A 69,884-nucleotide genomic window follows, 5' to 3' on the forward strand; every position below is an offset into this window, starting at 1 on the left:
GCCCTTAACTGGGTTCCCCAGCCCCTAACTGGTCCCCCAGTCCTCGTTCCCAGCCCCTAACTGGTCCCCCAGTCCTCGTTCCCAGCCCTTAACTGGGACCCCCAGCCCTTAACGGGACCCCCAGTCCTTGTTCCCAGTCCTTAACCAGTTGCCCACTCCTTAACCAGTTGCCCACTCCTTAACCAGTTGCCCAGTCCTTAACCGGTCCCCCAGTCCTTGTTCCTCAGTCCTTAACCGGGTCCCCCAGCCCCTAACTGGTCCCCCAGTCCTTGTTCCCAGCCCTTAACTGGGTCCCCCAGCCCCTAACTGGTCCCCCAGTCCTTGTTCCCACTCCTTATCTGGTCCTTAACCAGTCCCCCCCCAGTCCTTAACTGGTCCCTGCTGGTTTTGGGCTCGGTGGGACGACACCCGCTGCCGAGGGCTCTCCCTGGGTGCGATGAGGGACAGGAGGGCGCGGGGATGAGACGTTCTTTGCTCCTCCCCCGCCCCCAGGAAGCCCGCACCGCCTATCGCCGCATCCTTTCCGAATCGGCGAGGAAGCTCAACGCCCAAGGCTCCCAGTTGGGCAACTGCATCGAGAAAGCTCGACCCTACTACGAAGCCCGACGCCTCGCCAAGGAGGTACCGACAGCACCCAAGGGTGCAGAGAAACGGGTGGGGGGTGCGGGTCTTCTTCTCCCTTCCCCAGCGTCGTAACCCCGTCCCCGCTCGCCGCGCAGGCTCAGCAGGAGACGCAGAAAGCGGCGTTGCGGTACGAGCGAGCCGTCAGCATGCACAACGCCGCTCGCGAGATGGTTTTCGTGGCGGAGCAAGGGGTCATGGCCGACAAGAACCGCTTGGATCCCACCTGGCAGGAGATGCTCAACCACGCTACTTGCAAAGTACGGGGAGGTTCTTCAGCCCCAGGAGGGGTGCGATGGGGCCTGGGAGGAGGCGGCTGGAGGTTGGGGGTGATGGGGACGGGGGGGACCCCGCTTCTGAAGGGGTTTTGGGGTGTCCTCAGGTCAACGAGGCGGAGGAAGAGCGGCTGCGGAGCGAGCGGGAGCACCAGCGCGTGACCCAGTTGTGTCAGCAAGCCGAGGCCAAGGTCCAAGCCCTCCAGAAGTCCCTCAAGCGCGTCATCGTTAAGAGCAAGCCTTATTTCGAGCTTAAAGCCCAGTTCAACCAGATCCTCGAGGTACTGGGTGGGGGGCAGACAGGGCTCCGCCGTGGGCGGTGGGGCCCCTCGGGCTGGTGAGGGGCACGGGGATCCCAGTTTGGGGAGGATCCTGCTGCTTTCTCCCAGCTTTCGGGAGGAGAAAAGGAGGCTGGGGCGGGGGGGGGTCTGCCCCGCGTTTTGGGAAGGGACGTTGGGACACCGAGGTGGCCGCGGTGGCCGACCGCCATCTCCCATCCTCCTGCAGGAGCACAAGGCCAAGGTGACGGCGCTGGAGCGGTTGGTGTCACAAGCCAAAACGCGTTATTCAGTGGCCCTGCGTAACCTGGAGCAGATCAGCGAACAGATCCACGCTCGCCGTCTCCAACGCCTCATTGTCCGTCGAGCTTCGCCGGTGGGAGCCGAAGCCAGTCCCCAACACGCCAGTACCGAGGTGGGGGTGACAGGAGGGACACATTTGGGGGCCGAGTGCCCCCCAGCCGACACGCTTTCGGTGCTCAGCCTTCAAACCATCGCCTCCGACCTGCAGAAGTTCGACTCGGTCGAACATTTATTGGGTTTGTCGGACGCTACCAGCCTCAACAGCGACGAGCTGGAGGAACGGGAGCAACGCCGGGGTGGGCAGGGGCACTTCAAACATCACCGAAGCATCAGCCTTTAGCCCCACCCCGAGCCCCGCCCCCGTAGCATCTCCTCTCCCTGGGGAACCCCGAAAAGACGGAGCGGGGTCGGTGGGTGCTGCCGTTATCTCCCGCCGAGGCTGCGGGGGGGGAGGATGGAGCTGACGGAGCTTGGAAGCCCCTTGTTGACAACGGTGACACCATCGGGGGCCAAAATTCGGGGGGTTGTTGGGGTTCACCCCTCCGAATTGGGTGGATGAAGTGGGGGAGGGCGGTGGGAGCCGTGTCCCGCGGGACCGCGCGCGCCCCGCGTTGGGATACTGAGTTAAGCTGCCCCGTTGGGTGTTGGCGGCGAGCGGCTGGGTGGGCGAAGCTGCTAACAAAGCTGCTCAGTCGCGGCCCCTCCTCGGCGCAGGAGCTCGGGGGCGGGGGGGGGGGCTGTCCCCCTGCCCATCCCCCCTCCTTTCACCCCAGCCCCCCCAAATTTCAGCCATTTTTTGGGGGGTCTTTTCCAGCAAAAGGCGAGGCAGAAGCCCAATTGCACTAATGGGGGGGGGGGGGGACCCCGCAGCTGTTTCGGGGTACGGGGTCGGGGGGGGCCTGCGGCCGTGCCGGGGCTGTGATGAGAACCACGCTGGTTCGAGGCAGCCCCGGAGGCGGTTGCCGTGTATTTTTCCGGTGAGTAAAATTTATTCCCCCCCCCCTCCTTCAACGGTGGTTTTATTTCCTCGGTTGTACCCCCCCCAAAAAAAACCCCCCAAAACACCCCAAAAACCCCACCACGATGCTATTCCGGCATCTGGGGAAACGGCTCGAAGCCTGGAGGTTGCGGTAACGGCTTCGGGAACGGGAGCGTTGCGGCGATTTTCCTTCCCGAGCTTTTAAAAATCCATCCCGGGGACGGGGTGGAATCCCCGGAGCTTGAAAACCCAAGCCAATAGCCCCAAATATTATTAACAGAAATAAATATCACTATTATTAGTAATTATATTAATATTCACGCTCTACATTTTCCTTATTAACGCCTGAAAAAACGACGCCTGGGTTTTAAATATCTCAATTCCCTTTTTTAATTCCCCACAGGTTGATTTTGAGCAGTTTAATTTGCCCATTTACGTGATTTTTTTTTAAAGAATATGGATTTCCTTCGGGCTGGGGTTGGGTTTTGGGGTAACATCAGGCTTTTTTGGGGGTGTAGGGTGCTGCTCCTGCTCTTCCCGGTGGGTTTTACCCGGCGTTTCCCAGCCGGCTCGGAGGGAAAATAGGAAATTTGGGGGGAAAGAGGGGAAAATGAAGGGGTTCAAGGGCTGGGTTTTGCGTGGGGAAGGGGGGGGGGGCTCGGGGGGACTGGGACCCCCCCAGATTTGGGGGTTCCTGGGGTTTGTGGCTGGGGAGGAAGCTGGTGGCACCCCAAGGGGTTTGGGGGTCCCACTGCTGGCACCCCAAGGATTTGGGGGTCCCATCCGTGGCCCCCCCACCCCAAAATAGGGTGGGGTAGGGTGCCCATCACCCCAAGGGGTTTGGGGGTCCCACTGCTGGCACCCCAAGGATTTGGGGGTCCCATCTGTGGCCCCCCCACCCCAAAATAGGGTGGGGTAGGGTGCCCATCACCCCAAGGATTTGGGGGTCCCATCTCTGGCCCCCCCACCCCAAAATAGGGTGGGGTAGGGTGCCCATCACCCCAAGGGGTTTGGGGGTCCCACTGCTGGCACCCCAAGGATTTGGGGGTCCCATCTGTGGCCCCCCACCCCAAAATAGGGTGGGGTAGGGTGCCCATCACCCCAAGGGATTTGGGGGTCCCACTGCTGGTACCCCAAGGATTTGGGGGTCCCATCTCTGTGTCCCCCCCCAAAACAGGGGTGGGGTGGCTGCGGGTGCCTGTTCACAGCACCCCAAGGGATTTGGGGGTCCCGCTGCTGGCCCCGCACCCCAAAACTCATCCTGGGAGAGCATCCAGGCGGACACCACCGAGCCGGCCACGTCCCGAAGTCACAAATATATTTGCTCCCTCCAGCCATGAACATTTTTTGGGGTCACCCCCTCCTTTTTTTGGGGTCACCCCTCCTTTTTTTGGGGTCAGTCGTCCTTTTTTGGGGTCACCCCTCCTTTTTTGACAGTCAATCCTCCTTTTTTGAGGGTCACCCCCTCCTTTTTTTGGGGTCAATCCTCATTTTTTTGAGGTCACCCCTTCCTTTTTTGGGGTCACCCCTCCTTTTTCGGGGTCATTCGTCCTTTTTTGAGGGTCACCCCCTCCTTTTTTGGGGTCAATCCTCCTTTTTCCAGGGTCAATCCTCCTTTTTTGGGGGTCACCCCCTCCTTTTTTGGGGTCAATCCTCCTTTTTTGAGGGTCACCCCTCCTTTTTTGAGGGTCACCCCTCCTTTTTTGGGGGTCAATCCTCCTTTTTTCAGGGTCAATCCTCCTTTTTTGGGGGTCACCCCTCCTTTTTTTGAGGTCACCCCTCCTTTTTTTGAGGTCACCCCTCCTTTTTTTGAGGTCACCCCTCCTTTTTTGGGGTCAATCCTCCTTTTTTAGGGTCAATCCTCCTTTTTTTAAGGGTCACCCCTTCCTTTTTTGGGGTCAATCCTCCTTTTTTAGGGTCAATCCTCCTTTTTTTAAGGGTCACCCCTTCCTTTTTTGGGGTCAATCCTCCTTTTTTGGGGTCAATCCTCCTTTTTTGGGGTCAATCCTCCTTTTTTTGAGGTCACTCCTCCTTTTTTTGAGGTCACCCCTCCTTTTTTGGGGTCAATCCTCCTTTTTTTGAGGTCAATCTTCCTTTTTTTGAGGTCACCCCTCCTTTTTTAGGGTCAATCCTCCTTTTTTTAAGGGTCACCCCTTCCTTTTTTGGGGTCACCCCTCCTTTTTTTGGGGTCACCCCTCCTTTTTTTGAGGTCACCCCTCCTTTTTTTGAGGTCACCCCTCCTTTTTTGGGGTCAATCCTCCTTTTTTTGAGGTCACCCCTCCTTTTTTTGAGGTCAATCCTCCTTTTTTAGGGTCAATCCTCCTTTTTTTAAGGGTCACCCCTTCCTTTTTTGGGGTCAATCCTCCTTTTTTGGGGTCAATCCTCCTTTTTTGGGGTCAATCCTCCTTTTTTGAGGTTCACCCCTTCCTTTTTTGGCATCACCCCTCCTTTTTTGACACTCCCCCCTTCCCTTTCTGACTATCCCCCCTTTTTTTCGGCGGGGGGTCCCCCTTTTCCCCCCCGGCCGCGACCCTCAATCGCCCCTCCGACGCAATTCCTCCTCCCCTTCTTTTTCCCACCTCCATCCCAAATCCCCCCCCTTCCCCTGCCGACTCATGGAGCCGCCGATGCTTCACCAAACCGGACCGGACGCCGAACCTCTTCCCGCAGACGCAACAGGGATACGGCTTCTCTCCCGTATGGATCCGACGATGCCGATGGAGGTTGGAGCTTTGAACGAAGCGTTTCCCGCAAGCCGGACACTCGTAGGGTCGTTCTCCCGTATGGAGCCGTTGATGGATAACGAGGACGGAACGAGCGCGGAATCCTTTCCCGCATTCCCCGCATTTATAAGGTTTTTCTCCCGTATGTAATCCTTGATGTCGTACCAAGCTGGAGCTGACCCGAAAGCGTTTTCCGCACTCGGAACATGTATAGGGAGTTTCGCCGGCGTGGGATCGCCTATGGATAAGGAGATCCGAGCTTTGGATGAAGCTTTTCCCACATTCCGGACACTTGTAGGGTTTTTCCCCCGTATGCCGACCTTGATGGCGGATGAGATGGGATCGTTCGTTAAAGGATTTCCCGCAAAACGAGCAGGAAAAGGGTTTTTCTCCGGTGTGAGTTCGACGATGCTGGATAAGATCCGAGCTTTGCCCGAAACTTTTCCCGCATTCGGGACATTGATAAGGTTTTTCTCCGGTGTGGATCCGTTGATGACGGAAAAGATTAGACCGAGCGCTGAAACATTTCCCACATTCGGAACAAATATAGGGAATATCATCCGGACGGCTCCGGGAATGCAGGATACGCTCAACCTTTAAGCTTTTTCCATAGGGAATTTCCATCCCGTGTAGGCGTTGATGACGGAGGAGGTTGGATCGACGGCTGAAGCATTTCTGGCAATCGGGACAACGATGGGGTTTTTCACCCGTATGGGTTTTTTGATGGGAATTCAGGTGGGAATTCCAGGTAAAAGTTTTCCCGCATTTCGGACAGGGATAAGGACGTTCTCCGGAGTGGATGCGTTGGTGGCGGAGGAGGTAGGCGCTGTGGTTGAAGCTCTTCCCGCATTCGGTGCATAAAAATCTCCTCTTATCCCTCGGGATTGGGTCCTCCGGGATGTCAAATCCCTTTTCAGGGAGAAGGGGATGAGCTGAATCCGTTCCCGAGGGATTTTCCTGATGGTTTGGTGTGGTTGTGCTCATCCCAGCGCTGGCTGGTCCTTCGCCTGCTGGGAAAGGCGGGATGAGGGCAGGGAGGGATGGGGGGATTTGGGATGAGGGCAGGGAGGGATGGGAGGGATTTGGGATGAGGGCAGGGAGGGATGGGAGGGATTTGGGGAGGGATGGGAGGATTTGGGAAGGCAAGGAGGGATGGGAGGGATTTGGGATGAGGGCAGGGAGGGATGGGGGGATTTGGGGAGGGATGGGAGGATTTGGGGAGGCAAGGAGGGATGGGAGGGATTTGGGATGAGGGCAGGGAGGGATGGGAGGGATTTGGGGAGGGATGGGAGGGATTTGGGATGAGGGCAGGGAGGGATGGGAGGGATTTGGGATGAGGGCAGGGAGGGATGGGAGGATTTTGGGAGGAATGGGAGGATTTGGGAAGGCAAGGAGGGATGGGAGGGATTTGGGATGAGGGCAGGGAGGGATGGGAGGGATTTGGGGAGGGATGGGAGGATTTGGGAAGGCAAGGAGGGATGGGAGGGATTTGGGATGAGGGCAGGGAGGGATGGGAGGGATTTGGGGAGGGATGGGAGGATTTGGGAGGAATGGGAGGATTTGGGAAGGTGGGGAGGGATGGGAGGGATTTGGGATGAGGGCAGGGAGGGATGGGAGGGATTTGGGAAGGTGGGGAGGGATGGGAGGGATTTGGGGAGGGATGGGAGGATTTGGGATGAGGGCAGGGAGGGATGGGGGGATTTGGGGAGGAATGGGAGGACTTGGGAAGGCAATGAGGGATGCAGGATTTGGGAAGGTGGGGAGGGATGGGAGGGATTTGGGATGAGGGCAGGGAGGGATGGGAGGATTTGGGGAGGCAAGGAGGGATGGGAGGGATTTGGGATGAGGGCAGGGAGGGATGGGAGGGATTTGGGATGAGGGCAGGGAGGGATGGGAGGATTTTGGGAGGAATGGGAGGATTTGGGAAGGCAAGGAGGGATGGGAGGGATTTGGGATGAGGGCAGGGAGGGATGGGGGGATTTGGGGAGGGATGGGAGGATTTGGGAAGGCAAGGAGGGATGGGAGGGATTTGGGATGAGGGCAGGGAGGGATGGGAGGGATTTGGGGAGGGATGGGAGGATTTGGGAGGAATGGGAGGATTTGGGAAGGTGGGGAGGGATGGGAGGGATTTGGGATGAGGGCAGGGAGGGATGGGAGGGATTTGGGAAGGTGGGGAGGGATGGGAGGGATTTGGGGAGGGATGGGAGGATTTGGGATGAGGGCAGGGAGGGATGGGGGGATTTGGGGAGGAATGGGAGGATTTGGGAAGCAGCAAGGGATGGGGAGGATTTGGGAAGGTGAGGATGAGGGGACTTGGGGAGGGATGGTGGGATTTGGGGAGGCAGGGAGGGATGGAGGGATTTTGGGATGAGGGCAGAGAGGGATGGAGGGGCTTTGGGAAGGTGGAGAGGGATGGGGAAATTTGGGATGGACCTGCTCACCCGGCGAGGCCGATGCCTCGTGGTTCTCCTGCATGGCCGGCGAAACCCCGTCCTCCTCCAGCCCCCAAAGCAGCGAACGCCTCCGTCGGTCCCTGCGATCCCAAAATCCCAGAGGGATCCAGGGATGGGCAGGAGGACGCGAGGTCCCTCGGGGGGTCCCCGTTCAGGCCCTGGAGGGATAAATGCGGTTGTGCGTCAGCCGGGTGTGATGGTTAAAAGGGCGAAGCATCCTCCTGGAAGGGCTCGGGAGCCGTATCCCCGGTTCCTAAAGCGATCCGGGAGAGGAACGGGAGGGAAATGGGATGCTGAAGCCTCCGGGAGGGAAACGCTGAGGCTGGGGGGGCTCTAGATGGGGTCCAGGGCAGCGCTGGGACGGAGCTGAGCATCCCTGGGGCTGAGCAGGGCGTTCCCGGGACCCGGCAAAGTGGCCCAGGACCCAGCAGGGCAGCTCCAGGGCTGGGAAAAGCATCCCTGGGACCGGGAAAAGCATCCCTGGGACCAGGAAAAGCATCCCTGGGACCAAACCGAGCATCCCAGGACTGGGAAAAGCATCCCTGGGACCGAACCAAGCATCCCTGGGACTGGGAAAAGCATCTCTGGGACCGGGAAAAGCATCCCTGGGACCGAATTGAGCATCCCTAGGACCGGGAAAAGCATCCCTGGGACCGAAGTGAGCATCCCAGGACCGGGAAAAGCATCCCTGGGACCGAAGTGAGCATCCCAGGACCGGGAAAAGCATCCCTGGGACCGAATTGAGCATCCCTAGGACCGGGAAAAGCATCCCTGGGACCGAAGTGAGCATCCCAGGACCGGGAAAAGCATCCCTGGGACCGAAGTGAGCATCCCAGGACCGGGAAAAGCATCCCTGGGACCGAAGTGAGCATCCCAGGACCGGGAAAAGCATCCCTGGGACCGAAGTGAGCATCCCAGGACCGGGAAAAGCATCCCTGGGACCGAAGTGAGCATCCCAGGACCGGGAAAAGCATCCCTGGGACCGAAGTGAGCATCCTGGGACCAAACTGAGTATCTCTGGGACCCAGCGGGGCATCCCTGGGACCGGGTGGAGCATCCTGAGGACTGGACAGTGTCCCGGTACACAGCAGGGCATCACCGGGACCGGGAAAAGCATCTCCAGGACCAGGAAAAGCATCCCTGGGAGCGGGTAAGAGCATCCCCGGCCCGAACCCGAGCATCCCCGGTACCCGCCGGAGCATCCCTGGGACTGAGCTGGGCATCCCTGGGACTGAGCTGGGCATCCCCAGGACCAGGCAGGGCATCCCTAGGACCGGGAAAAGCATCTCTGGGAGCGGGTAAGAGCATCCCCGGCCCGAACCCGAGCATCCCTGGTACCCGCCGGAGCATCCCTGGGACTGAGCCGAGCAGCTCTGGTACCGAGCTGGGCATCCCTAGGACCAGGCAGAGCATCTCCGGGACCGGGAAAAGCATCTCCAGGACGGGGAAAAGCATCTCCAGGACGTGGAAAAGCATCCCTAGGACCGGGAAGAGCATCCCTAGGACCGGGAAAAGCATCTCTGGGAGCGGGTAAGAGCATCCCCGGCCCGAACCCGAGCATCCCTGGGACTGAGCTGGGCATCCCTGGGACTGAGCTGGGCATCCCCAGGACCAGGCAGGGCATCCCTAGGACCGGGAAGAGCATCCCTAGGACCGGGAAAAGCATCCCTGGGAGCGGGTAAGAGCATCCCCGGCCCGAACCCGAGCATCCCCGGTACCCGCCGGAGCATCCCTGGGACTGAGCTGGGCATCCCCAGGACCAGGCAGGGCATCCCCAGGACCAGGCAGGGCATCCCTGGGACCGGGAAGAGCATCCCTAGGACCGGGAAAAGCATCTCTGGGAGCGGGTAAGAGCATCCCCGGCCCGAACCCGAGCATCCCCGGTACCCAGCCGGGCATCCCCAGGACCAGGCAGGGCATCCCCAGGACCAGGCAGGGCATCCCTAGGACCGGGAAGAGCATCCCTAGGACCGGGAAGAGCATCCCTAGGACCGGGAAAAGCATCTCTGGGAGCGGGAAAAGCATCTCTAGGAGCGGGTAAGAGCATCCCCGGCCCGAACCCGAGCATCCCTGGTACGCAGCGGGGCATCCCTGGGACTGAGCTGGGCATCCCCAGGACCAGGCAGGGCATCCCTAGGACCGGGAAGAGCATCCCTAGGACCGGGAAGAGCATCCCTGGGACCGGGAAGAGCATCCCTGGGACCGGGAAAAGCATCCCTGGGAGCGGGTAAGAGCATCCCCGGCCCGAACCCGAGCATCCCCGGTACCCAGCCGGGCATCCCTGGGACTGAGCTGGGCATCCCTGGGACTGAGCTGGGCATCCCCAGGACCAGGCAGGGCATCCCTAGGACCGGGAAGAGCATCCCTAGGACCGGGAAAAGCATCTCTGGGAGCGGGTAAGAGCATCCCCGGCCCGAACCCGAGCATCCCTGGTACCCGCCGGAGCATCCCTGGGACTGAGCCGAGCAGCTCTGGTACCGAGCTGGGCATCCCTAGGACCAGGCAGAGCATCTCCGGGACCGGGAAAAGCATCTCCAGGACGGGGAAAAGCATCCCTAGGACGGGGAAAAGCATCCCTGGGACCGGGAAAAGCATCCCTGGGAGCGGGTAAGAGCATCCCCGGCCCGAACCCGAGCATCCCCGGTACCCGCCGGAGCATCCCTGGGACTGAGCTGGGCATCCCCAGGACCAGGCAGGGCATCCCTAGGACCGGGAAGAGCATCCCTAGGACCGGGAAGAGCATCCCTAGGACCGGGAAGAGCATCCCTGGGACCGGGAAAAGCATCTCTGGGAGCGGGAAAAGCATCTCTAGGAGCGGGTAAGAGCATCCCCGGCCCGAACCCGAGCATCCCCGGTACCCGCCGGAGCATCCCCGGGCCCCAGCGGGGCATCCCCGGGCCCGGGCGGAGCCTCCCCGGGGCCGCCCCCGTCCTTCCCCCGGTACCTGCGGGCTCCGACCTCCCCCTCCGCTTCCTCCGGCTTGGGGCAGCCCTTTCCTGTGTCCTTCCACACCGAGCCGGCCTGCAACAGGCTCCGGGAACCGGGAAAATCACCGGGAAAAGGGGGATCCAGGCATCCGGCTGCCTCCCCCCAGCATCCCCGGGGCGCTGGAGCGGGGAGGTGGTGGTGGTGGTGGGGGGTCTCCCTGTTTTTTCCATGGAAATAGCCATTTTCCTGCGGGAATTAGGGCAGGTGATTTGGGGAGATGGTTAAAAAATAAGAGCAAAACATGTGTGTGGGGGGGTGAAGGTGGTCCCCAAAGTCTGGGGGACCCCCCCCACCCCAAGAAGAAACCTCGGAGCTCCACCAAATCCTAGAAAAAAGTGGGAAATGATGAAGCTCCTTTTTATTTTTCCCCTTTTCCCTTTGAAATCCAGACAGAAATCAGAACAAACCCATGAAACTTTGCTTAAACCTTAAAAAATGAGCTTATTTTTTGGGTGCCGTCCTCCTACGAGGACTTGGATGCGATGATCCTTATGGGTCCCTTCCAACTTGAGATATTCCATGATGGAAGAAGGTTGGAAGAGGGCTTCCCGGAGCTGGTCCACCCTTGGAGATACTCAAAGGACATGGAGATGGGTCTAGAAGACCTTGCTTGGAGCTTGATGGTTGGTGTGGTCATCTCCAGGTCTTGGATCCATTGGGAATGCGCCGAGGTTTGGTGGGACGCTTTGGGATCCCGCGTTGGCATGTCCGTCCTTGCAGGTGACGGGACCACGGATGGTGAAGAGGATGGAGGTGGTGAGAGGCCGGAGACGCGTCGAAGAGGTCCCGGGATGGGACAATGTGGGGCTGGGAAATGGGTGGAGAAGGGGAGGAAGGGTGGTGGGATGCGGGACCGCGGGCGGACAGGTCCCACGGCAGGAGATGCCGATGTCTGCGGGGATCAGTTGGACACGGAAGGTCCCAAGTGGGGGGGGAATCTCGTCACAGCTCCTTGTTGGGAGGGTTTGGTGGAGCCAAAACCTTGGTGGAGCCAAAACCTTGGTGGAGCCAAAACCTTGGTGGAGCCAAAACCTTGGTTGTGTTGAAACCTTGGTTGTGTTGAAACCTTGATGGAGCCCCGTCGCCCTTGACGGAGCCCCGTCGCCCTCGGCGGAGCCCCGTCGCCCTCGGCGGAGCCCCGTCGCCCTCGGCGGAGCCCCGTCGCCCTCGGCGGAGCCCCGTCGCCCTTGACGGAGCCCCGTCGCCTTCGACGGAGCCCCATCGCCTTCGACGGAGCCCAACTCTTCTCCGTGATGCTGGATGAGACGGGGAGGGAGGAGATGCTTCAGGAGCAGCGGGGACGTCGCGTTGATACGGATGTTGGCTTGTTTGGAGAGTCTGTAGCTTATATCTGACTTTCTAGAGCTGTAAGGACCAAAGGGACCAGCTCGTTGGGTGGAGAAACCCAAGACAGGAGCAACGTCTGCAGCTGCTCCCGGGCAAGACGTTTTCCCCCTCGGCACGGCTTTTCCTCGCCGGCTATTTTAGGCGTTCGGCGGAGCGGTCGGGTTTGTCCTTCAGGGAGCAAACCACGCGAAACCTTCGGGTGCGGGAGGACGTTGCAGGCAAATCTTTGGCACGCCAGGCATGCCTTCGCGGCTCTCGCTCCCGCGGAGGACGCAGGACACGGCCGCTTTAGCATTTTACCGTTCTCTACGGCCATTTTCTTGCCGGGTTTTTAAGCTTGTCTGCTTGTACCCGTCAGATTTTTTTTGTCTTGGAAAAAAAATAAGGCGTTTTTCCATGTATTGGCTATTCATTCAAAGAAAAATCGCCTCCTTTTGCTCACCGAGGATCTCCTTTCATGCTCCGCTATGGAGGAAGCATCTTGTGGTTTGATCTTGCTCCTCCAGACCCTTTTTCATCCTCTTTTTTTTCCTAGATTAAGCCTTCAGATTTATTCAATTTTGTTCCATTTTTATAATTATCCCGTAGCACGGCCACCACAATTACCTTGTATTTCCAGCGTTAAAAAAAAATTCCTACGTCGTCTTTTTATGCGTGTTTTAAGGCTCATTAAAACCTTTCCCAAATAAAAGTAGGAATATATACATATTCCACGCAGACCCCTTCCCCCCCCAACCCCGGCAGCGATTTAATTAAGACAAGGGAAATTTAATATCGATCTAAAAATAAAGACCCCACCCTGTTCCCCTCCTGGCACCGTTCCCCCCGCAGATGTTTCCTCAGCACCTTCTGCTCCAGCAGAGCCAAGTTCAGGAGGGCTCGAGGTCCCTGGGTTGGACCCCAAAATGGGGTTGTGCCCCAAAATGGGGTTGTGCCCAGGGGTCTCTGCCCCATGGCAGAGCTGTGGGGTGGGGACGGGGCTGGCACCGGCTCCTTGTCCCCAGGGCGGGCATGGGGAGCAGCGTGCCCTGGGGTGGGGGGCTTGCGCTTGATTTGGGGTGCTCAGCCGTCCCCCAAGCCGTGGGGTGGGGTGGGGGGCTGCTCTTCCTCCCCATTAGGTCCTCCAGGGTACCGGCACTGCTTGCGTCTGCCCAGGGAGCTGCCTGGGAAGCGGTCAAGACCCTTGGAGATGTGCTGAACCCCTTTGGAGACACGCTGAGCTTGTGCTGAACCCCTTCAAGACGTGCTGAGCCTCTTTGAGATGTGTTGGACCCCTTTGGAGACAACCTGAACCCCTTGGAGACGTGCTGAACCCCTTGGAGATGTGCTGAGCCTCTTTGAGATGTGTTGGACCCCTTTGGAGACAACCTGAACCCCTTGGAGATGTGCTGAGCCTCTTTGAGATGTGTTGGACCCCTTGGAGATGTGCTGAACCCCTTAAAGATGTGCTGAACCCCTTCAAGACGTGCTGAGCCTCTTTGAGATGTGTTGGACCCCTTTGGAGACAACCTGAACCCCTTGGAGACGTGCTGAACCCCTTAAAGATGTGCTGAGCCTCTTTGAGATGTGTTGGACCCCTTTGGAGACAACCTGAACCCCTTGGAGATGTGCTGAACCCCTTGGAGATGTCCTGAACCCCTTGGAGATGTGCTGAGCCTCTTTGAGATGTGTTGGACCCCTTTGGAGACAACCTGAACCCCTTGGAGACGTGCTGAACCCCTTAAAGATGTGCTGAGCCTCTTTGAGATGTGTTGGACCCCTTTGAGATGTGTTGAACCCATTAAAGACGTGCTGAACCCTGTTGGGGACATCCTGAAACCCTTCAAGACGTGCTGAGCCCCTTTGAAGATCTCCTGAAGCCCTTGGAGATGTGCTGCACCCCTTCAAGACATGCTGAGCTCCTTCGAGACATGCTGAACCCCTTTGGAGGTGTCCCGAAGCCCTTGGAGATGGGCTTGAACCCCTTCGAGGTGAGCTGAACCCCTTGGAGATGTGTCTAATGCCTTCAAGACATCCTGAACCCCTTAGGAGATGTCCTGAACCCCTTGGAGATGTGTCTAATGCCTTCAAGACATGCTGAACCCCTTAGGAGATGTCCTGAACCCCTTAGGAGATGTCCTGAACCCCTTGGAGATGTGTCTAATGCCTTCAAGACATCCTGAACCCCTTAGGAGATGTCCTGAACCCCTTAGGAGATGTCCTGAACCCCTTTGAGATGTCCTGAACCCCGTTGGAGACAACCTGAACCCCTTGGAGATGTGCTGAACCCCTTGGAGATGTGCTGAACCCCTTGGAGATGTGCTTCAGAGCCACCCTAAAAACCATTTTGGAGGCTGAGGGCAGTAATGGTCATTAACAACCGTGCCCGTCACCACTTGGGACCCCCACCAGCCCCTGCCCGCGGTCCAGGGGCTCTATTTAAGCCCAGCCTTGAGGATTTTGGTCCTTCTGCAGGATTTCTTGGAGGAGCATCCATGCGTGGCCATGCTGATCCACCCCATGGGCTGCCATCCTGGCTTGCCCCTCGCTCGGGTGGGTGGGATGTGGCCATGGCTGGTGGTGCCCCTTGGAGTCTTGGGGGGGGGGGTTAATCTAATTTCTTCTCCTTGGGGTTCACCAGCAGATGTTTGGAGCAGCCCTAGGGACCCAACCTTCTGCTGTGGTCCACGTGGAGTGGCCTTTTGGGGTTAAAAAGGTGGTTTTGGTGCCACCATGCTCTTGGCTGTCCAAGTGACCACGACCGAAGGGTTCAGCTGGTGAAGGCTCAACGCTTCCCTCCGTCCTGACACATTTTTACTGGATTTATGGGAATCTTGCACTGGAAAATAAAAAAAAAAAAGGACATTTTTAACTGCAGGATGAGTTGCAACTGAGCTTCAAATTGGAGCGACCCAACTGGAAACTCAACCAAAGGGAAAAATCCGTGGAAAATTGGATCTTGACGCGGTTTGAAGCCCTCCAAAGCAAACGGAAGAGGAACGACCACTTTTCAGCCCACCGAGGGAAAGGACCGCAGCACTGCCAGGGTAGCTAGGCTCTAATTTATTACTACTCATGGAAAGAAAGCGACTCCAAAAAAGAAAAAACAAAACAAAACAAAACTATGAAGACGCGAGCCGCGGTGACGAGGCAGTCCCCGAAAGCGGACACGGAGGGGGACCGTTGACAAGCAGCACAGCGACACGTCCACGCCGGTTTTGGAAGCACGGACAACACCAGAAAATATATAAATTTCACTTAAATCGCAGTTCGGTGTGGGGTGGTTTCCCCCCCCCCCCCCAAAATCCCCTCGCTGAAGCCCTTCGTGCTCTTTTCGGAGTGGCTTTTGTCCCTCGTGGCTCCGTTTGGGCCCCTGCGCCCCATGGCGCGGCCACCGTGTCCTCCTACAAAGAATTCAACGATTTGAACCCCGGGGGAGGTTCTTGACTTCATCCCCGTCCCTCCTCTTCCCCGCTTTCCGTATGCGGAGTCCTGGGCTCTGCGGGATGATGGGAAGGGGGTTTCCTCATGTGTGTCCCCCCCTCCCCCGCCGATGACCCCATCCCCAGAGCCCGGCGTTGTAGAGTTGACCAAGTCGCCAAGCCGTATCATCTCACCGTGCCCTCCATTTTGGGTTAACTGGGCCCAAATTGGCCGGCGAGCCCCAAGGCAGGGCGGCGGCTGAGCGCCTAATTAGCAGGCTCATTAAGGCCCAATTAGCGCAAGGGCGGGGTGAGCACCATCGCCCCGCCCTCGTGAACGCGGCATTCGTGCCTTGCCGAGGTGATTTGGAGGTAGGCTTCAAAAGCCACCCCCCACAGCGGCTCCCGTTGACCGGCGGCCAAAATTGAGGCAAGAACGGGAGATTTTGGGGCTCCTTCCAACAAGTTTTGTGTCCCCCCCCCCCCAAAATGGGGCTGGTGCTGCCTGCACGGCAGCTCCTTGGGGGAGCGTGGGGATCCGAAGGCAGTGGGGGTGTCCGGAGGGTCCCCAAGGCAGAATGAGCATCCTCGGTGACGTCCTGGTTGCGTCAGCGGTGACATCATGGTTGCATCAGCGGTGACATCGTGGTTGCGCTATCCGTGACATCGTGGTTGCGCCATCGGTGACATCCCGGTTGTGCCAGCAGTGACATCCCCGTTGTGCCAGCGATGACGCCCTGGTTGCGCCATCCCAGTTGTGCCTTCGGTGACATCATGGTTGTGCCATTGAGAACATCCCAGTTGCGCCATCTGTGACATCATGGTTGTGCCAGCGATGACATCATGGTTGTGGCATTGATAACATCCCAGGTGAGCCATCGGTGACATCATGGTTATGCCAGCGATGACATCATGGTTGTGCCATTGATAACATCCCAGGTGAGCCATCGGTGACATCATGGTTGTGGCATTGATAACATCCCAGTTGCGCCATCTGTGACATCATGGTTGTGCCAGCGATGACATCATGGTTGTGCCATTGATAACATCCCAGTTGCGCCATCGGTGACATCATGGTTGTGCCAGCGATGACATCATGGTTGTGCCATTGATAACATCCCAGGTGAGCCATCGGTGACATCATGGTTGTGGCATTGATAACATCCCAGTTGCGCCATCTGTGACATCATGGTTGTGCCAGCGATGACATCATGGTTGTGCCATTGAGAACATCCCAGGTGAGCCATCGGTGACCTCATGGTTGTGCCATCAGTGACATCCCGGTTCTGCCAGCAGTGACGTCCTGGTTCTCCGTTGGTGACATCATGGCTGTGGCATCGGTGACATCACGGTTACGCCATCGGTGACACCCGTTTTGCAAGCGGGGTTGGCCGGGGGGGGGCAGGCAGGTCCCCAAAACACGTCCCAGGGAGCCAGGGACCAGCCTCAGGGGCTGTTGAATCGGGCAAGGGGACGGTGCAGCTCCGCCTCCCGCCGCGCATCGCTCCGCCCATCGCACCTCCGGCAAACGCCCGGAGCCAATTCCAGCCGCTCCGGCCATTTTTGTTTTGGTTGGTTGGTTGGTTTTTTAATTCGTAGTTTTTTCCGTATCCAACGATCCGGCAGCAATTCCCGGCGTTACCGCATCCGACGCCGGCTCGGCTCCCGCTTCCCACGGCGCTGCCTGCGATCGCTGCCTGCCGCAGGCTCCCGTACTTCCTTAGGATGGTGGGTTTTATCCTTTTCTCTATTTTTTATCACCAATTTTTTTCTATTCCGTACGTCCTTTGCTTTCTTTTCCTCCTTTTTCATTTTCTGTGATTTTTTTTCCCCATATTTTGATATTTTTTCCTCTTTTTTTTCCGCACCTACGGTACTACCGGTTCCTCTTGCCGATATTTTAAACTTATTTTTTTTTAACAAACACGACGCGTCCTTCCCATAGCGTCTCCGCACCTCTTGAATGATTTTCTTTTCAGTTAAAACCTTCCCGATTCCAGAGATTTCAGCAAATCCCTACTTTTCCAAGTCTTATTTCAGCTTTTTATCCTTTTTCGGGAAAAAAAAAGTCATTCTCAGCCTTAATTCTTTTTCTTCTGTATTTCTTTCCATGCTTTGATATTTTGCATGTAACCCTTTCTGTTTCTTTTAGTGTTTTTTTAATTTTTAAAAAACGTTCTTCATTTATTTTCCCCCGAGAAGCGCTCGCTCCCTCGGTAACGGGGAAAAATCGGGAAATGGGAGAAATCGGGATTTTAGGCAGCGAAAAAAGCACCGCCACTGCCTTTTCCCGACCGTACCGATCCCGCTCCGAGGGACGGAGCAAAAGCCAACATAAAAATTCAGGAAAATCAGTAATAATAAAAAAAAAAACCACCACAAACGCATGAAAGTTTCTGCAAAGTCCGCGCGGAAAAGGAAAAAAAAAAAACCCCAAACCCGAAATATTCTAGTAAGTGCCTGAAAAATGACGTCGCAAAATCGCGTGGTTTTGCCCAGAAGTCTTTTCTTTCCAAAAGGAAAACAAAAAATAATAAAAAATAAAAGAAGAAACCCCCCGACGGGCTCCGTTTCTGAGGAATGAGGTGGGATAAGAGGAGCTCAGGGAGAGGCCGCAGGAGACGGGGAGGTGGGAATATCCCCGAGTCCCGCGTGGCAGCTCCCGGGCGGGCAGAGGGTGATGCGGCGGCGTGGGAAAATCCCCGTTTCTGCCGGTTTTTCTCCCAAAACGCTCCAAGGTGGGAGCAGAGGGTGGTACCCGGATGGGGGCGATGACGTGGACCTTCATCCAATGGGGAGCAGAGGGGTAAGGTGGGAAGATGCTCTGGGGGGCACCGCTGGGAGATGCTGGGATGAGCGATGGGGTGGGAAGTGGGGGGACTGGGATGGGGGTTGGCGTCCCAGTGCGGAGCTGGGGGGATGCCGAGGGGGGAGCACCTGGTGCCGGCAATGAGATCATTAATTAGCCACCAAGGCTGAACAGCTCCGGGTGGGAACAAGCCCCCCCGACGCTGGGGCTTTGAGGTCAACCCAGGTTGGGTGTTGGGCGAGCGGCTGGGGAGGTAGGGGGAAGGATGGAGCTGGGGCCACGGACAGGGATGGAGGAGCTCCCTCATCCCCAATTAGCGAGATCATTAATTAGCCACAAAGGCCCAACGGCTCCAGGTGGGATCAAGTCCCCCAACACCAGGTCTTTGAGGTCAACCCAGGGTGGGGGTTGGGCGAGCGGCTGGGGAGGTTGGGAGGAGGACGGAGCCACACAACGAAGGGGACTGCCCCATCCTCCAATCAGAGAGCTCGGTAATGAGCCGCCAAGGCCCAACGGCTCGGGGCAGGAACAAGCCCCCCACCAATGGGCCGTTGAGGCCAACTCCAGCTGGGGGTTGGGCGAGCGGCTGGGGAGGTTGGGAGGAGGACGGAGCCACGGCCAGGGCCGGGCACCGCTCAGTTGATCAGGGAGGAGGTCTGCGCCCCCGAGGCGGGGGCCGAGGGGAAGGAGGGGTGGGGGAAGGCGCGGGCGGGGAAGGAGAGGGCCCACGGCAGGTCCAGGGCCGGGCTGGAGAGGGAAGGGATGGGCAGGGGCGAGGGGGAGGCGGGGAAGGAGGGCAGCGAGGGGATGGGGGCCGCCGAGCCGCCCAACGGCGGGGAGAAGGCCGCACCGGAGAAGGCGCCGGAGGGCGGCAGGGGGCTGCCGACGGCGGCGGCGGCGGCGGCGCCGCCTTTGGGCTTGTCCCCGGCGTGGGTGCGTTGGTGGCGGTTGAGGTGGGAGCTACGGCTGAAGCACTTGCCGCACTCGGGGCACTTGTAGGGCTTCTCGCCGGTGTGGACGCGCTGGTGGATGGTGAGCTCGGAGCGTTGGATGAAGCTCTTGCCGCACTCGGAGCATTGGTAGGGTTTCTCGCCGAGGTGGATGCGTTGGTGCTTGATGAGGTTGGAGGAGACGCTGAAGCATTTACCGCAGACGTTGCACTTGTAGGGTTTCTCCCCGGTGTGCATCCGGCGGTGCTTGGTGAGGTCCGACTTCTGGATGAAACCCTTCCCGCAATCGGGACACTTGTAGGGCTTCTCGCCAAGGTGGGTCCGTTGATGTTTGATGAGGTTGGAGCGGACGCTGAAGCTCTTCCCGCAGTCCCCGCACTTGTAGGGTTTTTCTCCCGTATGCATCCGGCGATGCTTCACCAACGCCGAATTTTGCCCGAAGCTCTTCCCGCATTCGGGGCAGGTATAGGGTTTCTCCCCCGTCTGCGTCCCCTGGTGCTTGACGTTCTCCGCCCGGTAAGTGAAGCTCTTCCCACACTCGCTGCACTTATGGGTCCTCTCCGGCGCCGGTCGGGCACGGGTTCCCCAAAGAAAGCTCTTCCCACAATCGGTGCACTTACAGGGTCGTTCACCGGTGCCGGTCAACAGCCGCCGGCGCTTGTTGGAGGCCAAGAAGCTCTTACCGCAATCGGTGCATTGGCAGGGTTGCTCGGCGCCGGCGTGGACGCGTTGGTGCCTCTCCAAGTGGGAACTTTGGGAGAAGCTCTTCCCACAATCCCCGCAACGGTAGGGTTTCTCTCCCATATGGATACGCCGGTGCCGGTCAAGATGGGAGCTCCAGGCAAAGCTCTTACCGCAATCACCGCATTGGTAGGGTTTGCCGGCAGCGTGGCTCCGTTGATGCTGCAGCAACGCGGCGTTCAAGCCGAAACCCTTCCCGCACTCCCCGCACTTGTAGGGCTTCTCACCGGCATGAGCGCGCCGGTGCTTGGCCAACGCCGCGCTCTTGGTGAAGCCCTTCCCGCATTCACCGCACTGCAAGGGCTTCTCGGGGGTTTTGGAGCCTTCGGCGCCGCGAGGAGTTGGGCAGCGACCGCAATCGGCGCAACGGCAAGCGGGTTCGCCGGCGACGGCGTGGGTACGGCGATGCCGGTCGAGGTGGGAGCTCCAACTGAAGCTCTTACCGCATTCAGGGCAGGCGTAGGGCTTTTCGCCGGTGTGGATCCGGCGATGCCGCTCCAGATGCGAATTCCAGTTGAAACCCTTCCCGCAATCCCCACATTTGTAGGGTTTTTCCTCCAGGTGTAATTTTTGGTGCTTCACCAAACTGGCGCTGGCCGGGAAACTCTTCCCGCAGACGCCGCATTGGCAAGGCGCCGCGCCGGCGCCGGCACCGGCGTGCACCCGTTGATGTTGGATGAACGCCGAACCAACGCTGAAGGTCTTGCCGCAGTCGGGACACTTGTAGGGTTTATCGCCGGCGTGCCGGCGTTGATGGGTGATGAGGGTTGAGCTGAGCCGAAAACATTTTCCGCATTCGGGGCATTTATGGGGTCGTTCAGTCCCTCGCCGGCGTTTGTTGAAGGCTGAACCGAAAGCCAAAGCTTTGCCGCAGTCGTGGCAGCGGCCGTGGCCGAGCAAGCTCCGCGGGGGGAATTTCTTGAAGCCTCGGTGGCCCGATTTACCCTGTCGCTTGCCCGATGGCTTTCTGGGCTGGTTTTCTGGTTTTTGGGGGCTGTCACCGGGCTTTGTCCCCTCTCCGCCGGCGGGGCTGGTCCCCTTGGGCTTCCCCGCCGGCGTCCCCTCGGCGTCCACCTTCTCCAGCTCGCCCGGCGGTGGGTCTTCCTCTTCGTTCTCGCTCAACAACCCATCATCTACAGGGAAAAATGGAGGTGAGGATCCGGCCCTGCCGCCGAAAACCCACCGGTTGGCTGCCCGCATCCCTCCCGGCACCGCGGCGGCCGTATCCGGCTGCTTTCCCATCTCCTGCACCCATCACCCCATGGTTTTGGGGCTTCCAAAACATGCTCCTAGGTCCTCACCGGCACCAACCGGCATGGCGATCGGCGACTTACCGGATACCAACCCCCTCCTCCGGTGCGATTCGGCGAAGGCGGTGATCCGCGGCCAACTGATGGCGATTTCCTCGGCTGGGGGAGACAGTTGGATACCGGTTATAGCTCTTTGCACCCCAAAAATGACGCCGTGATGGGGACGGCCAAGGGCAAGGGAGCCATAGAGCCGTGGTTGGAAACGGGGTCCCGGTTGAACCCCCCCCCGCCCCAGGCTCTTTTTAAGCTCAATCCTGGCGATTTTGGTGGTTTTACACCCTATGAATTCGCCACTAATTAAGATAATTAATTTAATTTTATCCTCCTTGAATAAGAAGGGAGTGAAGGGCCTCACCCAGGGAGATGACGCTCTCGTAGCTCTCCTGCATCTCGTCCCGGTGCTCCAGGCTCGCCCCGGCGCCGGCGCGGTTCGGGGAGGGGGGGGTCACCGGTCCCTGCGATGCAAACGGCGGTATTGGGGTCCATGGGCGGGGGGGACACCCCCAAATTGGGTGCCCCCCACCCCCCAACTCCCGCTGGATGTAGGGACCACCCTGGGGGCGTCACGGCTGGGTGGTGATGGGTGCTGGGGGGTCACCCCCCCCCCCAGGGTGTTTTGGGGTGCTTCTACCCAGCAGAAAGGGGACCTCCCCCCCCCAAGATGCCCCCCCCCCAAAGGTTGGGGTGACCCCAGGGAGCGGCGATGGGGGGGTTAAATGTGACCGAGGTGAAGGCGAGGGGTGGAAATGAAAGGGGGGGCACGGAAATATAATGGGGGGGTACGGGAATATAATGGGGGTATGGGAATATAATGGGGGGCATGGAAATATAATGGGGGGGTATGGAAATATAATGGGGGGCACAGAAACATAATGGGGGGTACAGGAATATAATGGGGGGCACGGGAATATAATGGGGGGCATGGGAATATAATGGGGGGGTACAGGGATATAACGGGGGTCACAGGGATATAATGGGGGGGCACGGGGATATTACGGGGGGCACAGGGATATAATGGGGGGCACAGGGATATAACGGGGGGGCACAGGGATATAATGGGGGGGTACAGGGATATAATGGGGGGTACAGGGATATAACGGGGGGGCACAGGGATATAATGGGGGGGTACAGGGATATAACGGGGGGGCACAGGGATATAATGGGGGGGTACAGGGATATAATGGGGGGGCACAGGAATATAATGGGGGGCACAGGGATATAACGGGGGGGTACAGGGATATAATGGGGGTACAGGGATATAACGGGGGGGCACAGGGATATAACGGGGGGGCACAGGGATATAATGGGGGGGCACAGGGATATAATGGGGGGGTACAGGGATATAATGGGGGGTACAGGGATATAATGGGGGGGCACAGGGATATAATGGGGGGGTACAGGGATATAACGGGGGGGCACAGGGATATAATGGGGGGGTACAGGGATATAACGGGGGGGCACAGGGATATAACGGGGGGGTACAGGGATATAACGGGGGGGCACAGGGAATATAATGGGGGGCACAGGGATATAACGGGGGGGCACAGGGATATAATGGGGGGGCACAGGGATATAACGGGGGGGTACAGGGATATAATGGGGGGGTACAGGGATATAACGGGGGGGCACAGGGATATAATGGGGGGGTACAGGGATATAACGGGGGGGCACAGGGAATATAATGGGGGGGTACAGGGATATAACGGGGGGGCACAGGGATATAACGGGGGGGTACGGGGATATAACGGGGGGGTACAGGGATATAACGGGGGGGCACAGGGATATAATGGGGGTACAGGGATATAACGGGGGGGCACAGGGATATAATGGGGGGCACAGGGATATAATGGGGGGGTACAGGGATATAACGGGGGGCACAGGGATATAACGGGGGGGCACAGGGATATAATGGGGGGGCACAGGGATATAATGGGGGGGTACAGGGATATAACGGGGGGGCACAGGGAATATAATGGGGGGGCACAGGGATATAACGGGGGGGTACGGGGATATAATGGGGGGCACAGGGATATAATGGGGGGGTACGGGGATATAACGGGGGGGCACAGGGATATAATGGGGGGGGTACAGGGATATAATGGGGGGGCACAGGGATATAACGGGGGGCACAGGGATATAACGGGGGGTACAGGGATATAATGGGGGGGTACGGGGATATAACGGGGGGGCACAGGGATATAACGGGGGGGTACAGGGATATAACGGGGGTACAGGGATATAACGGGGGGGCACAGGGATATAACGGGGGGGTACAGGGATATAATGGGGGGGCACAGGGATATAATGGGGGGGTACAGGGATATAACGGGGGGGCACAGGGATATAACGGGGGGTACAGGGATATAATGGGGGGGCACAGGGATATAACGGGGGGGTACAGGGATATAATGGGGGGGCACAGGGATATAATGGGGGGGTACAGGGATATAACGGGGGGGTACAGGGATATAACGGGGGGGCACAGGGATATAATGGGGGGTACGGGGATATAACGGGGGGGCACAGGGATATAATGGGGGGGCACAGGGATATAACGGGGGGGCACAGGGATATAATGGGGGGGACAGGGATATAATGGGGGGGCACAGGGATATAACGGGGGGGCACAGGGATATAACGGGGGGGTACAGGGATATAATGGGGGGGCACAGGGATATAATGGGGGGGTACAGGGATATAACGGGGGGTACAGGGATATAATGGGGGGGCACAGGGATATAACGGGGGGCACAGGGATATAACGGGGGGGCACAGGAATATAATGGGGGGGTACAGGGATATAATGGGGGGGCACAGGGATATAATGGGGGGGCACAGGGATATAATGGGGGGGTACGGGGATATAACGGGGGGTACAGGGATATAATGGGGGGGCACAGGGATATAACGGGGGGGTACAGGGATATAATGGGGGGGCACAGGGATATAACGGGGGGGCACAGGGATATAATGGGGGGGTACGGGGATATAACGGGGGGGCACAGGGATATAACGGGGGGCACAGGGATATAATGGGGGGTACAGGGATATAACGGGGGGGCACAGGGATATAATGGGGGGGTACGGGGATATAACGGGGGGTACAGGGATATAACGGGGGGGCACAGGGATATAATGGGGGGGCACAGGGATATAACGGGGGGCACAGGGATATAACGGGGGGGCACAGGAATATAATGGGGGGGGTACAGGGATATAATGGGGGGTACAGGGATATAACGGGGGGGCACAGGGATATAATGGGGGGGTACAGGGATATAACGGGGGGGCACAGGGATATAATGGGGGGGTACAGGGATATAACGGGGGGGCACAGGAATATAATGGGGGGGCACAGGGATATAATGGGGGGTACAGGGATATAACGGGGGGGCACAGGGATATAATGGGGGGGTACAGGGATATAACGGGGGGGCACAGGGATATAACGGGGGGTACAGGGATATAATGGGGGGGTACAGGGATATAACGGGGGGTACAGGGATATAATGGGGGGGCACAGGGATATAACGGGGGGTACGGGGATATAACGGGGGGGTTAAAATGCAACAGGGCTGGAGGGAAAATGAAAATCGCGGCTGAATGCAAAGGGGGGAGAAAGGGGGGGGGGCCCGGGGGGGGTGGGGGGGAGGTGGGTGCGGGGGGGGGGGCGAGGAGAACATGGGGGAGGTGGGTGCAAGGGGGGGGGGTGAAAACAAGGCGGCTGGATGCTGGGGGGGAAGGGGAGATGTGAGGGAGGTGAAGGCGAAGGGGGGGTTAAAATAGAGGGGGGGTGGGCGAGGGGCTGATGGGGAGCACCCCCCCCTCCCCCCCTTCCCCATCTCCCCGGGGTGGGGGGCATCGGGGTGCGGTCCCCCCCCCCCCATCCCCATCCCCCTCCCCGGGGGTCTCCCCCGTTACCTGGTACCGGGAGCGAAGGGATGCGGAGGAGATGGAGGAATGAAAAGGGGGGGGGGGGGTGGGAATTATTTGGGGGGGGGGGAAGGTTGGAGGAGGGGGGGGGAAGAATGGAGGGTGGGGGGCGGCGCCGGGGCTGTTGCACGCCGGCTCGGTGAGTCCGGACACACAGGAAGGGGATGGTGCAGCCGGGAGCGGGGGGGGGGGGGCCCAGACAGGAAGGGGGGGGCCGGGGGGGACGGACAGACACACGGCCACGAGCCGAAGCCAGCGGGACCGGAGTCACCGGCGTCGCCTTTGTGGTTGTTGGGGGTCGTATTGTCGCCGTCTGGGGGGGTGGGGGGGTGTGTCCCCCCCCCCGGGGGGGTGGCAGGTAACGGAGACCCCCCCCCCTCCGCCCCCCCCCCCCGGGGATGGGGACGGGGACGGCGCCGCCCGGCTTTGTCCCCGGTCGGGGGAGAGGGGATGGGGGGGAGCGGGGGGGGTCCCCTCCGTCCCCTATGGAGCCGGGGGGAGCGGGGGGGGTCCCCTCCGTCCCCTATGGAGCCGGGGGGAGCGGGGGGGGGGGGTCCCCTCCGTCCCCTATGGAGCCGGGGGGAGATGGGGGGGGATTGGGGGTCCCCTCCATCCCCTATGGAGCCGGGGGGAGCGGGGGGGGTCCCCTCCGTCCCCTATGGAGCCGGGGGGAGATGGGGGGGGTCCCCTCCGTCCCCTATGGAGCGGGGGGGAGATGGGGGGGATTGGGGGTCCCCTCCATCCCCTATGGAGCCGGGGGCGAGCGGGGATGGGGATTGGGGGTCCCCTCCATCCCCTATGGAGCCGGGGGGGGGACTGGGGGGGTCCCCTCTGTCCCCTATGGAACCGGGGGGGAGCGGGGATGGGGATTGGGGGGTCCCCTCCATCCCCTATGGAGCTGGGGGGGAGCGGGGATGGGGATTGGGGGTCCCCTCCATCCCCTATGGAGCCGGGGGGGAGCGGGGATGGGGATTGGGGGTCCCCTCCACCCCCTATGGAGCTGGGGGGGAGCGGGGATGGGGATTGGGGGGTCCCCTCCATCCCCTATGGAGCTGGGGGGGAGCGGGGATGGGGATTGGGGGTCCCCTCCACCCCCTATGGAGCTGGGGGGGAGCGGGGATGGGGATTGGGGGGTCCCCTCCATCCCCTATGGAGCCGGGGGGGAGCGGGGATGGGGATTGGGGGGTCCCCTCCATCCCCTATGGAGCTGGGGGGGAGCGGGGATGGGGATTGGGGGTCCCCTCCACCCCCTATGGAGCCGGGGGGGAGCGGGGATGGGGATTGGGGGGTCCCCTCCATCCCCTATGGAGCCGGGGGGGAGCGGGGATGGGGATTGGGGGTCCCCTCCATCCCCTATGGAGCTGGGGGGGAGCGGGGATGGGGTCCGGGATCCCCCCTCCATCTCACGCTGGCCCTGGGGTGCCCAACGTGGTCCTCCACCGGCACCCAGCGTCACCCACCAAGCACCAGGACCTGCCACCCCACGCTGGCCTCTGGTGTCCCCCGTCCCCCCCCCCCCAGTGTCACCCACAGGGCCACGCCACAAACTGGGACCCCAAAACCCTTCCTCACGCCGGGTGCTGGGACTCGCCACGCACAGGGGGTGCCCCCACCGTCCTGCTGCCCCCTCCCCCAAACTTCACCGAGCCCCCGGCGATGCTTTTGGGGGGGCTGAGGGATGGTGACGGGGTGCGCTCGGTTTTCCAGGGTCCCCGCGTCACCGGCCGAGGTGTGGGAACAGGCGATGGATCCTTGGGGGGCCGAGGAACCGGAGCAGACGGTGCTTTTTGGGGGTGACGGGGAGGAGGAGGATGCCTACGACCCCCCGGTGATGCAGAGTAAGTGTCGAGGAGGTTTTGGGGGGGCCCTCATTGCGCTCCAGCCTTGGGAAGGGGAGGGAGACCCCCCCCCATGGGCACCCAGATCCCGCGGCGTCCGTCCCCCCCCCGAAACCGGTGTCCTCGGTCCCTGCGCCAAGGCCGTGGTGGGGTGCGCTGTGAAAAAGGGGGTCTCCATCCCCATTAACCACCCCCCCCCCCCCACTGGCACTGACCCCCATCTTCCCCCCCCCCCGCTGTCCCAGGGACCCCGAGCGACCCCGAGCCGGACCCCTCGCCGACGGGCGACCCCGAGATCGTAGAGCTGGATACGGCCGCCTTCTTGGGTCACCCCGAGGAAGGTTCACCGGGAGAACGGAGCCCGGCGCGGGAGACCCTGCGTTGGACCGTGGTCCAGCAGATCGACTCCCCCGGCGCGGCGGGAGGTCGGCGTGGCGGTAAAACCGGCTCGGGAGCTGGCGCCTTCTCCAATTTCAAGAGCATCATCGTGTTGCAGAAGAGTTACGAGTGCGGGGAATGCGGCAAGAGCTTCAGCTGCAGCTCCCACTTCAGCAAACACCGGCGGACCCACACCGGCGAGAAACCCTTCCTCTGCCTCCATTGCGGTAAGAGCTTCAACGTCAGCTCCAACCTCTACCGGCATCAACGGGCTCACGCCGCCGAACGGCCGGCTCCACCGGCTCCACCGGCACGGCCCCGTGGGTTGCCGTATAAATGCGAGGAGTGCGGTAAGAGTTTTCGCCGTAACAAGGAGCTGGTGACCCACCAACGGTTGCACACCGGGCGCTTGCCCTTCCAGTGCGGTCACTGCGGGAAGAGCTTCAGTTGGAGCTCCCATTTTGACCGGCACCAACGCGTCCATACCGGTGAGAAGCCCTACCAGTGTCCCGAATGCGGTAAGCGTTTTAGCCGTAGCTCCCACCTCTACCGGCACCAACGCACCCACGCCGGCGGTCGCTCTTACATCTGCACCTATTGCGGGCGTAGTTTTGGTAGCACCCTCCATTTTGACCGGCACCAACGCACCCACACCGGCCAACGACCCTACAAGTGCACCCTGTGCCGGAAAAGTTTTGGCGATGGGCCGGCGTTGGTCAAACACCAACGCCTTCATCTGGGTGATGGTCCTTTCCGTTGCGAAGAGTGCGGTAAAGCCTTCGGCGCCCGCGCCCAATACGCCCGGCATCGGCGTAGCCTCCACGGCGGCGGTGAGAAACCGTACCGTTGCGGTGATTGCGGGAAGAGTTTTTCCTGGAGCTCCCATTGGGAACGACACCAACGTATCCATACCGGCGAACGACCCTACCAATGTGGGGACTGCGGCAAACGTTTCGGCCGGACCTCCCATCTCTACCGGCATCAACGTACCCACGCCGGCGGGCAACCCCACATCTGTGCCGATTGCGGGAAGAGCTTCAACAGCACCCTACACTTCCATAAGCACCAACGGGCTCACGCCGGTCCCCGGCACGCCTGTCCTGATTGCGGCAAGACGTTTGCCGACGGTTCGGCGTTGGCTAAGCACCGACGGGCGCACGCTGGCGAGAAGCCTTTCCCTTGCCCGCAGTGCGGCCGGCGTTTCGGCGTCAGCTCCCATCTTCACCGTCATCTCCGTAGCCACGGCGAGGAGGAGCCGCCGGAGGAGCCGCCGGATGAGCTCACGCCCCGTTAACCGGGGGACAGAGAGAAGGGGGGGGACATAGGGTTGACCCCCCCGGGTGGCTCCCGTCCCCCCCCACTGTCGCGGGGTGCCTCGGGTAGCCCCCATGCGTGATGGGTGCCACGGGGATGGGTGCTCCCATGCCGGTGATGTCCCCCGGTGGCACCAACCCCGGCCCTGAGGACGTAGTTTTTGTAGGGTAGAGTAGGACGGTAGGGTAGATAGGGGAGGATGGAGACGGGGCTGGGGGGCCGAGTGGGAATGGGGGGGGTCCCCTCCAGAAAATCAGACCTAATCCTGCCGACGGACATCAGGACATCCCAACCGTGCTCCTTCTCCACGTGTAATCCCGGAGAAACCAGCTCCATGGGTGTTGGGGAGATGGTGCCGAGCGGCTGGGGAGGCGTGAGGTGAAGGGTGGAGGGTGCAGAAGATCCCACTGGCTCCTTGCTAAACTCGGAGAGACCCCAAAATATCTGGGGTGGCTTCATCCCTTGACCACCCCACCTCCTCCATGCTGCCAGCCTTGACCAACACCCGAAGCCTGAGCCCTCCCAGCCGCGCTTGGGGCGTTGATGATGCCATCTACCAAATGACACCATTTGGGGCAAAATATCCCGATTTTGTAGCTTTGTTGTTAAAAAACAAGCCCAGGCGTCCACCCCCGGCGGTTCCCAGCCACGCGCCACGGTTTGGCTACTGGCGATGCTTCGGCGCGGACCTGGCGCGAGTGGTTTATTTAATGTATTTATTGTATTTATTCAGCGGGAGCCCACCTGCGGTTGGAGGAACCCAACGCGTTGGGGGGAGCTGGAGGCGGTTGGGGACAACGCTGGGCCAAGGGAGGGTTTGTCCCCGAGCTGGCACGGGGACGCTCATGGCTCCTCTCGGGTCGCTTGATCAACCACCATGCAAAGGGAGCTCGTGGTGGGAACCCATCGGTGATGGGGAGGAGGTAGCACCACCCATGGCTGGAAAGAAAGCCCCAGGAGATCACGGGGAGCATCACCTGCAGGTATTTCCCAGCTGAAAAGAGGTGAACCCTCGGGGTGAACCTCAGGGATGGGAGCAGGACACAAATCCGGGAATTTCCCGGCAGTTTTGGGGTCGCGGCCGTGCCGGCTGCCTGGTCCGTCTCTTCCCAAGATGAGCAGGAGCTGTGTTTGTATTGTGAATAAAAATAGACTAGTGCAAAACCCGGTGGGTGGCTTCTGCTTCTCCTTGGAGGAGCTGCCAATCCCAGCTCTTCCCGTGCGGAAAACCGGAGGTTTGGGGGTCACCTTGGGTGGTGGTGACGGGAGGTGAAAGGTTGGGACTGTGTCCCCCCCTCTACCTGTGCTGTCCCCCCCAGAATGCCCCGTGCTTTTGAAGGTCCCCCCTCCCCAGCGACGTCCCACGCCGACGCTGGCTGGGTTGTCCCAGATACACCCAACCCCAAACACCCAAAGCCCTTCCACCTTCTTTTGGGTCCCGGAGGATCTCCAAGGGGGAAGATCCTCTGCCTTCGTTGGGTCCCGGAGGATCTCCAAGGGGGAAGATCCTCTGCCTTCATTGGGTCTAGAGACCTTCATTTGGTCAAGAGAGGCTCTCCAAGGAGAAGGATCCTCTGCCTTCATTGGGTCCAGGAGGATCTCCAAAGAGGGAGATCCTCTGCCTTCATTGGGTCTAGAGAGGATCTCCAAGGAGGGAGATCCTCTGCCTTCATTGGGTCCAGGAGGATCTCCAAGGAGGGAGATCCTCTGCCTTCATTGGGTCCAGGAGGATCTCCAAGGAGGGAGATCCTCTGCCTTCATTGGGTCCCGGAGGATCTCCAAGGGGGTAGATCCTCTGCCTTCATTGGGTCCCGGAGGATCTCCAAGGGGGAAGATCCTCTGCCTTCATTGGGTCCCGGAGGATCTCCAAGGAGGGAGATCCTCTGCCTTCATTGGGTCCAGGAGGATCTCCAAGGAGGGAGATCCTCTGCCTTCATTGGGTCTAGAGAGGATCTCCAAGGAGGGAGATCCTCTGCCTTCATTGGGTCCAGGAGGATCTCCAAGGAGGGAGATCCTCTGCCTTCATTGGGTCCAGGAGGATCTCCAAGGAGGGAGATCCTCTGCCTTCATTGGGTCCCGGAGGATCTCCAAGGGGGTAGATCCTCTGCCTTCATTGGGTCCCGGAGGATCTCCAAGGAGAAGGATCCTCTGCCTTCATTGGGTCCAGGAGGATCTCCAAGGAGGGAGATCCTCTGCCTTCATTGGGTCCAGGAGGATCTCCAAGGAGGGAGATCCTCTGCCTTCATTGGGTCCCGGAGGATCTCCAAGGGGGAAGATCCTCTGCCTTCATTGGGTCTAGAGACCTTCATTTGGTCAAGAGAGGCTCTCCAAGGAGGGAGATCCTCTGCCTTCATTGGGTCCAGGAGGATCTCCAAGGAGGGAGATCCTCTGCCTTCATTGGGTCTAGAGAGGATCTCCAAGGAGAAGGATCCTCTGCCTTCATTGGGTCCAGGAGGATCTCCAAGGAGGGAGATCCTCTGCCTTCATTGGGTCTAGAGACCTTCATTTGGTCAAGAGAGGCTCTCCAAGGAGAAGGATCCTCTGCCTTCATTGGGTCCAGGAGGATCTCCAAGGAGAAGGATCCTCTGCCTTCATTGGGTCCAGGAGGATCTCCAAGGAGGGAGATCCTCTGCCTTCATTGGGTCCAAGGAGGATCTCCAAGGAGGAAGATCTGCCTTCATTGGGTCCAAGGATGATCTCCAAGGAGATCCTCTGCCTTCATTGGGTCCAAGGAGGATCTCCAAGGAGGATCTTCTGCCTTCTTTCGATCCAGGGAGGGTCTGCCCCGAGGGCATCCCCCCACGCACCCTCAGGCTTTAGGGGGGACGACTGGGGACCCCCGAACGGGCAAGCAGCTGCCTCCTCTGCAGGTGTGGCCCGGGCAGAGGGACACCCTGCCCCACCTCGCTGCCAGCCCCTGCCTGCTACCGCTTGCCTGGTGTGGAGTCTCCAGTGCCTACCGCTCTGGTTGAGCTGTGAAGGATTCCCCAGCTTCCTTGGGACGTGGCCCCTGGTTTCCTTGGGATGTGAGCATCTCCTCGGGCATCTCCTTGGGCAACAAACAACTTGGGCAACTCCTTGGGCAACTCCTCGGGCAACAAACAACTTGGGCAACTCCTTGGGCAACTCCTCGGGCAACTCCTTGGGCATCTTGGGCATCTCCTTGGGCAACTCCTTGGGCAACAAACAACTTGGGCAACTCCTTGGGCAACTCCTTGGGCAACTCCTCGGGCAACTCCTCGGGCAACAAACAACTTGGGCAACTCCTTGGGCATCTTGGGCATCTCCTTGGGCAACTCCTCGGGCAACAAACAACTTGGGCAACTCCTTGGGCATCTTGGGCATCTCCTTGGGCAACTCCTTGGGCAACTCCTTGGGCAACAAACAACTTGGGCAACTCCTTGGGCAACAACTTGGGCAACTCCTCGGGCAACTCCTCAGGTAGCTCCTCAGGCATCTCCTTGGGCTACTCCTTGGGCTACTCCTTGGGCTACTCCTCGGGCAACTCCTTGGGCAACTCCTCGGGCATCTCCTCGGGCAACTCCTTGGGCAACTCCTTGGGCATCTTGGGCATCTTGGGCATCTCCTTGGGCAACTCCTTGGGCAACTCCTTGGGCTACTCCTTGGGCAACTCCTTGGGCAACTCCTTGGGCATCTTGGGCATCTTGGGCATCTCCTTGGGCAACTCCTTGGGCAACTCCTTGGGCTACTCCTTGGGCAACTCCTTGGGCTACTCCTCGGGCATCTTGGGCATCTCCTTGGGCAACAAACAACTTGGGCAACGCCTTGGGCTACTCCTTGGGCAACAACTTGGGCAACTCCTTGGGCTACTCCTCGGGCTACTCCTCGGGCATCTTGGGCTACTCCTTGGGCAACAAACGACTTGGGCAACTCCTTGGGCTACTCCTCGGGCATCTTGGGCATCTCCTCGGGCACTCCTTGGCCAGGGGGCCGCAGCGTTAGCCCCTGAGGGTACATTTGCCCCCACCTCTGAAGGCTGATGGCTTTGGGGCTCCGGACCCCCCCATCTTTGACACCCCCCCCCTTAGAGGGTCCCTAGGGGCATGGGGCAGAGTCGGGGTGCACGGACCCCTGGGCCGAACCCACCCTCCAAGCCCCCCCCCCCCCCCAAACCGCATCCCTAGGGATTCTCCGGTGTCTAATATAGGGGTTGAGCTCCCGTGATTGGGCGGGGGGGGGAACCGGTAGGAGGGGGGTGGAACCCGGGGCTCCGGGGAGGGGGCGGGGCGGGCTCGGGGGGGGGGGAGGGGTGAACGGGAGGCGGGGGCCGCTAGAGGGCCCTGGCTGGTGCTGGAGGAGGAGGAGGAGGAGGAGGAGGAGGAGGAGGAGGGCGGCCACGGTTTCACTGTATCCGGGTCACACGGGGAGCCGCCTCCACCGGGACCGGTGCTCGGCGAGGAAGAGTCCCCGGAGCCCGGGGGGGGAACCCCGGGAAGCCGGGCTGGGCCCCCCCCCCCCCCCCCGCAGGTAACCGGGGGTCCCCCCATAGCCCCCCCCCCGCCCCCCCCCGCCCCGGGGCTGCTCGCTGGTTGCACCCCCAAACTGGGTACCCCGAATTCTGCAGGGGGGGGAGGGGAGGGGGTGTCCTGGGGGGGGGGGGGTGCGGCGGTGGGAGGCTGTGGGCACCCCAAAGAGTGGGGGGCAGCCCCTGGGCACCCCAAAAACTGGGGTGCATCCTCTGGGCACCCCAAAGAGTGGGTGAGCACCCCCATGGCACCCCAAAGAGCAGGCACATGCCTTGGGCACCCCAAAAACTGGGGTGCATCCTCTGGGCACCCCAAAGAGCGGGTGAGCACCCCCATGGCACCCCAAAGAGCAGGCACATGCCTTGGGCACCCCAAAAACTGGGGTGCATCCTCTGGGCACCCCAAAGAGCAGGGCAGCATCCCCTGGGCACCCCAAAGAGCGGGTGAGCACCCCCATGGCACCCCAAAGAGAGGGCAAGCACCCCCCCTGAGCACCCCAAAGAACAGGGCGCATCCCCTGGGCACCCCAAAAAGCAGATGAGCACCCCCATGGCACCCCAAAGAGCAGGCACATGCCTTGGGCACCCCCCAAAACGGGGGTGCATCCCCTGGGCACCCCAAAGAAGAGGGTAAGCACCCCCTGGGCACCCCAAAAAGCAGCGCAGCAGCCCCTGGGCACCCCAAAGAGCAGGCGAGCACCTCCTGGGCACCCCAAAAGTGGGGTGCATCCTCTGGGTACCCCAAAGAGCAGGGGTGCATCCCCTGGGCACCCCAAAAAGCGGGCACACTTTAGCAGAGGGCACGCAGCTCCGGCCACCCTGGGGATCGGGGTGCACGGCCCTGGGAAATTTGGGGAGCAAGGGGGGGGGGGGAGACAGACCCAGACCCCCCCCTCTCCTTCCCCCCCAGCCCCTCCGTAGAGAAAAGGGGGGGTTCTTGGGGTGCTAACGGGGATGGGGGGGGTCTCTTGCCATTGCAGGGACCGGACTTTTGGTTGTGGGGTGACGCCAGCCACCTGGGACCCCCCCCAGCCCCCCCCATTTTTTGGGGCCACCATGCAGGAGAACTACGAGAACGTGATTTCCTTGGGTAAGGGGGACGGAGGTACCCCAGGATGTCCCAGTTTGGGGGGGGTGGGGGGTCATTTTGGGGGTCCCCAGCGCCATTGTCACCCCACACTGCCACGATTTGGGGGGGCCGCGAGCATCCCATGGGCTCAGGGTGGGGTTTGGGGGGGGGTGGCTACCCCACGCTGCCTCAGTTTCCCTTGCCGCGATGGGTTGGAGCTGGTGGAAGCACATTTTTGCCTAAATTTGGAGCATTTCACCCCAAAACAGAGGGCCTGTTGGTGGCGGGGTGTTGGGGGGGGGGAATTGGGGGGGCGATGGAGCCCATCACCGGGGCGTCCCGGCGCCTGAAGCCCAACCTTCTTCCCGGCAGCGGAGGAGATCGCCATCAGCTGGCCGCGCATCACCGCCTTCGCCGAGTCCCACCGGAGGCGGGGGCTGGTGTCGGGTGAGTCTTGGGGTTCGGGGGGGACCCCCAAATTTGGGTCAATCCCTTAGGATTTTGGGGAACCCCCCAAAACTGGAGTGAATCCCTTAGGGTTTTGGGGAACCCCAAATTTGCGTCAATCCCTTAGGTTTTTGGGGACCCCCCAATTTGGGTGAACTCTTTAGGTTTTTGGGGAACCCCCAAATTTTGGGTGAATTGGGGGGGGGTCTTGAAATTTGGCTGAATTCCTTAGGTTTTGGGGACCCCCCCAAATTTGCGTCAATCCCTTAGGTTTTGGGGACCCCCCCAAATTTGCGTCAATCCCTTAGGTTTTTGGGGACCCCCCAAGTTTGGGTGAATTCCTTAGGTTTTTGGGGAACCCCCAAATTTGGGTGAATTGGGGGGGGTCTTGAAATTTGGGTGAATTCCTTAGGTTTTGGGGACCCCCCCCAAATTTGAGTGAATCCCTTAGGTTTTGGGAACCCCCCAAGTTTGGGTGAATTCCTTAGGTTTTTGGGGAACCCCCAAATTTGGGTGAATTGGGGGGGGTCTTGAAATTTGGGTGAATTCCTTAGGTTTGGGGGACCCCCAAGTTTGGGTGAATCCCTTAGGATTTTGGGGACCCCCCAAATTTGCGTCAATCCTTTAGGATTTTTGGGCACCCCTCAATTTGGGTGAATTCCTTAGGTTTTTGGGGACCCCCTCAAATTTTGGGTGAATTGGGGGGGGTCTTGAAATTTGGATGAATTCCTTAGGTCTTGGGAACCCCCCAAATTTGCGTCAATCCCTTAGGTTTTTGGGGACCCCCCAAATTCGAGTGAATCCCTTAGGATTTTTGGGGACCCCCCCCAAATTTGGGTGAATTCCCCGGGTTTTTGGGGAGGGGGGGTCTAACGGGTTTTTTTTTTTTCCAGGCGTGGAAGCGGAGGGGGAACAGGGTCAACCGGAGCCCACCCAGATCCAACCCTCGGCGGGGGCCGGCTCCAGCGATGGGGGGGTGAACCCCGATTTACGCCGCCAGTTGGGCCTGATCCTGCAAACGGCCGGCAGGAGCCAGGTGGAGAAGATGCTGCGGGAGCTGGTGCGGGAGCAGGGGCAGGGGGGGAAGCGTCGGAACCGCAAGAAAACAGCCAAGGACGGAGGTAAATTTGGGGGGGACCCCGCCGAGAGCCCCCCCAGGACCCTCCCTGAGCCCCCCCATCACTTTGGGACCATCCCATGGGAAAGGGGGTGGGGGAAGGTTTTGGGGTTCGGTGCTTTGGGGGTTGGTTTTTCATAGGATCATGGAATGATTTGGGTGGGAAGGGACCTTCGAAGGTCACCTACGCCGTGGGCAGGGACAGCTTCACCTAGAGAAGGGGGCTCCAGGTCCCGTCCAACTTGGCCTTCAACGCTTCCAAGGATGGGGCATCTCCACCCTCTTCCAGTGTCTCATCACCCTCATCGTGAGATGTTTCTTCCTTAGATCGAGCCTAAATCTGCCCTTTTTTAGCTTAAAACCGCCCCCCCTCGGCCTATCAGAGCCTCCGTCCCCACGAAGGGCCACCACGAGGTCTCCCCGGAGCCGTCTCTTCTCCAGCCCGGCCTCCCAGGGGAGGTGGCCCAGCCCTCCCATCATCTCCGTGGCCTCTGGGCCCGCTCCACCGGGTCCACGGCCGCCTTGTCCCCAGGAGACGCTTGGCTCCCTGGGCTCCTCTCCAGCTCCTCAGCCACCAAGTCCTTCTCCACTCTCCATCCCCCAGCCCGCGGCCGTGTTCGGGATGGCCTTGACCTTGCGCTTGGCCTGGTTGAACCTCATGAGGTTCCCCTGGGCCCACCCCTCCCGGTCCCCCTGGATGGGTCCCTTCCCTCTCGGGGATCAACCACCCCACTCGGCTTGGGGTCATCTCCAAACCTGCCGAGGGGGCCCTCGATCTCTGTGGTTGGTGAAGATACGGAACCGTACTGGTCCCAGTATGGCCCCCTGAGGGACACCAGTCCTCACTGGTCTCCATCCGGACATGGAAACATCAACCACAACGCTCTGGGTGCCACCAACCAACCAATTCCTGCTCCACCAAACGCTCCATCCATCAGGTCCATCTCCATCTTCAAGAGAGGGATGTTGTGGGAGACCACGTCAAAGGTCTTCCAAAGAGATGACGTTTCCCATGTTGGGGGGGGCGTAAAATTAATTTGGGGGGGGCGTTGTGCCGGGAAAGGCTCATGGTTTCTCACCGTGGTGCAGGCGCCGGCACCGGGAGCGGGACCGAGGAGGATTCGGCACCGCGGGACGGCGAGGAGACGGCGCGGGAGGATGCGGATCAGCACCAAAGCGGGGGACAGGCGGGTGAACCCCCCGTCGCCGGTAAAGGGAATGGGGGTAAGAAGGGCGGCGCGGCATCGCCGGCATCCCGGGGTGGTTGTGCCGAATGCGGGATGCGGAACCGGTCGCAGAGTCCGGTAAAGCCGCGGCGGTGCTCTGAGTGCGGGCGGCGGTGTCGGCAATCGGCCCGGCAACCAGACCGCGGTGGGGAGAAGCCGCACCGGTGCGGTGATTGTGGCAAAGGCTTCAGCCGAGGGTCTAACCTTGCCCAGCACCGGCGTATCCACACCGGTGAACGACCTCACCGTTGCGGTGACTGCGGCAAAGGTTTCATCCAACGCTCCGACCTGGAGCGGCACCGGCGGGTGCACACCGGCGAACGGCCGTATCCTTGCGGCGACTGCGGCAAACGGTTCAGCGTCAGCTCCCACCTCGACCGGCATCGCCGTACTCACGCCGGTGGACCTGGTCCACCCGCCCAACCGCGTGCCCGGCCTCGACCGCCTCCGCCGGAGGGGTCACCGGCTCCTCACCGTTGCCCCGAATGCGGTAAGAGCTTCGCCCAACGCTCTGCCTTGGCCAAACACCGTAAGACCCACAGCGGCGAACGGCCTCACCGCTGCGGCGATTGCGGTAAGAGCTTCAGCCGAGGCTCCAACCTCACCCAACACCGGCGCATCCATACCGGCGAACGGCCGTTTGCTTGCAGCGATTGCGGTAAAGGTTTCATCCAACGCTCCGACCTGGAACGGCATCAACGGGTACACACCGGTGAACGACCCTATACCTGTGCCGAATGCGGTAAGAGCTTCAGCGTCAGCTCCCACCTCGACCGGCACCAGAAGATCCACGCGGCTGAACGGGCGTCCTACCGGTGCCCCGAACATCTCGCCGGCTTCTTGGCCGCTCACCGTCACGGTCGCCTCTTCCAATGCGCCCAATGCGGACGATGTTTCGGTCAAGGCGCCGCCTTGCTCAAGCATCAACGTGCCCACGGTGCCGGGGGAACCGTGGGGCAGCCCCCCAAGTGCCCGGATTGCGGGAAGAACCGGGGTGGCACGGTGGGGTTACGTTCCCGCGGTCAGCAATGTATGGATTGCGGGAGGGAATCGGATACCGGCGACGGTGAGATGGCGCCGGCGGCACCGCCGGAGAAACCCTATAAGTGCGGGGAATGCGGGAAGGGTTTTGGGCAACGTTCGGCGCTGGTTAAACACCGGCGTATCCACACCGGAGAGAAACCCTACACCTGCGGGGATTGCGGGAAGGGTTTCATCCAGAAGTCGGACCTCACCATCCATCGCCGGATGCACACCGGGGAGAAACCTTACCGTTGCGGTGAGTGCGGTAAATGCTTCAGCGTCTCCTCCAACCTCATCACCCATCAACGTACCCACCTCGGCGAGAAACCCTACCAATGCCCCGAGTGCGGCAAGAGCTTCATCCAACGCTCCGAGCTCACCATCCACCAGCGCGTCCACACCGGCGAGAAGCCCTACAAGTGCCCCGAGTGCGGCAAGTGCTTCAGCCGTAGCTCCCACCTCAACCGCCACCAACGCACCCACGCCGGGGACAAGCCCAAAGGCGCCGCCGCCGCCGCCGCCGCCGTTGGCAGCCCCCTGCCGCCCTCCGGCGCCTTCTCCGGTGCGGCCTTCTCCCCGCCGTTGGGCGGCTCGGCGGCCCCCATCCCCTCGCTGCCCTCCTTCCCCGCCTCCCCCTCGCCCCTGCCCATCCCTTCCCTCTCCAGCCCGGCCCTGGACCTGCCGTGGGCCCTCTCCTTCCCCGCCCGCGCCTTCCCCCACCCCTCCTTCCCCTCGGCCCCCGCCTCGGGGGCGCAGACCTCCTCCCTGATCAACTGAGCGGTGCCCGGCCCTGGCCGTGGCTCCGTCCTCCTCCCAACCTCCCCAGCCGCTCGCCCAACCCCCAGCTGGAGTTGGCCTCAACGGCCCATTGGTGGGGGGCTTGTTCCTGCCCCGAGCCGTTGGGCCTTGGCGGCTCATTACCGAGCTCTCTGATTGGAGGATGGGGCAGTCCCCTTCGTTGTGTGGCTCCGTCCTCCTCCCAACCTCCCCAGCCGCTCGCCCAACCCCCACCCTGGGTTGACCTCAAAGACCTGGTGTTGGGGGACTTGATCCCACCTGGAGCCATTGGGCCTTCGTGGCTAATTAATGATCTCGCTAATTGGGGGATGGGGAAGGCCCTTTAAGCCTTGGCTCCATCCTCCCCCCTACCTCCCCAGCCGCTCGCCCAACACCCAACCTGGGTTGACCTCAAAGCCCCAGCATCGGGGGCGGGGCTTGTTCCTGCCCAGAGCTGTTCCATCTTTGGTGGCTAATTAACGAGCTAATTAGGGACGTCTTCCCCCACGTCACGGCTCCATCCTTCTCCCAACCTCCCCAGCCGCTCGCCCAACACCCAACCTGGGTTGAGCTCAAGCACCAGCACTGGGGAGGGGTTGTTCCCACCCGGAGCCATTCAGCCTTGGTGGTTAATTAATGATCTAATTAGGGGATGGAGGACCTCCCCCCCTCCTTTTTTTACCCCTTTTAACCAAATTACCACCTTTTCACAGCGGGAAGACGCGGCCCTTCCCCAAGCCGCTGTCCCCGTGGCGGAGCAGGGGACAGCACCCGCCGCCACCCCTCAGATTTTGGGGCAGAGGGAAGCGAATAAAAGCAATTCCCCCCCTAATTAGGATGATTTTTAACGGATTTTCCCCACCCCCTCCTCCTCCCGTGTTTTAAAGCGCCACCGAGCGCAACTCAAAATTTACCGAATTTGTCCTAGGCAGGAACCGGTGAAAAACTGAAGCAGAAAAGGGTTTTTTGGGATTTTTTTCCCCCCATTTTCTGCTGGGTTTCGCTCTTTTTTGGGGCAGATTATTTTGGGGGGGTGGGCAGGGGGTGAGTCCCAGCTGGGATGGATGGGTGATATTGGAGTTTGGTTTTTTTTACTGCTGTCATGTGTCTTGTTCGTGGTTTTTCGGCACAGCCGGGCGGTGATGATGCTCCCCAAGTGCCATTACGGGGGAAAAAAACCCCAGATTTGGGTCATCGGCACTACCGAGCCCGTGTTTTAGAGGAAAGACTTTATTATCCCACACGGAGCAGAGTCAACCGTGGGGTTTGCCCGGTTCCCCCAACGTATCCCCCCTGAAACGGGAGCAAAATCAAGCTGTTTTCAGCTTTTTTTAAAAAAAAAAAAAAAAAAAAAGATTTTTTTTGTTACTTTTGTGACTTTGTATTCCAGCGTCACCGCCGAGTCGGTTCAATAAACAAGAGCTGGGCGCCCGCGTGCGTCCCGTGGCCGACTCACGCTGAAAAGTGATGTTTTTCTGCCTAAAATGGGGTTTTCCTCAATTCCCTGCGTCACCGACACCCTCAAAACGGTGGGTGCAGCGTGTCCACCCCCCCCTCAGCCTAGAAATTGGGACAGAAAATACGGAAAAAATCCTATTTTCTCACATCAGGAAGGAAACGCTTCCTGCCTGTTTCTTCTGAGGGCAAGAGCAGCCATCACAGCAAAGGTGCAGGCAGCAGGGAGTGCAGGCAGCAGGGGTTGCAGGCAGGGGGGCTCTGGGGGGGTTTCAGGGGCTCCCCCCGGGGCCACGACCGTGGGACGCTCCAATGAAGACCCAGCAGCAACTCATATTAAACAATAGTAATTATTAAATACCCCCCCCATTAAATAAACTTAAATAAACCTCAATTAAATAACCGCGAAATAAATACCAATACAATAAATAAATACCGTGGGGGCGGCGGGGGATGAGGTGAGCAGCCCCGAGGTTGGATGAGGGGCACCCATGGGTGCTACGGGCAGCCCCGAAGATGAGGTAGGGGTACCCATGGGTGCTGAATGCCTTTCAAAGTGCACGGTGAGGGGCACCCAGGGGTGCTGGGTGCTGTCACAGCCCTAAGGCCAGGGTGAGGGGCCCCATAGCGTCCCCGGGGCGCTGGGTACCACCCCGAGGCCGAGGTGAGGGGCACCCATGGGTGCGTGGTGCCACCCTGTGGCCACTACAATAGGCACAGCTACCAGTCCAGCGTGTTGGGCACAGCCCTGAGGCTACGGCGATGGGCACAGCAGGGTGCTGGGTGCCACCCCGAGGCCGAGGTGACAGTCTTGGGTGCCACCCTAAGATCAGGGTGAGGGTCCTGGGTGCCCCTCAGCGGGCAGCGTCTCCGGCTGTGCAGTTGTGGGGCCGCAGGGCGGGTGACAGCAGCAGACGGGGGCAGGAGGCACCCACGGGTGTCCCCATGGGTGCTGCTGGTGTCCCCACCAGTGTCCCGTTGGGTGTCCACGTTCTCCCTGTGGGTGTCACAGCAGGCGTCACGGGTGTTTCGGGTGTCACCACGGGTGCCTCGGGTGTCACCACGGTCGTCGCAGCCACCTCGGGTGTCGCGTCCCCGGGTGCGCTGTACACCTGGGCACTCACCACGGCCAAGAGCAGCACCAGGAGCCGCTTCGCCGCGCTCGGCTCCTCTGTGGGGGGCGGCCGCCGCACCTGGGGGGGGCAACAAAACAGGGTAAGAACCGACCCGCCTGGGACAAATACCCCCCCCCGGGGCAAATAACTCCCCCCGGGGGCAAATACCTCCTCGCTGGGGGCAAATACCTCCTCCTGATGAGACTTAGGGAACTCATCCAAGGGCAAACCCCCCCCCTGATCCTGCTGAGCTTCCAGAAGGGTAACTGGGCTAATTGCCCACCCCTGGGGCAAATACCCCCCCCCCCCGGGGGCAAATACCCCCCCTGAGCAGGCTTAGGGAACCCATCCAAGGGCAAACATCCCCCCCCCCCCCGATCCTGCTTAGCTTCCAGAAGGGTAACTGGGCTACTTGCCCACCCCTGGGGCAAATACCACCCCCCCGGGGGCAAATAACTACCCCCCCCCCCGGGGGCAAATACCTCCTCCTGATGAGACTTAGGGAACCCATCCAAGGGCAAACCCCCTCCGACCCTGCTTAGCTTCCAGAAGGGTAACTGAGGTAATTGCCCCCTTTGGGGCAAATAACCCCCTCCGTGGGGCAAATAACCCTCTCCGTGGGGCAAATATTGCCCCGGGGAGGGGAAATTCCCCCCCAGGTCCCTCCCTTGGATGCCTGGATTCCCCCTCCAGGCGTCAGGTAGGGGTGAGTCAGGCAGGAGGGCGGGAAGTGACTCACCCCCCCCCCCCCCCCAGCACCTCCGGGAATTGGCCTCATCCTGCCCGCCCCAGGGGACCCAGGGGCCCCGGGGGGGGGGGGGACGGGGACACCCCCCCCCCCCCCCCCAGACCCAGACCCGACGGAGGGACCCAAGCGTCCGGTAACTCACAGCGGGCGGGTAGAGAACGCGGCGGTGCCGGCGGCGGGGCCTCGGGGGGCCGCTGGGCCCTACCGGGGGTTCGAAGGTGAAGTGCTGGGGTGGGGAAGGGGTGAGGCCACCGGGGATCCCCTCAGAGTGGCCCCAGCCCCGGCCCGGACATGTCGCTGTCGCCGCTGTCGCCGCCGCCGTTATCGTCATTGTCATCTCGCAAAATGGCGGCGGAGCGCTGACGGCGCCGTTCTTATAGCGGCGGCGACGCTCCGCCCCCTCCCGGCAGGGGCACGCCCCCCTCGGCGACTCCCATTGGCTGAGTTCCGCGAGGGGGCGTGGCCTAGCTGGAATGCCCCGCCCACCCGTCCAGGGGTGCTCTAGGCTGTAGAGGGGGGCTATATGGAGCGCTATAGGGGTCCATAGGGGGCTATAGGCGGCGTATGGGGGCCATAGGGGTATATAATGATCCATAGGGGGCTAGGGGAGTTGTGTAGGCGGCGAGGGGGGCCGTATAGGGGCAACAGGGGGGATATAGGGGGCAACAGGGGGGATATAGGGGGCAACAGGGGGGATATAGGGGGTGTATAGGGGGCTATAGGGGGGCTATAGGGGGCTATAGGCGTTGCAAGGGGGGTATAGGGGGTGTATGGGTTGATAGGGAGCTGTAGGGGGCTATAGAGTGTATGAAGAGGGCTATAGGGGGTGTATAGGGCGCTATAGGAGTTGCAAGGGAGGTATAGGGGGTGTATGGGTTGATAGGGAGCTGTCGGGGGCTATAGAGTGTATGAAGAGGGCTATAGGGGGTGTATCAGGGGCTATAGGGGGTGTATCGAGGGCTACAGGGGTTGCATGGAGGCGTATAGGGTGCTATAGGGGGTGTATGGGGTGAAAGGGAGCTGTAGGGGACTATAGGGAGTGTATGAGGGGGTCTATAGGAGGTGTACAGGGGGCTACAGGGGTTGCGTGGAGGGGTATAGGGGGCTATAGGGGGTGTATGGGGTGAAAGGGAGCTGTAGGGGACTATAGGGAGTGTATGAGGGGGGCTATAGGAGGTGTACAGGGGGCTACAGGGGTTGCATGGAGGGGTATAGGGGGCTATAGGGGGTGTATGGGGTGACAGGGAGCTGTAGGAGGCTATAGAGAGTGTATAGGGGGCTACAGAGGTTGCATGGAGGGGTATAGGGTGCTATAGGGGGTGTATGGGGTGAAAGGGAGCTGTAGGGGACTATAGGGAGTGTATGAGGGGGGCTATAGGAGGTGTACAGGGGGCTACAGGGGTTGCGTGGAGGGGTATAGGGGGCTATAGGGGGTGTATGGGGTGACAGGGAGCTGTAGGGGACTATAGGGAGTGTATGAGGGGGGCTATAGGAGGTGTACAGGGGGCTACAGGGGTTGCGTGGAGGGGTATAGGGGGCTATAGGGGGTGTATGGGGTGACAGGGAGCTGTAGGGGACTATAGGGAGTGTATGAGGGGGGCTATAGGAGGTGTACAGGGGGCTACAGGGGTTGCGTGGAGGGGTATAGGGGGCTATAGGGGGTGTATGGGGGGAAAGGGAGCTGTAGGGGACTATAGGGAGTGTATGAGGGGGGCTATAGGAGGTGTACAGGGGGCTACAGGGGTTGCATGGAGGGGTATAGGGGGCTATAGGGGGTGTATGGGGTGACAGGGAGCTGTAGGAGGCTATAGAGAGTGTATAGGGGGCTACAGGGGTTGCATGGAGGGGTATAGGGGGCTATAGGGGGTGTATGGGGTGAAAGGGAGCTGTAGGGGACTATAGGGAGTGTATGAGAGGGGCTATAGGGGGTGTACAGGGGGCTACAGGGGTTGCATGGAGGGGTATAGGGGGCTATAGGGGGTGTGTGGATGTCTAGAGGGGTCTTTAGGGTCTTTAAGGGAGGTCTATAGTGTCATTAATGCTTCTATAGGGGCCATATAAGGGGTGTACAGGAGTCTAGAGGAGCCCGCAGAGGTGTACAGAGGCTGTAGAGGGGGTTCAGGGGGGTCTATAGGGGTGTATGGGGATGCATAGGGCTGTATGGGGATGTATAGCGGTGTATGGAGGGGTCTGGGGGTATACGGGGAGTATAGCGGTCTATGGGGGGTGTAAATGAGTGTATGGAGGGGTACAGTAGGCTATAGGGGAGTTTAGGGGTGTATGGGGGGTATATAGGAGTGTATGGGGAAATACTTGAATGTAAAGGGGTATATAGGGGTATATGGCAGTGTAGGGGATATATAAGGGGTTAAGGCAGTGCATAGGGGTGTATAGGGGCATATACAGGTATATAGGGGCTGTTTAGGGGATGTATAGGGATGGGAGGGCATAAAGAGGGGTTCACTGTGCATTGACCTCCTGCCCAAGCCCCCCAACACCCCCTGTAGCCCCCCCTTTCCCCTATAGCCCCTATAGCTTCCTGGGCCCCCCCCTTACACATCTGCCACGCCACGGGTTTTTCCCACGTTGCACAACCAGGAGCGGATTCGTGCCGGGACACGCGGACGCCTGGATCCCCTTTGGGGGGGTGGGGTGGGGGGGGGATCTATAGGGTGAGGGGGGCACCCAGACACCTGGGACCCCTGGAGGGGTGCCTATAGGATGAGACACCCAGATGTATGGGTTCCTCTGGGGGTGCCCGGACGCCTGGGTCCCCTATAGAGCGCAGGATGGGTGCTGGGTAGCTGCCCGGACGCCTGGGTTCCTAAACCCTGAGTCATGGGTGGGGGTGGGAAGGGGGGGGGTGGGTGTTTGCGTCATTCTCCCCTTTTTTACATCCAAAAGGGGGGGATGGGCAGAGAGCACCCAGGTGTTTGGGGACCCCGCTCTATGCCAGACCCCCACCCCAAAAAAAAAAAAGGGACCCAGGCATCCGGGCACCCCCATGGGGACGCAGGGGTCTGGGTGACACCGGGTGTCACCGGCTCCCAGCCTTTCCAGGAATCACCCGCTTCACTGAGCCGGGAAAATCCCCAAGGCCCGGAGGCCCGGGGGCCCTTCCGGACGCTTGGGTCCCTTCCAGACCCTGGGGGGGGGTCTTGTGCGTCAGAGAATAAGGGTGGGGGAAGGCCTGGGCACCCATGTGCCGACCCATCGGTCACCTTGATGCCACCCAGGAGGGACCCAGGGGTCCAGGCACCCTGGAGAGGACCCAGGCGTTTGGGCACCCCAGGGGGGGACCCCAGGGGTCCGGGCACCCAAGGGTGGGACCCAGGCGTTTGGGCACCCAAGGGTGGGACCCAGGCGTTTGGGCATCCCAGAGGGGGACCCAGGGGTCCGGGCACCCAAGGGTGGGACCCAGGTGTTTGGGCACCCCAGGGGGGACCCAGGGGTCCGGGCACCCAAGGGTGGGACCCAGGCGTTTGGGCACCCCAGGGGGGACCCAGGGGTCCGGGCACCCAAGGGTGGGACCCAGGCATTTGGGCACCCCAGGGGGGGACCCAGGGGTCCGGACACCCAAGGGTGGGACCCAGGCGTTTGGGCACCCCAGGGGGGACCCAAGGGTCCGGACACCCCAGGGGGGGACCCAGGTGTTTGGGCACCCCAGGGGGGGACCCCAGGGGTCCGGGCACCCAAGGGTGGGACCCAGGCGTTAGGGCACCCCAGGGTGGGACCCCAGGGGTCCGGGCACCCCAGGGGGGGACCCAGGCATTTGGGCACCCCAGGGGGGACCCAGGGGTCCGGACACCCAAGGGTGGGACCCAGGGGTCCGGGCACCCAAGGGTGGGACCCAGGCGTTTGGGCACCCCAGGGGGGACCCAGGTGTTTGGGCACCCAAGGGGGGACCCAGGGGTCCAGACACCCAAGGGTGGGACCCAGGTGTTCGGGCACCCCAGGGGGGGACCCAGGCATCCAGGGACCCATGGGGGGACCCAGGGGTTCAGGCACCCCATGGGGGGACCCAGGCATCTGGGAGCACCCCATGGGGGGGACCCAGGTGTCTGGGCACCCTGGAGAGAACCCAGGCATCTGGACACCCAAGGGGGGGACACGCAGGGGTCCAAGCACCCCATCGGGGGACCCAGGGGATTGGGCACCCAAGGGTGGACCGAGGCATCCGGACACCCATGGGGGGACGCAGGGTTCCGAGCACCCTCCCACAGAGGAGACAGACACAAACGACCCCAAAACCTTCTATATATTAGCGTAAAAATCTCCGTTTCAGCACCAAATATTTACAGCCCCTCCCCCGTCGCGGCCCCCACCCCTCCCCCGCTGCCACCGTGGCTAATTAGCCCCCCGCTAATGAGGAATGAGGGTGTCGAGTGGAGACGGGTCCCGGGGGGACCCAGGTATGGGGTGGTCCCAGGTATCTGGGGGGCACCCATCGATCTGGGGAGGGGTCCCAGGGGTGCGGGGGAGGTCCCAGGTATCTGGGGGGCACCCATCGATCTGGGGAGGGGTCCCAGGGGTGTGGGGGAGGTCCCAGGTATCTGGGGGGCACCCATCGATCTGGGGAGGGGTCCCAGGGGTGTGGGGGAGGTCCCAGGTATCTGGGGGGCACCCATCGATCTGGGGAGGGGTCCCAGGGGTGTGGGGGAGGTCCCAGGTATCTGGGGGGCACCCATCGATCTGGGGAGGGGTCCCAGGGGTGTGGGGGAGGTCCCAGGTATCTGGGGGGCACCCATCGATCTGGGGAGGGGTCCCAGGGGTGCGGGGGAGGTCCCAGGTATCTGGGGGGCACCCATCGATCTGGGGAGGGGTCCCAGGGGTGCGGGGGAGGTCCCAGGTATCTGGGGGGCACCCATCGATCTGGGGAGGGGTCCCAGGGGTGTGGGGGAGGTCCCAGGTATCTGGGGGGCACCCATCGATCTGGGGAGGGGTCCCAGGGGTGCGGGGGAGGTCCCAGGTATCTGGGGGGCACCCATCGATCTGGGGAGGGGTCCCAGGGGTCTGGGGGGTCCCATGTCAGTAGTGTTGGGTGCTTCCAGTGTTGGGTGAAGAGGAAGATGTGGGAGGAGAGGGGAGGAGGAAGATGAAGGAGGATGAAGAATGAGGGTGAGGGAGATGAAGGAGGAGGAGGTGGAAGGGAAGGAAGAGGAGGAGGAGGAAGAAGATGAAGGAGAAGGAGGTGGAAGGGAATGAGGAAGATGAAGGAGAAGGATGAAGAATGAGGATGGCGATGAGGAAGATGAAGGAGAAGGAGGTGGAAGAGAAAGAGGAGGAGGATGAAGAATGAGGAGGATGAGGAGGAAGAAAAAGAATGAGGTGCAAGAGAAGGAGGAGGAAGATGAAGGCTGAAGGAGGGAGGAGGAAGGTTATAAAGAGGATGAAGCACAAGAAGGAGGATAAAGGAGGAGGCGGATGGCAGAGGAAGAGGAAGATGCAGGAGGGATGAAGGAGAAGGATGATGATGATGATGATGAGGACAATAAAGCAGAAGGAAGATGAAGGAGAGATGAAGGATGATGCCAATGAGGAGGATGAGGATGAAGAAGAGGCTGAAGGAAGGATGAAGGATGCTGATGGTGAGGATGAGGATGGTGAGGATGATGGAGGAGGATGAGGGGGGATGAAGGAGAAGGATGATGATGATGATGAGGAGGACAATAAAGCAGGAGAAGGAAGATGAAGGAGAGATGAAGGAGGATGAAGGATGATGCCAATGAGGAGGATGAGGATGAAGAAGAGGCTGAAGGAGGGCTGAAGGATGCTGATGGTGAGGATGAGGATGGTGAGGATGATGGAGGAGGATGAGGAGGGATGAAGGATGATGCCAATGAGGAGGATGAAGATGAAGAAGAGGCTGAAGGAGGGCTGAAGGATGCTGATGGTGAGGATGAGGATGGTGAGGATGATGGAGGAGGATGAGGAGGATGAAGGATGATGCCAATGAGGAGGATGAGGATGAAGACGGAGGCTGAAGGAGGGACGAAGGATGCTGGTGGTGAGGAAGAGGATGGTGAGGAGGAGGAGGAGGCTCAGGCCAGGACAGTGTGGTCGCGCAGCAGCCGGTGCAGGAGGCCGAAGGACGGGCGGTCGGCGGCGTCGCGGGACCAGCAGCGCAGCATCACCCCGTGCAGCGCCGCCGGGCAGCCCGGGGGGCACGGCAGGTACTCCTGGGGGGGCACGGGGGGAACTGGGAGTACTGGGGGGAACTGGGAGGAGCGGAGTGACTGGGAGTACTGGGGGTAATTGGGAGCAACTGGGATAATTGGGAGTAATTGGGGTAGCTGGGAGTAATGGGAGTAACTGGGAGTACTGGGGGTAGCTGGGAGTAATGAGGGGATAACTGAGCATGATAGGAGTAACTGGGAGTAATGGAGTGACTGGGGGTACTGGGGGTAACTGGGAGTAATTGGGGTAGCTGGGAGTAATGAGGGGATAACTGAGCATGATGGGAGTAACTGGGAGTAATGGAGTGACTGGGAGTAACTGGGGTGACGGAGAGTGATGGGAGTACTGGGGTTAACTGGGAGTAATGGAGTGACTGGGGGTACTGGGGGTAGCTGGGAGCAACTGGGATAATTGGGAGTAATTGTGGTAGCTGGGAGTAATGGGAGTAACTGGGAGTACTGGGGGTAACTGGGAGTAATTGGGGTAGCTGGGAGTAATGAGGGGATAACTGAGCATGATGGGAGTAACTGGGAGTAATGGAGTGACTGGGAGTAACTGGGGTGACGGAGAGTGATGGGAGTACTGGGGTTAACTGGGAGTAATGGAGTGACTGGGAGTACTGGGGGTAATTGGGAGCAACTGGGGTAATTGGGAGTAATTGGGGTAGCTGGGAGTAATGGGAGTAACTGGGAGTACTGGGGGTAACTGGGAGTAATTGGGGTAGCTGGGAGTAATGAGGGGATAACTGAGCATGATGGGAGTAACTGGGAGTAATGGAGTGACTGGGAGTAACTGGGGTGACGGAGAGTGATGGGAGTACTGGGGTTAACTGGGAGTAATGGAGTGACTGGGAGTACTGGGGGTAATTGGGAGCAACTGGGGTAATTGGGAGTAATTGGGGTAGCTGGGAGTAATGGGAGTAACTGGGAGTACTGGGGGTAACTGGGAGTAATTGGGGTAGCTGGGAGTAATGAGGGGATAACTGAGCATGATGGGAGTAACTGGGAGTAATGGAGTGACTGGGAGTAACTGGGGTGACGGAGAGTGATGGGAGTACTGGGGTTAACTGGGAGTAATGGAGTGACTGGGGGTACTGGGGGTAGCTGGGAGTAATTGGGGTAACTGGGAGTAATTGTGGTAGCTGGGAGTAATGGGAGTAACTGGGAGTACTGGGGGTAACTGGGAGCAGCATGAGGGGCACAGCAGGTTCTCCTGGGTACACTCAGGGTCTTCCCAGTCCCCCTCAGTGCCTCCCAGTCCCTCCCAGTGCCTCCCAGTCTCCTCCCAGTCCCTCCCAGTACCGCCAAGTCCCCCTCCGTGTCCTCCCAGTCCCTCCCAGTACCCCTGAGTGCCACCCAGTGTCCTCCCTGTCCCTCCAAGTCCTCCCCAGTGACTCCCAGCAACCCCAGCATCCCCCCAGCCCCTCCCAGTGCTCCCCAGTCCCCTCTCAATGTCCTCCCAGTACTCTCAAGTCCCCCTCAGTATCCTCCCAGTCCCTCCCAGTACTCCCCAGCCCCCTCCCAGTGCCCTCCCAGTGCCTCCAAGTGCCCTCCAGTGCCTCCCCGAGACCCTCAGCATCCCCCCAGCCCCCTCCCAGTGCCTCCCAGCCAACTTCCAGTGCCCCCCAGTCCCCTCCCAGTGCTACCTGGTGCCTCCCAGCAACCCCAGCATCCCCCCAGTCCCCACCTAGTGCCACCCAGCCCCATCCCAGTGCCCCCCCAGTGCCTCCCAATCCCTCCCAGTGCACCCCAGTCCCCTTCCAGTGCCTCCCAGTCCCTCCCAGTCCCCTCCCAGTCCCTCCCAGTGCTACCTGGTGCCTCCCAGCATCCCCCCAGTCCCCACCTAGTGCCACCCAGCCCCATCCCAGTGCCCCCCAGTGCCTCCCAGTACCTCCCAATCTCTCCCAGTGCACCCCAGTCCCCTTCCAGTGCCTCCCAGTCCCTCCCAGTGCCCCCCAGTCCCCTCCCAGTGCCCCCCAGTGCTACCTGGTGCCTCCCAGCATCCCTCCAGCCCCCACCTAGTGACACCCAGCCCCATCCCAGTGCCCCCCAGTCCCCTTCCAGTACCTCCCAGTCCCTCCCAGTGCCTCCCAGTCCCCTCCCAGTGCCCACCTGGTGGCCCTGGGCACGGAAGTGGTGCCCGGCGTTGGCGATGACCTGCTCGTCGCTCAGGCGCCCGTAGGGCTGCTCACGGCACCGCGTCAGCACCTCCCACAGCGTCACCCCAAAGGCCCAGGCGTCACTGGCCGGCGTGAAGGTCCCCTGCGTGGGGGCGGGACTAGCATGGACACGCCCCCATGGACACGCCCCCACAGGCCCCGCCTACCCTCAGCCAACCTATCCCTGTGCCGTAGCCCAAATCCCCTTAACTCTGCCCAATTATTCCCAAATTCCCCTCAAATGCCCCCAAATCCCCTTAACTCCGCCCAATTCCGCCCCAATTCCCTTTTCCCACCCCAAATCCCCTTAACTCTGCCCAGTTCTGCCCAAATCCCCCTCAAATCCCCCCAAATCCCCTTAACTCCGCCCAATTCCCCCCAATTCCCTTTTCCCACCCCAAATCCCCTTAACTCTGCCCAATTCTGCCCAAATCCCCCTCAAATCCCCCCAAATCCCCTTAACTCTGCCCAATTATTCCCAAATCCCCCTCAAATGCCCCCAAATCCCCTTAACTCCGCCCAATTCCCCCCAATTCCCTTTTCCCACCCCAAATCCCCTTCACTCTGCCCAATTCTGCCCAAATCCCCCTCAAATATCCCCAAATCCCCTTAACTCTGCCCAATTATTCCCAAATCCCCCTCAAATATTCCCAAATCCCCTTAACTCCGCCCAATTCCCCCCCAATTCCCTTTTCCCACCCCAAATCCCCTTCACTCTCCCCCTTGCTCCCCTTCCCCCGCCCCTCCCCTTTTAGCCCCTCCCCTTTTAGCCCCTCCCCTTTAGCCCCGCCCCTCCCCTGCTCACCATGAGGATGCACTCCCAGGCCATCCACCGAATGGGCAGCAGCGCCCGGCCCCGGACCCGGTAATAATCGGCGGCGTAGAGGTGCCGGCTCATGCCGAAATCGGCGACCTTGACCGTGAAGCCCTCCCCCACCAGGCAGTTGCGGGTGGCCAGGTCGCGGTGGACGAAGTTCAAGCCCGCCAGGAACCGCATCCCCGAGGCGATCTGAGCCCCCACGTGCAGCAGGGTGGCCAGGCTGGGGAGGGGGCGTGGCCTCAGAGGGGGCGGGGCTTAAGGGGGTGGGGTTTCAGGGGGTGGGGCTTCAGGGGATGGGGAGGGGCTGGAGGGGAAGGGGGAGAGCTGGTGGCCTGGGGTGGAAGAGGAAGGGGTGGGGCTAAAGTGATAGGGCGGGGCCAAAGATGGAGGGGAGGGGCTTCAGGGGGTGTGGCTTCAGGGGGTGTGGCGTCAGGGGGTGTGGCATCAGGGGGTGGGGCGTGGGAGGGTGGGGTTGGGAGGGGCTGAGGGAGGGATGGAGGGGAAGGGGGAAGCACTGGTGGCCTGGGGTGGAAGAGGAAGGGGTGGGGCTAAAGTGAAAGGGCGGGGCCAAAGAGGAAGGGGAGGGGCTTCAGGGGGTGTGGCTTCAGGGGGTGTGGCGTCAGGGGGTGGGGCGTGGGAGGGTGGGGTTGGGGGGGCTAAAGGGGACACGGCTAAAGGGGGTGTGATTTATGGGCAGGGGTGTGGCTTCTGGGCAAGGGGTGTGGCTTCTGAGGGGTGTGGCTTGTGGGGAAAGGGGTGGGGCTAAAGGGAAGGGCGTGGTTTTAAGGGGAGAGGGGGTGTGGCTTCTGGGCAAGGGGTGTGGCTTATGGGAATGGGGTGGGGCTATAGGGGCAAGGGGTGGAGGTAATGCCAAGGGGCGTGGCTTATAGCAAAGGGGCGTGGCCTATAGCCAAGGGGCGGTGCTACTGGAGAAGGGGCGGGGCTTATACACAGAGGGCAAGGCTCCAAAAAGAAGGGGTGTGGCTGAAGGGGAGGGGCGTGGCTTGAAGGAAAGGGGTGGGACCTATAGGCAAGGGGGTGGTCAAAATGGGAAGGGGCGGAGCCTGTGGGTGGGGCGGGCTTAGGGAGAAATGGGCGGGGCCAAAGGGCAGCGGGGTGGGGAAGGGCTAGGCTAAAAGGGGCAGAACCCAATGGGGTTGAAAGGGGGGGGCTCGAAGGGGGCGTGGCTCGAAGGGGCGTGGCCCGAGGAGGTGTGGCTTGAGAGGGGCGTGGCCTACCTGAGGGCGGGGCCGCGGGGCCCCCCCAGGAACTGGTGGAGGTCGCCGTGCTCCATGTACTCGGTGATGATGCAGAGGGGGCCGGCCCCCGCGCACACCCCCAGCAGCCGCACGATGTTGGGGTCCCGCAGGCGCCCCAGGGTCCGCGCCTCCTGCAGGAAGTCCCGCCTGCGCCCCCGTCAGCCGCGCGCGCCCCTCGTGTGCCCCTCGCGCGCCCCTTGCACGCCCGGGGGGGCACCCCACATCCCGCCGCCCCACCCGCCCCTCCCCACGCGCCTCGCACGCCCCCGCGCGGCGTCGCGCGCCCCCGTACCTGGCGTTCTTGGTGGCGTCGGGGCGGAGGACCTTGACGGCGACCAGCAGGGGGCGCCCTCGGGGGAGGTCGGGGGGGCGGGAGGGGAGGGGCAGGGCTTGGGGGTCCTCCACCTCGCACAGCAGCACCTGCCAGGGGCGGGGCCTTCAGCAGGGGGTGGGGCTAAACTTCTTGAGGGTGGGGCTTCATGTATGGGGGCGTGGCTGCAGCTCTGGGGCGGGGCTTGGGTGGGGTCAAAGGGGCGGGGCTAATGGTGTAAAACTTCTGTGGGGCGTGGTTTATATGAGGGGGTGTGGCTTCCCAGCATAGGGAGCTTATGGGAGGGGGCGGGGCTTCTATGAGGGGCGGGGCTTCTAGGGGTGGGGCCAGTATAAAGGGGCGGGGTTGGGAATATGGGGTGGGGCCTGTCATGGGGGTCAGCACCCAGGGGCGGGGCCAGAGCCAAATGGGTGGGGCTTCTGGCAACAGGGGGCGGGGCAGCATGAAATGGAGGCGTGGCCAATCACTCCAGGGGTGGGGCTTGTGCTGAGGGGGCGGGACTTACCTCTCCAAACTGCCCCTCCCCCAGCTTCTCGCGGAAGCGGAGGCGCCGGCGGGGGAAGGCGGGGAGGGCGGGGGCTGGGGGCGGGTCCGGGGGCGGGGCCAGCCACGGCATAGGCGGAGCCTCCGGTGACGTCAGCCTCCGCGTAGGCCCCCGCCCCCCCTTCGGGCTCTGCCACACCTGCGGGGGAGGGGTGTCAGTGGGGGCGGGGCTAGAGTGGGAGGGGCAGGGGACTGCCCAGGGGTGGGGCTTCTCCAAGGGGCGGGGCTTCACCAAAAGGGGAGGGGCTACAGCAGGAGAGGTGGGCACTGGAAGGGGTGGGGTTATAGCAAGAGGGGGCGGGGCTGCAGCAAGAGGAGGAGGGGCTATGATAAGGGGAGGGGCTGAAATAATGAGGGGGAGGAGTCAGCACAGGAGGGGCGGGGCTACAGCAGTGGTAGGCCAAAAGAGGAGGGGCTTTGGCAAGAAGAGGTGGGGCTTCAGGAAAGGGGTGGGGCTTCAGCAAGGGAGGGGTTACACCAGCAGGAGGCGGGGCTTCACCCAAGGGGGAGGGGCTTCTCCAAAGGGGGCAGGGCCAGTCATGGGTGAGGGTGGGGCCAAGGGGGTTTGGAGGCGGGGCTCCCCATCTTCCCCTCCCCCCTCGCCCTTACCATCTGTATTGATTGGCTTAACCCCATCAGGTGGGGCCCGAGCGAGCCCTCCCATTGGCTGGGCGTAGGTGGCCAGCAGGAGCCGATAGGCTGGGTTGGCAAGGGGTGCTGTGACAAGAGGGTGAGGTCAGCGGAGGGGGCGGGGCCAGAAGGCTCCGCCCCACCTCCAGCCCCAAGCTGGGTCCCCAGTGCAGGAGGACGGGCGGGTTGGCTGGACCCTGGCGTCCGTGGTGGCCATGTGGTCGCCATCATCCCTCGTCCTGTGGTCTCCATCCATCCATCTGTCCGTCCGTCCATCCATCCATCCATCCATCCACCCATCCATCCCTTCCTCCATCCATCCATCCATCACTCCTATATGGTCTCCCTCCATCCCTTCTTCCATCCATCCATCCATCCATCCATCCATCCATCCATCTCTCCATCCATCTACTCATCCAGGTTGTCTCCACCGATCTCCATATGGTCTCCCTCCGTCTCTTGATCCATCCATTTCTCCATCCATTCATCCCTTCCTCCACCCCCATATGGTGTCCTTCCATCCCTTCTTCCATCCCTTCTTCCATCCCTTCTTCCTTCCATCCATCCATCCATCCATGACCCATCCATGCATCCAAGTTGTCTCCACCTATCTCCATGTGATCTCCATCCACCCCTTCGTCCCTCCCTTCATCCATCCACCCAAGTTGTCTCCATCCCTCCATCCCTCCATCCCTCCATCCCTCCCTCCCTCCCTCCATCCCTCCCTCCCTCCCTCCCTTCATCCCTCCCTCCCTCCATCCCTCCATCCCTCCATCCCTCCCTCCATCCCTCCCTCCCTCCATCCCTCCATCCCTCCCTCCATCCCTCCATCCCTCCATCCCTCCCTCCCTCCATCCCTCCATCCCTCCCTCCATCCCTCCATCCCTCCATCCCTCCATCCCTCCCTCCCTCCATCCCTCCATCCCTCCCTCCATCCCTCCCTCCATCCCTCCATCCCTCCATCCCTCCCTCCCTCCCTCCCTCCATCCCTCCATTCCTCCCTCCCTCCATCCATCCCTCCATCCCTCCATCCCTCCCTCCATCCCTCCATCCCTCCATCCCTCCATCCCTCCCTCCCTCCATCCCTCCATCCCTCCCTCCATCCCTCCCTCCATCCCTCCCTCCCTCCCTCCCTCCCTCCCTCCCTCCCTCCATCCCTCCCTCCCTCCCTCCATCCCTCCATCCCTCCCTCCCTCCCTCCCTCCATCCCTCCCTCCCTCCCTCCATCCCTCCATCCCTCCCTCCATCCCTCCCTCCATCCCTCCATCCCTCCATCCCTCCATCCATCCCCACGTGGTCTCCACCCACCCACCCATCCCTTCCTCCCTTCTCCACTCACCAGGCCCAGGGGGGGCCGGGGGCAGCGATGGCCACGGCCGCGTCGGCTCCTGGTACTCGCCCTGGCTGGGGGGGATGCGCTCGTAGCGGGGGGGTCCCCGCGCCGCCCCCGTCGCGTTGTTGATGACAATGGTGTCACCCGGCACCGAGAGCTGCACCCGCAGCTCGTCCTCTGACGGCCGGCGCTGGGCCTGTGGGCGCGACCCTCAGGTGGACCCAGATGTCCAGGTGCCCAGTTCCTCCCAGTTGAGCCCAGCACCCTCCCAGAGCTTGGGCACTGTACCCAGATATCTGGGTGCCCAGTTCCTCCCAGTTGAGCCCAGCACCCTCCCAGAGCTTGGGCATTGTACCCAGATATCTGGGTGCCCAGTTCCTCCCAGTTGAGCCCAGCACCCTCCCAGAGCTTGGGCACTGTACCCAGATATCTGGGTGCCCAGTTCCTCCCAGTTGAGCCCAGCACCCTCCCAGAGCTTGGGCACTGTACCCAGATATCTGGGTGCCCAGTTCCTCCCAGTTGACCCCACCACCCTCCCAGAGCTTGCGCATTGAACCCAGATAACCCAGATATCTGGGTGCCCAGTTCCTCCCAGTTGAGCCCAGCACCCTCCCAGAGCTTGGGCACTGGTACCCAGATATCTGGGTGCCCAGTTCCTCCCAGTTGAGCCCACTACCCCACTCACCTTCCCCAGTATCTTCTTCCAGTACTGCCGCCAGAGGATGAGGAAGATGACACCCAATAGGAGCAAGATGATGGCCACCAGGCAGCCAATCAGAATGGACGTGTGGCTGTGGTCAGCCTTTGGCGACTGGTTGCCCCGGCTTGGGCTCCCCAGGAGCTGCCATGGGGAGGTGGTGGTGGGCGGGCTGCCATCATGGCCCCGCCCACTCAGGTCCCGCCCCATTAAGCCCCATCCAATTAAGCCCCGCCCCATTAAGCCCTGCCTTACTCGGGGTAGTGAAGTTGGTAGCCACGTCCACGTGCCAGGAGTCCTCAGGGATGGCCATGACCCCCGCCGAGGGGTCGGGCGGGGCAGCTGGGGGCCACCCACTGGCACCCACCACCTCCTCCACCGCATCTGCAGGGAGGGAGCCCCACCGCGCCTTAACGAGGCAGCTAACGAGGGCGGTGGCCTGGCCCCTCCCCCCCATTGACCAACCCCCTCAAACAAACTGCCTTCCCATTGGCCAACAGGCCAACCAACCGGCTCATGGGGTGGTTGACCCCCAGCCAAGCAATCACTCAACCAGCTTTGACCTAGTCCAACCAACTAGTCAAGCAAGCAACCAACCGACCTGGCCAACGAGCCTGTCCTTCAACTCACCAGCCAATCACGTGACGACTCAGACGTCTAACTAGTCACCCCATCATCCAACTAACTAGTCAACAGGCAACCAGCTAACCAGCTGATCACCCTCGGACTGGTTAACCGCCAGCTAACCAACCGATGATCCAGTCCTGCATCCAACCAACCGTCCCACCACCCAACCAGCTCAGTAGTCAACCAGCTAACCGACCAGTCTCACGACCAGCTTTAGACTGGCCAACCAGCATCCAGCCAGCTGATGTCCCCGTTATCCGACCAACCTGCCCTTCATCCATTCAGCCAATGACCCCTTCACCCAACCAACCAAACCATCACCCAACCAACCACCCCATCACCCAACCAATGACCCCTTCACCCAACCAACCAAACCATCACCCAACCAACCACCCCATCACCCAACCAATGACCCCTTCACCCAACCAACCAAACCATCACCCAACCAACCACCCCATCACCCAACCAATGACCCCTTCACCCAACCAACCAAACCATCACCCAACCAACCACCCCATCACCCAACCAATGACCCCTTCACCCAACCAACCAAACCATCACCCAACCAACCACCCCATCACCCAACCAATGACCCCTTCACCCAACCGACCAAACCATCACCCAACCAACCACCCCATCGCCCAACCAACCAAACCATCACCCAACCAGTGACCCCTTCACCCAACCGACCACCCCATCACCCAACCAGTGACCCCTTCACCCAACCAACCAAACCATCACCCAGCCAGTGACCCCTTCACCCAACCAACCAAACCATCACCCAACCAACCACCCCATCACCCAACCAATGACCCCTTCACCCAACCAACCAAACCATCACCCAACCAGTGACCCCTTCACCCAACCAACCAAACCATCACCCAACCACCCAATCCCATCACCCAACTAACCATCCTATCACCCAACCAACCACCCCTTCACCCGCCCAACCACCCCATTATCCAACCAATGACCCCTTCACCCACCCACCCACCCCTTCACCCGCCCAACCACCCCATCACCCAACCATCGAACCCAAGAGCCAATCTGCTGGGGGAGGCTGCCAAGGCCCAGGTGGCTCTGGAGGCCACCTGGCATGGTAGGACCCACCTGAGAGGAAGGTGATCTCACTGAAGAGCATCCACTCCCCGGCAAAGAAGAAGTGACACTGGATGAAGCGGGCCTGGCGCCCACCCAGAGGCACGATGACCGAGCGGGCGCTGGGGTCCTTGACGGCCCCAGCCAGGCTGTGGGTGGCCGGGGTGGGCTCCCAGGCTGTGGCCAGGTTCCTCTTGAAGCGGCACTCCACCTCCCCGAAGATGCTCACCCCCCGCGTGTGCATGTTGTTGCAATGAACCTGGGGGGTGATGGGTGTTGGCCACCTTCCCATGATGCCCTGGGGCAGCTGGCGGGGGGCGCTAAGCCAAAGGGTCTCCAATGGGAAGCTCTGGACCCTAAGGTGGGGTTGATGTGGTGGCTCCTCATGGACCCATGCCATGGCCGACCAATCCCACAATTCCTGAGGCAGACTCCTTGCCCAAACCCCCATGATGCCCCGGGCCACCCATTGCCCTCACTCCCATGATGCCCTGGGCCACCCATTGCCCTCACTCCCATGATCTCTTGGAGCACCCCATTGCCCACCATCCCCTGCTCCTCCAGCCCCCCTACACGATGCCCTAGGGCACCCCCTTTCCCACCCTCCCACCACGCCCTGGGCCCCCCACCCCGCCGCTATCCCAGCATGCCGCGGGGCACCTGCATGGCGCGGAAGGTCCGGAGACTCTCAAACTCGAACTCCAGCTCCACGTGGGGTTGGGGACCGGGGGGCCGGCGCCATCCCACGTAGTCGTAGCCCGGCCAAAGGCGTCGCTCGCGGCTCCTCATGAAGTCATCCAGGCCCAGCACCCCGTCCGCCAGCTGGCCCAGCCCCCCAAACTGCAGCCTGGGGGGACAGGGGACACCCGGACGCCTGGGTCCCTCCATGCCACCCACCTGGGAACCCTCCGTGGGGCAGCCTGGGGGGACAGGGGACACCCGGACGCCTGGGTCCCTCCATGCCACCCACCCGGGAACCCTCCGTGGGGCAGCCCGGGGGGACAGGGGACACCCGGACGCCTGGGTCCCTCCATGCCACCCACCTGGGAACCCCCCCATGGGATCTAGAGCACAATTTGGGGGGCATTCGGGGCTGTTTTGGGGACAGTTGGGGACATTGGGGTCAACTGGGGCCAACTGGGGCCAGATGGGGCAATTTGGGGACGGTCTGAAGCTGTTTTGGGACAGTTTGGGGCTGTTTGGAGCTGACAGGCGACAATTTGGGGACACTTTGGGCTGCTTGGGGACAGTTGGGAACAATTTGGGGCCGTTTTGAGCCAGTGGTTGACCATCTGGGGACACTTTGGGGTTGGGGATGATTTGGGGACAGTCGGAGCCTGTTTGGAGATGTTTGGGACATTTGGAGATGGCCAAGGGCAGTTTGGGGACACCTGGGGACAGTTTGGGGAGAGTTGGGGATGGTTGAGGACAGTTTGGGGACACTTGGGGATGGTTTGGAGACACCTGGAGATGGCCAAGGCTGGTTGGGGACACTTGGGGACAGCTTGAGGACCAATGGGGACATCTGGGGAGGTCCAGGGACAGTCTGGGGACAGTTTGGAGACACTTGGAGATGGTTTGGGGCCATCTGGGGCCAATTTGGGAGCTCTTGGGGCTGGTTGGTGCAGGTGACCCTTGGGGACAGTTAGGGACATCTGGGGACTCACGGGCCAATGCTGTATCCATCGTAGGTGGAGTCGTTGAGGACAACGGGCGCGGGGGTCGAGGGCCATCACCTGTCCCCGCGGCGCCGTGTAGGACAGGAGCCCGGCTGGGGACAGGGGACACGTCACCATGGAGCCACCACGGGGTTGGGTGGGGGACGTGGGGATGGGGGTCCACCACCCTGGGGACACCCCTAGGGCTGGGTATGGGGTGACACTGGGAGATGACGGGAGGGTGATGGGGTGGGATGGAGGTGACACGGGGTGACGGGGGGGGTGACGAGGTGCCACTCACCGTCCCAGGGGCAGCCGTAGAGCTCCAGGCGCAGGCAGACGCTCATGGCGCGGGGGGCCTGGGGGTAGACGCGCAGCGCCCGCGCCACGGGGGGCGGCGCCAGGTCCTTCAGCACCACCCCCTCGGGGTCCTCGTTACCCCCGATCACCTGCGGCACCGGGATCCGCTGGGATCTCCGGGGGACACGGGTCCCACCGCCGGGGACCTCCCCGGGGACCCCGGTGATCCCATGGGATTCCTGGCCCCCCGTGAGCCCAGGGATCCCATTGCCCTCCTGGGATCTCCCGAGGATCCCATTGCCCCTGAGATCCCACTGCTCTCCCAGGGATCCCTAGGGATCCCACCACTGCCCCAGGATCCCAGTGTCCCCAGCGATCCCCGGGGATCCCCTTGACCCCCAGGATCTCCCAAGGATCCCGCTGTCCCCCGAGATCCCACTGCCCTCCCAGGGATCCCCAGGAATCTATCAGGGATCCCCAGGGGTCCCACCACCACCCCAGGATCCCAGTGTCCCCAGCGAGTCCTGGGGATATCCAGGGATCCCATTGCCCATCCTGGGATTTCCCAAGGATCCCATTGTCCCCTGAGATCCCACTGCCCTTCCAGGGATCCCCAGGAATCCCACCACCCCCCCGGGATCCCGGTGTCCCCAGGGACCCCCCAGGATCCCCCGCTGTCCTCTCTTGCATCCCAGTGCCCTCCCGGAGATCCGAGGGATCAGCACCCTGACGTCCCCAAGGTGTCCTCAGGGAATCCCATGTCACCTTGGCACCTCAATGTCCCCAAAGTGTCCCCAAAGTGTCCCCAAGGTGTCCCATGGCACCCCAACATGCCCAAGGTCCTCAAAGTCCCCGGTCACCTCAGCACCCCAACACCCCCAAGATGTCCCCAAGATGTCCCCAAGGTCCCTGGTCACCTCAGCACTCCAACATCCCTGAGGTCCCCTGGGTCCCTGGTCACCTCAGCACCCCAACACCCCCAAGATGTCCCCAAGATGTCCCCAAGGTCCCTGGTCACCTCAGCACTCCAACATCCCCAAGGTCCCCAAGATGTCCCCAAGGTCCCTGGTCAACTCAGCACCCCAACATCCCCAAGGTCCCCAAGATGTCCCCAAGGTCCCTGGTCACCTCAGCACCCCAACATCCCCAAGATGTCCCCAAGATGTCCCCAAGGTCCCTGGTCAACAGCACCCCAACATCCCCAAGGTCCCCAAGATGTCCCCAAGGTCCCTGGTCACCTCAGCACTCCAACATCCCCAAGGTCCCCAAGATGTCCCCAAGGTCCCTGGTCAACTCAGCACCCCAACATCCCCAAGGTCCCCAAGATGTCCCCAAGGTCCCTGGTCACCTCAGCACCCCAACATGCCCAAGGTCCCCAAGGTCCCCAAGGTCCCTGGTCACCTCAGCACCCCAGCATCCCCAAGGTCCCCAAGATGTCCCCAAGGTCCCCGGTCACCTCAGTGCCCCATCGGTCGCGCCAGCGCAGCCAGCGGTGCCGGTCACGGCTGTAGCGCAGCCGGTAGGCACGGGCAAACTCCCTGCCGTGGCCACCGGCGTGACGTCCCTGTGTCCCCACCAGTGTCACCACGTGCAGCCGGCCCAGGTCCACCTCCAGGAACTCCTCCTCCTCCGGGAAGACGGGACCCGCAGGACACCAGGCGCCGTCCCCATCGCTGCGACCCAGCCTGGGGACACGGGGACGTCCTGGGGACACCGGGGACGTGGGGACACTTGGGGGCACCGGGTGCTGTCCCCATCGCTGTGGCCCAGGCTGGGGACATGGGGATGTCCTGGGGATGTGGGGGCACCGGGGGACACCCAGGGGACACGGGGACATCCTAGGGACACTTGGGGACACCCAGGGGACATGGGGACATCCTAGGGACATCTGGGGACACTCAGGGGACATAGGGACATCCTAGGGACACCCAGGGACATGGGGACACCCACAGGATATGGGGACATCCTAGGGACACCCAAGGGACATGGGGACACTCAGAGGACATTGGGACACTTGGAGGACATGGGGACATCATGGGGACACTCAGGGAACATGGGGACACCCAGGGGACATGGGGACATCCTAGGGACACCAGGGGACACCCAGGGGACATGGGGACACCTGGGGAACATGGGGACGCTTGGCAAATGGGGAAATCCTGGGGACACCTGGAGAAACACAAGGACGTTGTGGGGACACCCAGTGACATGGGGGCATGGGGACACCTGGGGACACCCAGGGGACCCTGGTGACACAGGACAGTACTGGGAGGGGACACTGGCCCATACTGGGCCATACTGAGACTCCTTGGCCACAGCAGGCAGTGGTGGCTCTGGGGTGGAGACACTGGAGAGCCCTGGGAGGGGATGCTGGGTTGGGGAGAGGGGGGTACTGGGCCACACTGGTGTGTACTGGTGTATACTGGTGCGTACTGGGCTCACCGGCCATGGCGGGCGGCGGTGGAGTCAGACCAGGCGCTGGAGGCTGAGAGGCGGCTGTCGGGGATGGAACCGTCCTCCATGCCCAGGGCGAAGCGGCACCTGCCTGGGGGACACGGGGGACGTTGGGGACACGGCGGGGACGTGGGGGACATTGGGGACATTGGGGACACAGGGGGATGTGGGGGACACTGGGGACATTGGGGACACAGGGGGATGTGGGGACATTGGGACATGGGGGGACATGGGGGACATTGGGGACATGGGGGACATTGGGGACACAGGGGGATGTGGGGGACATTGGGGACATTGGGGACACAGGGGGACATTGGGACATGGGGGACATTGGGGACATGGGGACATAGGGTGACGTGGGGGACATGGGGACTCGGGGGGACATTGGGGACACAGGGGGATGTGGGGGACATTGGGGACATGGGGGACACAGGGGGACATTGGGGACATGGGGGACATTGGGGACATTGGGGACACAGGGGGACATTGGGACATGGGGGACATTGGGGACATGGGGACATAGGGTGACATGGGGGACATGGGGACTCGGGGGGACATTGGGGACACAGGGGGATGTGGGGGACATTGGGGACATGGGGGACACAGGGGGACATTGGGGACATGGGGGACATTGGGGACATTGGGGACACAGGAGGACGTTGGGACATGGGGGACATTGGGGACATGGGGACATAGGGTGACGTGGGGGACATGGGGACTCGGGGGGACATTGGGGACACAGGGGGATGTGGGGGACGTTGGGGACATGGGGGACACAGGGACAAGGGGTGATGTGGGGGACATGGGGGGGACATTGGGGACACGGAGGGGGACACACAGGGGTCACGCCGGCCTCATCCCCTGCAGACCCCCTATGCAGCCCCTATACAGCCCCTATAGCCCTCCCACCCCATAGGGGCCCTATAGGGCACCCACAGCCCCACGTGGCCCCTACCCACCCCCTATAGCCCACCCGCCCCATAGGGGCCCTATAGGGCACCCACAGCCCCATGTGGCCCCTACCCACCCCCTATAGCCCACCCGCCCCATAGGGGCCCTATAGGGCACCCACAGCCCCATGTGGCCCCTACGCATTTTGTATAGATCTCCTACCCCATAGGAGCCCTATACACCCCATAGGGGACCCAGAGCCTCACATGGCCCCTATACACCCCATAGGGGACCCAGAGCCTCACATGGCTCCTATGGACCCAATAGGGGACCCAGAGCCTTATGTGGCCCATAGGGGACCCACAGCTTCACACGGCCTCTATGGACCCTATAGGGGACTCACAGCCTCACAGGACCCCTATGGACCCCACAGAATACCCAGACCCTCATGTGGCCCATAGGGGACCCAGAGCCTCACATGGCCCCTATGGACCCCATAGGGGACCCACAGCCTCACTGGACCCCTATAAAACCCACAGCCTCACAGGACCCCTATGGACCCCATAGGGGACCCACAGCTTCACATGGCCCCTATGGACCCCACAGAATACCCAGACCCTCACGTGGCCCATAGGGGACCCAGAGCCTCACATAGCCCCTATGGACCCCATAGGGGACCCAGAGCCTCCCGTGGCCCCTATGGGCCCCATAGGGGACTCACAGCCTCACTGGACCCCTATAAAACCCACAGCCTCACAGGACCCCTATGGACTCCATAGGGGACCCAGAGCCTCCCGTGACCCCTATGGGCCCCATAGGGGACCCAGAGCCTCCCGTGGCCCCTATGGGCCCCACAGGGGACTCACAGCCTCACTGGACCCCTATAAAACCCACAGCCTCACAGGACCCCTATGGACCCCATAGGGGACCCACAGCCTCACATGGCCCCTATGGGCCCCATAGGGGACCCAGAGCCTCCCGTGGCCCCTATGGGCCCCATAGGGGACTCACAGCCTCACTGGACCCCTATAAAACCCACAGCCTCACAGGACCCCTATGGACCCCATAGGGGACCCACAGCTTCACAGGACCCCTATGGGCCCCATAGGGGACCCAGAGCCTCCCGTGGCCCCTATGGGCCCCATAGGGCCCCCCGCCACCCCATAGGGTCTCACCCAGGTCGAGGTGCCCGTCGAGCTGCAGCCCGGCCGCCTGCGTCCCCGCGGCCAGCAGCAGGAGGGGGAGGGGCAGGACCCCCATGGTGGCCCCGGCCCCCCCTGGTCACCGCACCTGGGGACAGCAGGGGGACACTGGGAGTCACTGGGAGGCACTGGGAGGACTGGGATAGGGACTAGGAGGGAACTGGGAGGATGGGGAGGGGAACTGGGAGCAGTGGGAGGAGTGGGATGGGGACTGGGAGGGAACTGGGAGCACTGGGAGGGGAACTGGGAGCACTGGGAGGAGTGGGATGGGGACTGGGAAGGAACTGGGAGCACTGGGAGGACTGAGAGAGGGACTGGGAGGGAACTGGGAGGACTGGGAGGGGAACTGGGACTCACTGGGATGCACTGGGAGGGCGGCTGGGGGCACCGGGAAGACTGGGATGGGGACTGGGAGCACTGAGAGGACTGGGATTGTTACTGGGAGGGAACTGGGAGCATCGGGAGGACTGAGAGAGGGACTGGGAGGGAACTGGGAGGACTGGGAGGACTGAGAGAGGGGCTGGGGGCACTGGGAGGGGAACTGGGAGCACTGGGAGGAGTGGGACAGGGATTGGGAGGGAACTGGGAGCACTGGGAGGACTGAGAGAGGGACTGGGGGTACTGGAAGGCGGACTGGGAGCACTAGGAAGAGTGGGGTCGTTACTGGGAGGGAACTAGGAGGACTGGGAGGGGAACTGGGAGCAGTGGGAGGAGTGGGATGGGGATTGGGAGAGAACTGGGAGCACTGGGAGGGGGACTGGGAGCACTGGGAGGACTGAGAGAGGGACTGGAGGGCAGTGGGAGGGGGACTGGGAGGACTGGGAGGGCCCCATCCCAGCAGCTGCTCCCACAATGCATTGCTGGAATGTGCCCCCCCCCCAGCTGCTGCGGCCTGATGGGAAAGAGCAGCTGGGGGGGGCGGGGCCAGGAGGCCTGGGCCCCCCCCGGGGTCCCACCCCCCCCCCGACACGCAATAACACGCGATAGCACGTAACAACGCGCGATAGCGCGTAACGACGCGCGATAACGCGTAACGACACGCGATAACGCGTTACGACACGCGATAACATGTAACGACACGCGATAACATGTAGCAACACGCGATAACATGTAACGACACGCGATAACATGTAACAACACGCAATGACATGTAACGACACGCGATAACATGTAACGACGCGATAACATGTAGCGACACGCGATAACACGTAACAACACGCGATAACATGTAACAACACGCAGTAACATGCAACAACACGCAATGACGTGTAACAGAATAACACGTAACACATGCGATAACATGCAATGACGTGCAATAGCATGTAACAACACGCAATAACATGCAACAATACGTAATAATATGCAATGACACGCAATGACACACCATGCCACGCCATGACATGCCATGACACGCTATGCCACGCCATGCCACACCTCGCCACGCCATGACACGCTACGCCACGCTATGCCACGCCTCACCACGCCATGACACGCTACGCCACGCCATGCCACACCTCGCCACGCCATGACACGCTACGCCATGCCATGCCATGCCACGACACGCCATGACACGCCATGACACACTCCGCCACACCGTGACACGCCGTGACACACCATGACACGCCCCGCCACGCCATGACACGCTACGCCACGCCATGCCACACCTCGCCACGCCATGCCACGCCCTGCCATGCCATGCCATGACACGCCATGCCACGCCATGACACACTCCGCCACACCATGCCATGCCACGCCACACCACGCCACGCCATGACACGCCCCGCCACGCCATGACACGCTACGCCACACCATGACACGCCGTGACACACCATGACACGCCACGCCATGACACGCTACGCCATGCCATGCCACACCGCGACATGCCATGACACGCCCTGCCATGCCATGCCATGCTGCGACACGCCATGCCACGCCATGACACACTCCGCCACACCGTGACACGCCGTGACACGCCCTGCCACGCCCTGCCATGCTACGCCACACCATGACACACCCCGCCATGCCATGACATGCCGTGACACGCCATGACACGCCACGCCACACCATGATACGCCGTGACACGCCATGACACGCCATGACACGCCACGCCATGCCATGACACGCCGTGACACGCCATGACACGCTACGCCACGCCATGACACGCCGTGACACGCCATGACACGCTACACCACACCATGACACGCCGTGACACGCCACGACACGCCGTGACACTCCATGACACGCTACGCCACGCCATGACACGCCGTGACACGCCATGACACGCTACGCCACACCATGACACGCCATGACACGCCGTGACACGCCACGACACGCCGTGACACGCCATGACACGCCGTGACACGCTACGCCACACCATGACACGCTACGCCACACCATGACACGCCACGACACGCCGTGACACGCCATGACACGCCATGACACGCTACGCCACGCCGTGACACGCCACGACACGCCGTGACACGCCGTGACACGCTACGCCACGCCGTGACACGCCACGACACGCCGTGACACGCCGTGACACGCCACGACACGCCGTGACACGCCATGACACGCCGTGACACGCTACGCCACACCATGACACGCTACGCCACACCATGACACGCCACGACACGCCGTGACACGCCATGACACGCTGTGACACGCCATGACACGCTACGCCACACCATGACACGCCACGACACGCCGTGACACGCCGTGACACGCCATGACACGCCGTGACACGCCGTGACACGCTACGCCACACCATGACACGCCGTGACATGCCATGACACGCCATGACACGCCATGACATGCCATGACACGCCGTGACACGCCGTGACACGCTACGCCACGCACCTGGGGGCCTCTCCGGGGCGGGATCAAGCCCTGACTCCTCCTGTGGATCCCGCGGGTGGCACCTATGGAGGCACCTATAGATCTCAGTCCTATAGGGCCCACCCCGGCCCTACAGGTGCCCAGCTCTGCGCACACGGATGTGCGATGTACGCGTGTGCATAGCTGGACACGTATACACCCTCACCTGAACATACGTGGACGTATAGAAACCTATATAGTCCCATTTCACGCCCCTATAGCTCCACATGTGCACGTGGGCCTGTATATACTCGCCTATACGTACCTGTGCGCTCCCACACGTATGTAACGGGCACTTTGACGTGTATATTTACATAGACATGCACGCAAGCATCCATATGTATTCACCTATACATACACACGTACACATTTACGTGTACACCTACACACAAACACGTGCGTCCACCGGATTACACCCTATATACAGGCCCGTATGGACACGTATGTGCTCGTATGGACACGTATGCGCTCATATGGACACATATACGCTCGTATGGACACGCATGCGCTCCTGTGCATTAAGCAGGCCGCTATACGTTCGCCGTAAGCGTATATATGTTTGTGGATGAGCTAGATGTGCACATCATAGGCCTGGATATACGGATGTATGTTAGCTATATGTGCCCATATATGTGCATATCCGCATGCGTGTCTCCGTATACGTATACACTTACGTATGTGCACATATATTTATATATAATACCCATGTGCGCATATATATTCGCATGCATATACAGCCATGCACGTATGGGTTTACCATATATCTCCATGTAAATGTATACATCCACCTATGTAGGACTACACGTGTCCATACGTGCGTATACGTACACGGAGAAGCGCATTATATTCCTATACGCCTGCATTTTGAACGCGTGCATAGGTGCGCGCGTGCATATATATAGTCACATATATTCCTATATGCGCCGTATATGGTGCAGCCTACGTCGCCGTAACCCTATGTGCACCGTGTCGAGCACCTATAGAGGGGTATATAGAGGGCTGTGGATGACGGGACGTATAGATTTCCCAGAGCTCAGACGTAAACCTCTCCCGCCCTCCATGATGGCGTCCTATAGGTGCTGTATACATCCAGGGGGCCAGAGGGGTGTGGAGAGAGGGGGGTTATGGGGTATTTAAGGTGCTATATAGGTACCCCACGGCTATACCGCCCCGTGCCTATAGGGGCCATAGGCTTCAGCGCCGTATATAAGGGGAGAGGAGAGGCTGTATAGATCTATAGGGGCCCCAGGCGCCTATAGCCGCCCGCAGGCCTGCCGTGTGCCGTATGGGGCTGTACGGCAGGCGCCTATAGGGGCGCCTATAGGGCTGCGGTGCCCCCAGTGCCCCCCAGTCTGCCCCCAAGCCCCCCAAATGCCCCCGGCTGCCCCCCAAATCCCCCCAAGCCCCCCCCAAAATCTGCCCCCCCACCCCCCCAGGTGCCCCCCCCCCCAACCCCCCCAAATCCCCCCAAGCCCCCCCCAAATCTGCCCCCCCACCCCCCCAAGTGCCCCCAGTCCCCCCAAATCTGCCCCCAATCCCCCCAGGTGCCCCCAAATCCCCCCCGGTGCCCCCCATACGCCCCCCCAAGTGCCCCCCAGTCCCCCCAAATCTGCCCCCAATCCCCCCAAGTGCCCCCAGCTCCCCTCAAGTGCCCCCCAACACCCCCCAAGTGCCCCCCAATCCCCCCAGGTGCCCCCAAATCCCCCCAGTGCCCCCCATACGCCCCCCAAATACCCCCAAGTACTCCCAAATCTGCCCCCCAATCCCCCCAAGTGTCCCCCAATCCCCCCAAGTGCCCCCAACTCCCCCCAAGTGCCCCCCAATCCCCCCCAAGTGCCCCCAACTCCCCCCAAGTGCCCCCCCAATCCCCCCAAGTGCCCCCCATCCCCTCCAATCTGCCCCCCAACCCCCCCAAGTGCCCCCAACTCCCCCCAAGTGCCCCCCAATCCCCCCAAGTGCCCCCCAATCCTCCCCAAGTGCCCCCCAACTCCCCCAAGTGCCCCCAACTCCCCCCAAGTGCCCCCCAATCCTCCCCAAGTGCCCCCCAATCCCTCCAAGTGCCCCCCAATCCCCCCCAAGTGCCCCCCAACTCCCCCCAAGTGCCCCCCAATCCCCCCAAGTGCCCCCCAACTCCCCCCAAGTGCCCCCCAGTCCCCCCAAGTGCCCCCCAATCCCCCCCAAGTGCCCCCAACTCCCCCCAAGTGCCCCCCAATCCCCCCCAAGTGCCCCCAATCCCCCAAGTGCCCCCCATCCCCTCCAATCTGCCCCCCAACCCCCCCAAGTGCCCCCAACTCCCCCCAAGTGCCCCCAATCCCCCCCAAGTGCCCCCCAACTCCCCCCAAGTGCCCCCAACTCCCCCCAAGTGCCCCCCAGTCCCCCCAAGTGCCCCCCAATCCCCCCCAGGTGCCCCCCCTACTCCCCTCAAATACCTCCTAAAGTGCCCCCCAACGCCCCCCAACACCCCCAGCCCCCCCATTCCTGCCCCCCCCCCCCCAAATACCCACCGCCTTCCTCGCCTCCTCCTCCTCCTCCTCGCCGCAGCCCCCGGCCGCCTGGGTCCCTCCCGGCCGCCTGGGTCCTCTCCCCCCCTCCCCCTCCTCCTCCTCCTCCCCCTCCCCCCCCCCCCCCAAGGAGGGGGGGGAGGGGGGCACCAGGGGGGGTTGGGAGCCCGGACGCCTGGGTCCCCTATGGGTGGGCAGCCCTTTGTCTGGGGGAGGGGGGGACCCCC

At 61.4% G+C, this 69,884-nt stretch overlaps 3 protein-coding genes and 1 long non-coding RNA gene across 4 annotated transcripts in view; 3 read left to right on the forward strand and 1 right to left on the reverse strand.

The window, feature by feature from the left end:
* Positions 1-2,826, forward strand: part of SH3BP5L (SH3 binding domain protein 5 like) — a 5,263-nt gene extending 2,437 nt beyond the window's left edge. Inside the window, exons 4-7 of the mRNA XM_082333976.1 lie at positions 493-621; positions 720-881; positions 1,004-1,177; positions 1,404-2,826. Of these exons, the coding sequence (XP_082190102.1) occupies positions 493-621; positions 720-881; positions 1,004-1,177; positions 1,404-1,817 (879 nt within the window). The 3' untranslated portion in view covers positions 1,818-2,826. The remainder of the gene's footprint in view (positions 1-492; positions 622-719; positions 882-1,003; positions 1,178-1,403) is intronic.
* Positions 2,827-10,135: 7,309 nt separating this feature from the next.
* On the forward strand, positions 10,136-11,420 carry LOC309601106. Its single transcript, XR_014230536.1, has 3 exons — positions 10,136-10,239; positions 10,319-10,450; positions 11,264-11,420. It is a non-coding gene; the product is annotated as an uncharacterized lncRNA (long non-coding RNA).
* A 15,435-nt stretch (positions 11,421-26,855) lies between these two features.
* Positions 26,856-38,786, forward strand: LOC309601069 (uncharacterized protein; the record flags this gene model as incomplete). Its single annotated transcript, XM_082333901.1, has 7 exons — positions 26,856-26,949; positions 27,195-28,157; positions 32,083-32,419; positions 34,108-34,217; positions 34,569-34,643; positions 35,537-35,764; positions 36,850-38,786. The coding sequence occupies 7 exons, from the start codon at positions 26,856-26,858 to the stop codon at positions 38,784-38,786; spliced, it is 3,744 nt and encodes a 1,247-aa protein (XP_082190027.1).
* Positions 38,787-47,978: 9,192 nt separating this feature from the next.
* DDR1 (discoidin domain receptor tyrosine kinase 1) lies at positions 47,979-69,695 on the reverse strand. The gene is given in 22 exon segments (XM_082333945.1): positions 47,979-48,283; positions 50,393-50,542; positions 51,245-51,479; positions 52,498-52,665; positions 52,811-52,938; positions 53,355-53,432; positions 53,434-53,531; positions 54,002-54,109; positions 55,335-55,551; positions 56,041-56,160; positions 56,162-56,196; positions 56,308-56,436; positions 57,790-58,036; positions 58,438-58,624; positions 59,445-59,497; positions 59,499-59,548; positions 59,737-59,884; positions 61,192-61,420; positions 62,178-62,280; positions 64,256-64,370; positions 67,139-67,200; positions 69,661-69,695. Coding segments are annotated over 20 exon segments (2,706 nt in total). The 5' UTR covers positions 64,341-64,370; positions 67,139-67,200; positions 69,661-69,695; the 3' UTR covers positions 47,979-48,145.
* Positions 69,696-69,884: the final 189 nt, after the last annotated feature.

This window comes from Platalea leucorodia (assembly GCF_965183815.1).
Source record: "Platalea leucorodia genome assembly, chromosome: 28".
Classification (NCBI taxonomy): Eukaryota; Metazoa; Chordata; class Aves; order Pelecaniformes; family Threskiornithidae; genus Platalea; species Platalea leucorodia.